General features: G+C 39.2%; 1 protein-coding gene across 1 annotated transcript; it reads right to left on the bottom strand.

Annotated features, from left to right (window-relative positions):
- Positions 1-39,859: 39,859 nt before the first annotated feature.
- TNFSF4 (TNF superfamily member 4) lies at positions 39,860-61,331 on the bottom strand. Its single transcript, XM_040451667.1, has 3 exons — positions 60,828-61,331; positions 44,656-44,704; positions 39,860-42,915 (listed from the first exon to the last, which is right to left on the bottom strand). Exons 1-3 carry the CDS (start codon positions 61,314-61,316, stop codon positions 42,566-42,568), a joined length of 888 nt encoding a protein of 295 aa, XP_040307601.1. The 5' UTR covers positions 61,317-61,331; the 3' UTR covers positions 39,860-42,565.
- Positions 61,332-72,089: the final 10,758 nt, after the last annotated feature.

The raw sequence follows: 72,089 nt of genomic DNA, 5'->3' as shown, positions 1-72,089 counted from the left end.
ATAGTTTTTCATATATAGGTCGTATACTTCTTTTATTACGTTTATTCCTAAGTATTTTCTTCTTTTTGATGCTAGTATAAATGGAATTATTTCTTTTATTTCAGTTTTGGATTATTAATTGCCAACATATGGAGTAGAATTGATTTCTGTATATTGACTTTGTATTCTGTAACCTTTTGAATTCATTCATTAGTTCTAATAGGTGTGTGTGTGTGTGTGTGTGTGCACACGCACGTGCATGCTGCTTGGGATTTTCTGTATTCAAGATCATTTGATATTTGACTAGAGATTATTTTACTTCTTTTCTAATCTCATCCCTTTAATTTTTTTCTTGCCTAATCATGCTGGCTAGAATCTTTAGCAGAAAGTCTAGAATTGAATAAAGTTGGTATAAGAGTCTTTTTCTTGATTTTTAGGGAGAAAACATTTAGTCTTTTACCATTAAATTTGAAATTAGAAGTGGGATTTTTGTAGCTTCCCTCTGTAAGGTTGAGGAAGTTTCCTTTTGTTCCTGTTGTGTTGAGTGTTTTCATCATAAAAGAGTTTTGGATTTTGTCTAATGCTTTTTGTATTAATTGAGATTATTGTATTTTTGTCCTTTATTAATATACTATATTACATTTACTGGTTTTCACATGTTAATATAACCTTGCATTCCTGGGTTAAATTTCTCTTAATCATTGTGCATAATCCTTCTCATGTGTTGCTAGATTCATTTTTCTAATGTTTTGTTGAAGATTTTTACATTTACATCCATTAGGGATATTCGTCTGCATTTTCTTTGTGATATCCTTGTCTGATTTTCAAATCAGGATTTTTTTTTTAATTTTTTTTTCTTTATTTTTTTTTATTTATATATGAAATTTATTGTCAAATTGGTTTCCATACAACACCCAGTGCTCATCCCAAAAGGTGCCCTCCTCAATACCCATCACCCACCCTCTCCTCCCTCCCACCCCCATCAACCCTTAGTTTGTTCTTAGTTCTCAACAGTCTCTTATGCTTTGGCTCTCTCCCACTCTAACCTCTTTTTTTTTTTTTTTTTTCCTTCCCCTCCCCCATGGGTTCCTGTTAAGTTTCTTGCTGGCCTTATAGAATGACTGGAAAGTGTTTCTTTCTCTCCTCCCCCTGATGTTGCTGCTTCTGCTTCTGCTGCCACTTCAAATAGTCTAGTTGGTGAAAGATTGGTATTAATTCTTCTTTAAATGTTTGGTAGAATTCACCAATGAAGCCATCTGGACTTGGATTTTTATTTAAGAAATGTTTTTAAATTGCTAATTCAATCTCTTAATACATACAGATCTATCTGGATTTCTTATTTCTGCTGGAGTCCATTTTGGCAGTTTGTGTCCTAGGAATTTGTCCATTTCACCAAGTTATAAAACCTGTAATACAGTTTTTCATATTCCCTTATAATCTTCTCTAAGTTTGCTAGTGATGTCCCTCTTTCATTCCTTATTATTAGTCTTGTAATTTGAGTCTTCTCTCTTTTTTTCTTGGTAGTATAGCTAAACATGGCAATTGTATTGAACTTTTCCAAAAAAAAAAAAAAAAAAAAAAACTTTCAGCTTTGTTTCATTACTATTGTCCTATTCTCTACTTCATTTATTTCCACTCTAATCTTTTTTACTTCTTTCATTCTGTTTGCTTTAGGTTTGGTTTTCACTTTTTTTCTGAATTTATTAAGGTAAAGGATTCAGTTATTGATTTCAGATCATTCTTTTTTTAATATAAGCATTTATTTATAGCTATCAATTTCCCTTTAGGAACTACTTTAGCTGCATTCTGTAAATTTTACTATACTTGCTTTTGTCATTTGAATACTTGTCAAAGTATTTTCTAAATTATTTCATGATTTCTTCTTTGATCCACTGATTATTTAAGAGCATGTCTAATTTCTACATATTTGTGAATTTCCCAAAATTTTTTTCTCATTGTTGATTTCTAATATAATTCCAATGATACCAAAGAAAATAATTGTTATGGTTTCAAGTCTTTGAAATTTACTGATGCCTTTTTTATGGTTTAACATATAATTTATCCTGGCAAAATTTTTGTGCACTTAAGAAAAATATATATTCTACTATTCTTTTTTTTTTTTAATTTTTTTTTTTTAACGTTTATTTATTTTTTTGGGACAGAGAGAGACAGAGCATGAACGGGGGAGGGGCAGAGAGAGAGGGAGACACAGAGTCAGAAACAGGCTCCAGGCTCTGAGCCATCAGCCCAGAGCCCGACGCGGGGCTCGAACTCACGGACCGTGAGATCGTGACCTGGCTGAAGTCGGACGCTTAACCGACTGCGCCACCCAGGCGCCCCTATTCTACTATTCTTAAGTGGAACATTTTATAGATGTCAGATCAAGCTGATTAGTTTTGTTAAGGTCTTCTATTTCTTTGTTGAACTTTTGGGTTTGAGCCCTCTTATACTATTTGGTTTTCTAGTTTTCCCTTTAATTCTGTTAGTTTTTGCTTTATGTATTTGGGGACTCTATTGTTGGGTGAATATATGTATACAATTCCATGTCTTCCTGATGGATTATCATTACAAAATGTTATTTTTTTTAGTATCAATTTTGTCTTATAATTGTACTTGTCTGATATTGTATAACCATCCCAGTGCTCTTTTGGGCACTCTTTGTTTTGTATATTGTATTCCATTCTTTTACTTTCACCCTCTTTATGTCTTTGAGTCTAAAGCATGTTTCTTGTAGACAAAATATAAATGGATCATATAATGTTTTCTTATATTCTGCCAACCTATGCCTGTTGAGTGGAGTGTTTAATTCACTTATCTTTATTGTAATTGCTGATAAGGTAGGATTTAGGTCTGTCATTTTGCTATTTGTTTTATATATATGGGTTATGTCTTTTTGTTCCTCTATTTTTCTGTTACTGCATTCTTGTGTGTTAAATACATATTTTTTACTGTACCAATTGGATTCCTTGTTGCCTTGTTGTTTCTGCTATTATTTTTTAAAGTTATTTTAAGGGCGCCTGGGTGGCTCAGTCAGTTGGGCATCGGACATCAGCTCAGGTCATGATCTCATGGTTTGTGAGTTTGAGCCCCGCATCGGGCTTTGTGCTGACAGCGTGGAGCCTGGAGTCTGCTTCGGATTCTGTGTCTCATTCTCTCTCTGCCCCTCCCCCACTTGTGCTCTGTCTCTCTCTTTGTCTTTCAAAAATAAATAAATGTAAAAAAATTTTTTTTAATAAACTTATTTTAATAGTGGCTGCCTTAGAGATTCAATTAGCATTTTAATTTAAAACAGTCTGGTTCAAGTTAATACTAACTTTGCTTCAATATACCTGTGCTCCCTCCCCCTTTTTTGTGTTATTACTTTCACACAGATTATGTATTTATACATTACAAGCACAAAGTCTTGCCTTATGTAGCTGTCTTTTAAATCAGATAAAAGAATACAAAAGAGTTAGAAACAAAAATATGTTTATACTGTCTTATATTTATCGACGTACTCCCCTTTTCCAGTGCTCTTTATTTATTCATGTGTGTTTGGGTCACCATCCAGTGTCTTTTCTTTTTAGTCTGTAGGGTTTCCTTTACTATTTCTTCTTGGATAACTCTGCTAGTGACAGATTGTCTCAGCATTCATTTATCTGAAAATATCTTAATTTCTCCTTTATTTGTGAAGGTTGGTTTTACTGGATATAATATTCTTGGTTGACAGTCTCTTTCATAATACTTCAATTATGTCATCCCACTTCCTTCTGTCCTCTGTGGTTCTGATGAGGATCCTTTGTATGTGATGAGTTACTTCTCTTGTTGCTTTCAAGATTCTGTCTTTGTCTTTCTAATGTCTGCTTATTAAGTAGATCTTGGTGTAGATCTCTTTGAATTTATCTTACAGTTTATTGAGCTTTTAGAATACATAGATTAATGCTTTTCATCAAATTTTGGAAGTTTGGGGTTATTATTTTTTCAAGTGTTCTTTCTGCCCCTTCTCTTTTCTTTCATTCTGAGACATTCATTTTGGATATGCTTATATATTTGATTGTGTCCACAGGTCTCTGAGGTGCTGTTCATTTTTTTTCATTCTTTTTTCTTTCTATTTCTAGGACTAGACAATCTTAATTGGCCTATCTTAAATTCACTGATTTTTCTGCAAGCTCAAATTCCTTTTAGCACCTCTAGGGAACTTTTTAATTTCAATTATTGTACTTTGCAACTCTAGAATGTCTTCTGAGTTTTTTTTAAATTCTTTCTTTTTGTTGATATTCTTGAACTGGTAAATCATTACTGTCATATTTCCTTTAATTCTTTTGTTATCTTAATATATTTATAATAGCTGATTTAAAGTCTTTGTCTATTAAGTCCATGATTGGTTCCCCCTCAGGGGCATTTTCCCTTGGTTCTCCTTTTGTCCTGTATATGTGTCATATTTTCATTTTTCTATACATGTTTCATAATTTCTGTTGAAACTGGATAATTTAGATAATATATTATATATTGTAACCACTCTGGTATCAGATCCTTATCCCCTCCAAAGTTTATTATTGTTGCTGCTATTCTGTAATATGTGGTCACTGAGTTCTCTGCTAGGTTTTGGGGGTTTTTGTGTGTTTTTTTTAAGTTCTTGTTTTTATTTTCAAGCTGGATTCCTTAGGGTCAGCCTTGAGCCAGTATTATTTAGTGGCAGCCAGGAGTCTTTCAGATTTCCGTAAATGCTTTGCCAGTATGTATTTCCCCCTTTGCCAATGAGATCCATGTGTGAAGACATGCCTTCAACCCTCAGGCAATTTATAAAACAGTCTTAGCTTTCATTTCCTGCTTATGCAGGACCTGTGTCAGCCAAACATGGACTGAAGTGATGAGAGCCTTCTTTTTTTCCAGATCAAGTCTTGTACCCACACTGTCTTCTAGATTCCCAGAAATGTATCAGGCCTTTTTGAAGTTCCCTAGTTTTAGTTGTCTAGCTCTCTGGGACTTCCTTTTAAATTTTTAATCATGCTATTTTTTTTTCTTCAGTTGAAATCAAAACCTTGGACCAACAGCTATGATGCCAGCAGATTACTGGCAGTGTTAGTTAATATCCTGGGGACAAAGCTTTTTTATTGTTGTTGAGCTAAGCTCTGTGTCAAATCAATAGCCCCAATATCCTGGGAATGGAAGCTTGTCAGGTCACTACTCATTCAGACAAAATATTTATTGCACTATATGGATGAGGCTTTTAGTCAAGTTTCAGAAATTGTCAGTCCTCTCCATTGACTAGAGAGAGAAGGGGGATGGGAATAGCCCATGTTAAAATGATATAGATACTGCTACTGACAGAGATTTAGTATTTTCTCTTGACTAGACAATTTTCAGTTTGTTCTGTGGCTTTTGCTAATTTCCAGAGTTCCAGAATGGTTGATTTTAGTTATTATTTAGTTATAATTTTCTATTTTTGTGAGAGAAAAATTTCACTGACTCTCTCTGCCATTCCAGAATACTTGTAATTAGAATAATATGTAGGGACATTAAACCAGTGTTCCCTTGTCTTTTATTGAGCCAGCCCCAACCAACTCAGATTTTGGAGTTTCTTTTCAGATTATAGTTTCTCCTATAATATGAAAAGGATTCTTCTTCTTCTGTTAAGAAGAAAGAAAGAGATGTTGTAAGGGAAACCTATGCCAGGAAGGGAGAAGTAGATCAGTTGCCCATTCTGCTGTGATGGCTGAGAAAGAAAGAGAGCTGATTATGGAGAGGTCTTTCTTCATTTCTTCTACTCAAATGAACGGCAAGAAGGGACTCAGTGGAAACATCCAGATGCCACATACCTGGGAATCCTGAGGAATAGTGCCCAGAAAGGAGATCCTGAGGTATATTTGCTTGTTTCTCAAGGCCTGTGCATAGCACTCAAACATGTGGCCAAATGTTGAGGTGCTGATAGGAGCAGCAGACTGGTTAAGACCCAGTATCTGAACGAAGTGGTTGTCACATTTAAAATATCATATAAATGCTATAGACTGTAGATTCTAGTCACAGATGCTTACATGTCCTCCAAAAGATCAAGTGAAGCCAGCTGCACCTGAAAGGTCACCAGTTCAGGGAACATATCTGAGTGGCTGTCCTATGACAGAAACCAGAGGAGACCAGTAAGGTTCTATCTAAAGAATGCCACATGCATTCCAATCACTTGTCTTCCCTGTTGCCATGAGGTTATGCTTAGAGAAAAGCAAGAAAGGCATGCGGGAGTAGAGATGGAGAAAGGAAATCTGAAGAGCATTTACCCAAAAGAGACGAAGTCATTCAAAATGCATTGATTCAAACTGGAAGAGCCTGGAATGCAAGAAATAGAACATTGAAAGTTCCTGCCCTCCCCTCCCAAGAGATGTGAGAGGATTGTAAGGAAGATCAAATGTGTACTAGAAAACAAAGAAGCTAATTTTCTTTGTACATCTAAGTATAGCTCAAGTCCATTTGTGATCAAGCTGCATTCTCCTTTTTCTAGTCAGGCAGAAATATGCTACTTTCTACCTTCTAATTGAATATGGGTTTACTCTCTTCAGTGATTCTCTTGTGCTCCCCTTGTCTTTCTCTTTTCCTCTCTGATACATACTTGGCAGAAGAAAATTTCTGTGCTTGTTCTCACCACTGGGAATCTCTGTGTAAGAAGAAACATGACTAGGTTCCCATTAAGATAGAGGACTTCATTGCTTCTGTTTCCTCTGTCTTGAATGCCCTCCACCTCTACCCCTTCTCCACCTGACTGGCTACCTGTCCTTAATTAATTAATTTTAACATCTGTCTCCTAGTCTCCAGTCTGAGTTGAAGACCAGTGCTCTGATTCCCACAGTACCTTACCCATCTCCATCTTCCTCCCACCAACAATATTGCACATATTCACTTCCCTGTTTCCTGCTGAACTGTGAGCTCCCAGATACCTGTTCTGTTTCATTTGCCTTTTGTCAGTGTCTAATCTAGTACCCAGAAAAAAAAAAAAAAGAAGTTATTCATTCCAGTATTGGCTATTTATTATTTTTTATTGTTTCTTAAATTTTACTACTTTGTACCTTTCATTCAGTCAGATTATTGAGCACCTACCATAGGTTTAGAACTAAGTAAAATCTAGTCCTGAGAATCTTATAATTCTTTGGGGCAGATAAATACACCTTCAAAATTCAATGTATTGAGTACTTTAAGAAAAAAAGTTGTGGGAGAAGAATAGACAAAGCCCTAACTTTCATGAGAGATCAAGATAGACTTCATATAGAAGGATATGTTTTATTTGAACCTCAAAGAAAGAGTTCAATTCTACAAGAAAAGTATGGGTGAGGTGGGAAGAATCATTGAACAGTATGTGAAAAACAAGGAAAGATAATTCAAGTTTACATGCTTAACATTTACTATTCCATCCAACAATTGAAAAGACGGATATAGGTTGACTAAAAGCTTCAACTGTATTTACTGGGTGGAACCTAGGAGATATTTGAATTACAACTTTATGTCATAAACCTGAGTTTTCAGCATAAACTTGATTTCTAAATTTTTTTAACATTTATTTATTTTTGAGACAGAGAGAGACAGAGCATGAATGGGGGAGGGTCAGAGAGAGAGGGAGACACAGAATTGGAACAGGCTCCATCCAGGCTCTGAGCTGTCAGCACAGAGGCTGACGCGGGGCTCAAACTCACGGACCATGAGATCATGACCTGAGCTGAGGTCAGATCTCAACCGACTGAGCCACCCAGGTGCCCCATAAACTTAATTTCTAAATAAAACTATAGACTTAATCATTATACTTAGATTGCCAATGGCTTTCATTTACCCATGCCATCATAAAATGGGAAAGGATTTTCAGTGTAATCTCTTCCAGCTTCCCTGACAATGTAGAATTCTTCCTGAAGTAGTCATGTCAGGAGTTCATCCCATAGTCTGGCCCATATTCTGGCCATGTTTTCTCTAAAGTGAAATGTTCAAGAGAGACATGTAGTGCTTGAGCTTAAATGCCTTCTTTACTCAAAATCAGAGACATTAAAATGTATGAAGATTAAATCAGAAGCATTTCTGGAATTCCTAACAGTTGATTTGGTGTGAAGAAGTAAATAAATAAAGGAGAAGGAATTGAGATTTTCAGTGTGTGATATTCTTGAATATTTATGTGTAGTACATCAGAACAACATCTTTCTCTCTCTCTCCCTCTCTCTCTCTCTGTCTCTTTCTCTCTCTCTTTCTCTATTTGTGTACACTATATTCTGCTATTCCTCTTTCTCTGGCTGAGTAAATTTCTGCCTATTACATGCTCTGATGTGTTAGCCTTTCATTCAGTCACTAGTTACCCATTCAGTAAATATTCATTGAGCATCTATAACGAGATCTTAACTGTAAAAGTAAAACATGCACGGTAACAATATAGAGAACTGACAACATACCATGGCAAGGTTGAATCACTGTGTTGTACACCTGACATAATACAACGTTGTGTGTCAACTATACTCAAAAAATGTTAAAAATAAAGTAAGAATAGACATCAAAATATCTACTTAAACATAAAAATACCTACAGTGAAGGCAAAATAATATAAAAATTACAAGCATATCATAAATACATTTTATAAAGCACATAATATTTTCTTTGAGATGCTGTGGCTGACTAGAGGCTAAATGAATGCTAAAGAGAATATGTGCTTTAAAGATCAGAGAAAGAGGGCTGTATGGGGTCAGAAGAAAGATCACAGAAGTGAGATAGAGTGTGAGGGGATCATGGCTTGATATGAGAACAGGTGAAAATGTGGGGTGAGTGAGTCGAGAGGGTATGATTAAGGGAATGCCGAGGACTTCTGGGGAGCCAGCAAAGTCCTAGTTTTTTAATTAGATGGTAAATACATGAATGCTCTTTTCATTTGTTTTATGAAATTTTTAATTAGATGGTAAATACATGAATGCTCTTTTCATTTGTTTTATGAAATTTTCTGTGTGTGTTAAATGTTGTAATAAAATAGTTCAGAAAAGAGATTGATGGGTGGGAAAAGTCTGCATCAGTTAAATATAAAGTGTTCCTAAAGCCTCTGCTCTAACACTGGGAAGTCAAAGCTGATTAAGACAAAGCTGCTAGCTTCATGGCTGTTCAGAGGCTCCCATTCCATACACAGGAAGGAGGGGAGATAACTGGAGATGAGTCTGGAATGGTAGACCTGGACAAGATCACAAACACTGTGACCTTTGCCTTCTTCCAGTAAGTAATAGAGAACCACTAAAGGGCTTTAAGCAGATTTATGTGATGAAACTTTCATTTTAGAAAGATAACTCTGGTTATAACAGAAAATATGGACTGGAGAAATGAGGTAAAGCTGAGGGTGCAATATCTGACAAAGTCTCACATTGTTTTAACTTTCTCAGATTCATGTTTTCCTTCCCCAGTAGTTTTGAGCTTCTGACCAGTTGTGTCACAATCTTATATTGTCCAGAATAGGGTACACAATCCTTGTGAGTGAACTCCATAACTTTAATTTAGCTGCTTTAATCATTTTTGTTAGAGTAGAAAAAAATGAAATAGAAATATTAGTTGAATTAATGGACTGATGAATTATCTTAATGTCTTGATACTTTTTAAAACCTGTTGAGTTGTGCCCAAACTTATTAACATTATTTGGTTAGCTTCTAAAGTTCGATATGCTCCTGATTGCATGTAGCCCATCTCTATCTCCTTCAATGCCCTTCACCATTCCAGGAAAATATGAAGAGCTATTTATAGAACATAAGCCCCAGTGCGTGTATATGTATATAAAAATACAAGCCCAAATTTGAAGGGAGCCGTAGCTCTAAGCTTTTCTTGTAGGCATCTGGGAGTGCTTGTTTACAAGGTTGCACTCAAGAGTCACTGACCACAACCCAGGTTTGAGAAAACATTGATGGGAAAGAGCAAAGGACCAGAAAAATGTTATTGGTGTCAGCAGTTCCTCAATTGGATAACGTTTGCAACATAAGTGTAGGGAAATTGGAGAATATGAGTTATTTTTAGGATTTTATTTTTCCATATTCTGACATGAACGCTTCCCTTTTTCTTTTATCTTAGTTTCTGTTTCTTTGTTTTCTTTTAAATCAGTGGCTTTGAGTGGAAAATGCCCTAGAGCATAAGAGGAGGAAGGAAGTTCCAGAAAACCTCAGTGAATTTTTCCAGTTTTTTTTTTCCAGTTTTTAAAGGAATCTTGTGTGGCTGTGTACATGTGTGTGGATGTTTTGAGGTTGGAGTGGGAAAAAATGGGTGAAATTAAGACAATTTTATCCTTCTCTGCTAATTCTCAACACACCCAGGACAGGGGAAAACTTCAGGAAGGACCTAAGAAAACACAGAACCAATCCAAGTTGAGGCCCAATTTGAAAAGCAATATAGGACCCCCTTACCTCAAACCAGGAAGATAGTAAAGATAGCCAGTGGTTGTGTTTGAAAGTCTCTACCACCTCAGATAGTAGAATGTAGGATGGAAACTTTACCAGGTCTTATCCAGGAGGAAGAGAAGTGTATCTTATGGTGGAAACATCCTTCTAAGCAGAACTACAATAATATTCTCAGGTCCAAGTGTGACAAAATAAAGGAAGAGCCACGTACCATATCCTAAATATTTGAAAGTTCAAAGTCAAACTAAGAGGCTGTTACATTAAATATGTTTTATCATCTTACATAGATTATAATAGTTTGGAAGACCAAGTTTAGATTCAGAATTTGTAGACTCTTCTCAGAGTTCTGTGCTTGAATGTGGTAGGATGAGAGAGCGGCTCCTCAGACCCCCAGCCCAAAGCCTATTCCCTGTTTCTACCTCTGGCTCTGTTCCATAGTATGATGAGCTATGAATACATGTATAGGCTCTCCAGCCTGCCCGTCCAAGCTTCATCTGTATCCCTACAAACATCAATCCTGTGGCTAGCCCGTCGGCCTACCCTTAGGTCATCTTTTGGATGAGTTTTAGAGAAAGAAGGAAGGTGAGCTCAAGGGCCACAGCATAAATTACTGGTTCCTGAGAAGAGAAGAGCCAGGGGAGAGTGAGTGCCCAAAACAAACTGTACTTTAACTTTACTGAGGGTGAGCATACTTTCTCTGATTCAGCCTTAGATTTCACACTTGACCAGCAGGGTAAAACCAAAGGAAATCCAGGAGAAGCAGTTGTTTATACTAAGGATGAGCCAAGCTTATTAAAAGAGTTGAAAAAATACTCAATTTTGGTCCCAGATCTATTACCCACCAACAGGTCCCTCCCTAAAATTTGTGGAACCATAGGCAGAATACAAAGGGAGGTCCTTATACCTTACATCTAGACATGTAAAAGTTAAAATCAAGTGTCAAGCTGTTTAAATAAAATATGTTCTGCCCTCTTACTTTGATAAGTATGCCTTCATAATGACCTGGAAAGCCAGTTACAGAATTCTCGGCCTCTTCAAACTTGATATGGAAAATGATGGTGCCAAAAGCCTGCTCCTGTGTCTTATCCTCCCATCCCTGCTCTTCCAACCCCTAGCTTCTTCTGCACATTGAAGGATCTCACATGAAGAGGTGTTTGTCAACACCTTAACTTACACATCCAAGCTATATTCACAGCCCTCCCCACTTCCAACCTTTCCTATCCTTGATGCAAACTGCTGCCCTGACCATTCTGAGGCTGAGGGATGTGCACACCACAAGCATGGTTCACTCTCCACAGGATGGACATAGGGAAAAAATCCAAACGGGTAAGCCTAGAAGCAGGTAAATAAGGTAGTCCACATACTCCAGGTAGGCATATCCAGTTGGCCCTATAAACTCCTCACCAGGGAAGACTGCAGCCAAGGAAAGGCTAGCATGTGGCCCATGTGCTGCAAGTACTACCTACCTATGCACCTGCCACCCAGGAACAACCTGCCCCTGCAAGCCATCGTCAAGCATCTGGACCCCATCTTTGACCCCAGAGAGAAGACTCTGAATGCTTTGTTGCTTTGAGAGCCACTATGATTCAGGCTTCATGGCCTCCTCACACCCTGAAGACTAGCCCAATGGGGACAGGAAACTGAGAGCTGAAAAGTCTGACCAGTTCAGACTACCTGCCAAGGCAGTAGCCATCAGCCACTGGGGAGACAATGTCCTTCTAGATCTCAGGGCCAGAGTTCTCTGAGGCTTGGTCCTTGGGCAAGAAGTTACAGCTGTGGCATTTAATAACAAATAGTGAAGTTTTTTTCCCCCAGCTTGTTGTTAATAAAAAACAAATCTTGTGTTGGTGAAAGACTAGCCAAATAGATTAATGGAACAAAATAGAGAACTCAGGGTTAGACCCACATAAATATACTCAAGGAATCTTTGACAAAGGGACCGAGGCAATACAATGGAGCAAAGATGGTCTTCTCAAAAATTGTGCTGGAACAACTGGATATCTACATGCAAAAAACAAAAATCTAAACATAAACATCATATGTTTCACAAATTAACTCAAAATGGACCACAGACCTAAATATAAAAGGCAAAACTATCAAATTCCTAGAAGGTAAATGGGAGAAAATCTGGATGACATTGGGTTTGGTGGTGATGACTTCTAGATACCACAGCAATGGCATGATCCTCAAAAGAGTTACTTCATTAAAATTAAAGTTTTCTGCTCCATAAAAGACACTGTCAAGAGCATGAAAAGACAGGTCACAGACAGGGAGAAAATATTTTGCAAAAGACATGTCTGATAAAGAACTATTACCCAAAATATACAAAGAACTCTTAAAACTTAACGATAAGAAAACAACCCAATGAAAAAATAGAGCAAACATCTTATCAGACACCTCACCAACAAAGATACGCAAATGGCAAATAAGAATATGGAAAGGTGTTCCATATCATATGTCATCAGGACAATGCAGATTAAAACAAACCCACTACACTCCTATTAGAATAGCCAAAATCCAGAACACTGACATCAAGTGCTGGTGAGGATGTGAAGCAATAGGAAGTCTCAGTCATTGCTGGTAGGAATGTATAATGATATAGCCACTTTGGAAGATGGTTTACAAAACTAAACATATTCTTACCATATAATCCAGCAATTGCACTCTTTGGTATTTACTAACTGAAGTTGAAAACTTACAACCTAAAAAAACCTTACACATGCATGTTTATAGCAGCTGTATCCATAATTATCCAAACCAGGAAGCAAACAAGATGTTCTTCAGTAGGGCAGTGGATACACAGGGGTATATCCAGATAATGGAATATTATTCAGCACCAAAAAGATGAGCTATCAAGCCATGAAAAGACATGCAGGAACCTTAAATGCATATTACTAAGTGAAAGAAGCCAATCTGAAAAGGCTACTTACTGTATGATTCCAACTATATAATACTTTGGAAAAGTCAAAACTATAGAGACAGAAAACAGATCAGTGGTTTCCAGGAGCTAGTAGGGAAGGAGGGATGAATAGGCAGAACACAGAGGATTTTAGTGCAGTGAAACCACCCTGAATATTATAACAATGGATACATGTCATTACACATTTATCCATAAAATTCACAACACCAAGAGTGAACCTTAATGAATATGAGGGTTTTTGAGTGGTAATACTGTGCCAATGTAGGTTCATTAGTTGTAACAAATGTACCACTCTGGTGGGGAATGTTAATGATGGAGGAGGCCATTCATATATGGGAGCAGAGGGCATATAGGAAATCTCTGTACCTTCCTCTCAATTTGTTTAAACCTAAAACTTCTTTAAAAAGTAAAGTCTATTTTAAAAAAATCTAGACAAAACATAAACCAAGAAACAAAAACAAAACAACAAAATTTGATCAGCCATGCTCGATGAAAAATTGGACGCTCTTTCTGTTCTCTCTGTAGATAGTATTACCAATAATACTTATCAGTAAGAGTCAATAAAGAATAGGCAGCCATAAATGTAGGGATAATTATGGTATGAATTTTATTTTTAAAAATATATTGCTTGTGTCCCCTCAAAATTCATATATTGAAATCCTAATCCCCAATGTAATGGTAATGGTATTAGGAAGTGGCATCTTTGGGAGATTATTAGGTCATGAGAGTAGAGCCCTCCTGAACGGAATTAATGTTCTTACACACACACGCACACACACACACACAAACAAAAAACCAGAGAGCTCCCTTACCCCTTCTGCCATGTGAGGACACAGTGAGCAGATGGCTGTCAGTGAACCAGGAAGACCTTACCAGACACCAAATCTGCCAGTGCCTTGATCTTGAATTTTCCAGACTCCAGAACTGTCAGAACTTAATTTCTGTTGTTTGTAAGTCATTCTGTCTATGGTATTCTGTTATAGCAGCCTCAGACAAATCTAGGAAGAAACAAAACAAAACACCCACCCACTCCAACCAGTTGGTGCCCCACCCACTCCTACCAGTTTCTGTATAATAATTGCTAATAGTTTTTGAACATTATGTTCTAGATACTTGTGTACTTACTTTATATAGAGAATATATATATTTTATAGATGTATATATTACATAACTTATTGCATATAATATACTTTATCCCCATTTCAGTGATTGGCCATAAAAAGAGGTTAAAGAAAATCCCAGAAGGCACACAGATAGATAGTACTTGGTGGGGCCAGTATTTGAACCCTTGTCGGATTCTCTAGAACACACTCTTAAGCACTGGGCCTCACTATCTTCTGGATCCTGACTGGGCATGGAAAGAAAAAGCTGCATCCTAGTCCCAGCTACTAGTCTTGCCATCCTGGGCTAATGTATTTAATCTCTCCGTATTTTGTAAAACAGAAAATAACATCGCTCTCTGAGGACTGTTCTGGGGCTGGGGGAATTCAGCTATGGGAAGTGCCTATGAAAGCATAATGCTAGGCATTCAATAAGTGCTGGTTCCTCCCTTCCTTCCTTCCTTCCTTCCTTCCTTCCTTCCTTCCTTCCTTCCTTCCTTCTTTCCTTCTTTCTTCAGCTGGCTATTTTCTTTGACTTATTTCTTTTGACTTCCCGAGTGTGCAATTCACAGTAATGATACTGATTTTCCTTTTGGCATCTTTATTAACTAAACACTTCCCTTTACCTGTTTTAGGTGTTTTGTTTCTACTGTTGATCACATTGTTGCTCCTTTTGTTTTAGTAATAGGCCACCCCAAGTCTTTTTTTCTCTGGAGAGGTGATGACCGGGTGTAATTTACAAATTAAGTCTATGAAAGTGGGAGGCCTTGTGGGCCCTCATGACTCTGTCATCACTCCTGGAAATGATCTTGTAAAGCACATATCCTTTCCCTAAAGTCGGCAGTTCTGTTTTAACGCAGAAGGACAGAGAAGCCTCCTGAGAAAGTCTGTTCTTCAGTTCCTGCACATACAGTTTAGGGGCAGGCATTAATTTAGTTTGGGCTTCCTTCTACTTCTTGTAACTATGAGCCTCTCGAGAACTGCAGCTTCCTGATTTTCAGGGTGGTTCACAAATACCGTATGTGAAATTAAGGTTCTGGAACAGACCTGGAGGGTCAATTTCCCTTCCTGAGGAGAACAAACTATTCTATTCTTTGCTTAAGGTGGTCAAAAGCCAGACCCTCCTATAAAAAAACAAAAACAAAAACAAAACAACAACAACAACAAAAACTCCTTAAAGTCAGAGGAGCTGAGTGATCAGGAACATGGATTTTATCCCCACAACTGAGTCTCCATTCATGGGGTGGATTGGAGAAAACAAAAGTCTGAATTGCTTGCTCCTCCCACTGGGCAGGGATGCCAATTTTTAGCCTAACCAAAAGAAAATCCCCCCTGTCTGTTCCACCCACCAGAGATTCCTCCTGGGCTGGCCCAAGCCATTTGCATCACCACTGCTTGCACCAGAAGTGTTGCATCACTGAGAAGCGGAAGCCCTGGAGGGATCCCATCCCTGCCAGTTTCTCTAAATTGTTATTACTTTTAAAAGTGAAACCAACCATCTGTTTCCTCCACTTAGCACATTCCTGAGGAGCTGCAGCCACATGCTGGATTAGCCAGGCAAGGGAGGGAGCCTTGGGCTCAGGAGTGAAAGCCAGCTTCCTCCTTTCATGATTCAGAGGCCAGTTACAGCTCAAACCTCTGTTAACCTGCCTTTAATCCTTTAATTCTCCCAACCGCCAGATTCTTTAGAGATCCAACAGGTCCTGCCTTCCTAATACCCAAATAAGGAGATAGAGGCTGGGACCTGCTCTTAGAAAGAAGGAGGAGGGGCTTGGAGTGGACTGGGCGCCAGATTCAGTGCCAAGATGACCCTGGCACCCAAGGATTTGGAATAAGGATTCTTCTAGAAATTGTGCCAAGTATGCACGTGAGACACTGAGAAGGGCCTAATTAAGTCAGCTTTATAGGTACCAATAGTTTACTCCCCTCCCTTTTTCTGAGCTTGTTATCTAAAGCCTAAGAAGGTTCTTTTGGTTTTGGATTTTTTGAATAAAGAAAGGCTAATGAGGGAACCCCAACATGTTCTCCTTCATCTTTGGTGTACCTGTAGGTTGAGGGGGACTCCAGTTTGAAGACCTGGCTATAAACATCCTATTACATGGATCAGGTGCCCCAGCTCCTCACCTCTCTACCTTTACCCACTTCTCTGTCTGGCTTTGAATTTGCTGAACCACTGGTGCCCTTCTTAGCTACAGTCTGTGGAGCTACGTCATGGGCTTTCTCTGGTGGCTGGCATTGTGCAGGCTGCTCAGTCACAGCCTGCCCAGACGTGGAGAGAGCTGAGCCAGCTTCTTATGGATGAAAGGGAAGGAATCATCCCAGGCACACCCCACTGCATCTTTTCCAAACCGGCTTCCCAGGTATTGTACTAACAAAGAAAGGGAAATTTCTTAGGTATAAATTTCCACACTTCAGGCTCAGTCAGCACCAACTTCCTCGGTCCTGAAGCCTCAAAGGAATGTTTTGCAGATAATCTGTGTGTTCTAACTTAATTCTTTAGATTCCTTCTTGAATTCCAAATATTGCTGGCCTTGATTTGTACTTAAGAGACAATTTGCAGAAGGAAAAATATTTAACAAGGCATATTTTTTCCATTCAATCCTCCAAATGTATTACCTTTATCAAATTCAGATTAGCAGATATTTTCACAAAGCTCAGGATCCTGTCTTAATTGCTGAGAATTGGCCTCAAAAAAAAAAAAGGTTTTATAAATTAAAAGATAAAATAAAAGCCTCAAAAAAAAAAAAAAAAACCTTATTGGGCACTTTCTTTGAGTTAAGGACAAAGCTAGAAATAACTGGATGTCTCCCTTCCTTCACAGTACATGCTGTTCCAAGTAGACAAAGTGAAGAGAATGCTCTTGATAGCATGCTCTGTATGGCACCCTCATTGGAGACCAGAAACTCATTCCCTTATTTTTGTGTAATGTCTCACAAGCAACTGTTAAGGATAGGAGGCATTAGCCAGGTCAGCAATGTAATAAAACCCAGTTGGAACCAGGGACTCAATGCAACGAAGACTCTTTCAGTCTTTTTCTCATTTATCTGCATCTGGGCCTCATCCTCTGTAACTGCCGAGTGGTTTTCTACACATTTGGGTAAAACATGATCACCAACAACTCTTGAGTTTGACCTCTTGCAATTCTACCAGCTGAGATGGTATGTCTCCACCCACCCTCAATTTCTGTCTCTCTTCTCAAATCCAAAAGTCCTTTGGCAAGAGAGTTCATTGATTCAATTTGGGAGACACAGAGAATGGCTGACTCTGACCAGAGATTTGGAACAGTGAGATATGATCATGGAAAACCAAAATGTTTTGAATGGCTCTCAAGTCGAGTAGCAGCTAATGGCTAAGATCATGAATGGCCTTCTATAACATATTTGGGTTTTACTTGAAGGTAATGAAAGAGTCATTGAAGGATTTTTAAACAGGGTAGTGGCAGGATAAGAGTGTATTTTAATACGCACAGTGTAACGTGGAAGAGAAGACTTGGAGGGTATTAGTCAGTGCAGCCATACATCAGCACTTGCGAACTAGTGTCTCCTTTCTGCACATCTGTGCCTCATGCAAGATTCAATCCCAGAGTGGCAATGACCTGGGCCCTGCCTTTAGCCTTTAGCCAGACCAACAGCCAGGATGCCTTGCCCCTTTTAATTGGATTGGCAGAATCTAATGGGACATACTCAGTCCTGACCCAGGATAAAGAGAGAATATTTGTGGGGTCTACTCTCAAGGAACCTCTCTTACCACACTCTCTCTTCCCCCGCTTGCTATGAGAGAATTCATCTGAGGGAGTGTGGTAATAGGAAATAGCTTTCATTTCTCTTCCCGGAGTCATTACAGCCCTCAAGTAAGGGAAAAAAGTTATTTTTAAGTGCATGTTTGGGAACTACAGTAGGAGCATACCTACTTAAGTGTAGGGGAAGAAAAAAAATTTTTCAACCCTCTTGAGGTTCCTGGGTGGGCCTGAAAATTAAACTGACAAAGACAGCACAAAAATAGATACATAGGTACACAAAACAGAAAAAGAGCCCAGATATAAATTCATAATTGTATGGTCAATTTATGACAAAGGAGACAAAAATGTACAATGGGAAAAATGACAGTCTCTCCAACAAATGGTGTTGGTAAAACTGGACAGCTACATGCAAAAGAATGAAACTGGGTGATTTTTTTATACCATACATAAAAATAAACTCAAAATGGATGAAAGATCTAAATGCATGACATGAAACTATAAAAATCCTAGAAAAGAGTACAGGTAGGAGTTAATGGAAAGAAAGAAAGTAATGGTGAATCTTCAGAGGCCAAAAACCAAGAGAAAGTGGGAACCTGAAAAAGACAGGCAACATTTGAGTACATAGTGGCTGAGAATTTTCCAGAATTACTAATAAAAATTTACTCTCAGGTTCAGGAATCCCCAAACAAGGTAAATGAAAGGAAACCTACATCTAGACACATTATGCTGACTCAGCACATGACATCAGTTTCCAACCCCTTTCTATGGCTTGGTCGGGTCGGGATGGGTTGGGTTGGGTTGGGTTCCATTGTGTTCTGTCCAGTTTGGTTGTTTATTGGGAATGCTTCAGACTACATTTCCCAGACTGCACAGCTGAGGTCCTAGATGTGACCTACTTATCTTCTGCTTCTGTTCTCCTGTGCAAGTTGGAAGACAAAAGGGACACAAGACCATCTCCCTGCCACAGCTCTGTCTGATGAGTATGGTCCTGAGATATGAGTGTTTCAAGGCAGTAGCAACAACCGGACTCGGTGATCCAGAGCCTGACAGACACAAGTGTGGCGAATCCACCAGCATTTGAGGCATTTGGGCCTCTGGACACAGCATTCCTCTGTTGGGTCACCCACTTTGTGGAGCTTAGTGACTTCTAACCTGCAGCTACATCCATGATTTCTGGACCCAGGAGTGAGGACAGAAACTGCCTCCCATATCCCATATTAAATTTTACCTGTTTCCTGTGTTAAGTCTCAGTCTCCTTACTCCTAACCTGAGAAGGACTGTGTGGGTCTCCCATGATCCAGACCATCAAAACTAGCAGAGAAGATAGGAAAAAGATATAGAAAATCATCACTCCCAAATGCTCTGGGTTCGCTCTGAGGAGCAGCCACCACTCCTCTGTCCCTGTCTCTGTCTCTGTATCAGGTCTCCCTATTCCTGGTGACTGTCTCTGTATCAGGTCTCCCTATTCCTGGTGACTAACTGAGAAGGGTCCTTGACTGGAAAGAAGGCAAGAAACTTTGATTCTGCTGCTGCCATCTGATTACCTGGGTCATCTGCTGCAATGCTGAAACTCTGCCATCATACCCTCTGATCAATTTCCTCTCTTGTTTTAGAGAACCCTTGCTAATACTATCTTCTATGGTGTTTTTCCTCCTTTTCATCTTCATTTATTTCTTCCTTTATAAAACTTCCTTTATAAAACTTTATAAGAGTAAAGATAGCTCTTGAGTTTTTTAGTTCTATTGTAACATTTTTTGCTTACCAATTTATTTTTTTCCGAATTTTGTTTTATTTCATTTCTAATTTTCTTAGGACTTTCAATGTGTTTTTTCCTCCTACATAATCAAATTAAGTGCTTTATTTGTTTATTTTCTCATTATTTTTAACAGTAAAAGCGTTGAAGACTAAGAATTGACCTCTGAGTATTTCTGTGACTGTCCCAAAGGTTTTCTGAAAAATGAGGAGCTCTAATTTTTGTTATTTCATCCAAAGTCTGTTATTAACTCATTGCCTTATGCCTTATGCCTTATTTGTTTGGATCCAAGGAAAATAATTCTACTCATTATAAATTCTTGATGCTTGTTTTATTGATATTTGCTGATGTTCTCAAACAACTTATGTAGATACCTAAAGTCAAACAAAGTATGCAGATGTCTGAAGCCATGAGCTTCCCAAAGGTCACTTGAAGTGCATCCACAAGATAAAACATCACAATCTAAAGGAAACTCCCCCATCAATGATCTGAATTGCTAGCCTAATCTTCCCTCTCAATTTCAAATTTTCCCATATTTTCCTGTTAACCTCATACATCCATACATTTTCTGTTGAGTTAATGTGGTTTTTTTTCTCTGAAAAATATCATTACTCATTCTTTAAATCTACTCCCTGACCACACCATTTCAGCAGACTACATCATTTCCATCTGACACACGCCTTTCTGTGATTACTTGTTTGCAATTATAAATCTGCTACACAGGGAGGAAGTACCATTTTTTGTTTATTTTTGCATCTCCAGAGCCTAACTCACTACTCACTGCATGCATGTTTGCTGAATTCGGTTTATCAAATATTAAAAGCATTTTGTTTTAATAAAACACATATCTGTCCTTTATCTCTATAACAAGATTTTAGGAAGAGATGCTTGCCCCCTTCATCTCACTCATAGGAGGAGTGTGGCTTTCCACGGGACTACTGAAAAAAGCTTAATTTGTGAGTACTATATGTCATAAAGGTTTGAGGTCTAATATTCATTCACCCAAAGAATCTCAACTCAAATATGACCCAACTGCTCCAGTGGCAAGGAAACAGAACATGCTATTATATTGAGATTGGCCAACACTGCTAGAGTTTGTCAAGGCAAAGGATGCTGATGGGAACCAAGTATGCGGGCTTCCCATGGGTGTTTGTCCTATATTATAGCCACCTAGAGAGGCAGTGGAACCCCAGCAGCAAAAACCTGGAAATAAATGCCTACAGATAGCACAGACGCTACAGAAGGCACAAATAACCATCTAGATTAGAGAAGTATCTGCTCGGGACAAGGAAACTGAAGTCTGAGAGACTTGATCCTACCAAAGTGCTTCATGCAAGACTCTAAACACCTATTGTGTTAAGCTGACTTTATTTGGTCAGTTCAATTGATGCTTTTTCTATTCTTTATATTCCCACATGAGCAAGGTGAAAAAAGATAAAAATACAGGGAAGAAGTTAACCATACCCCCCTTTCCCACTAGAAACTTCCAGGCTGGTCCAGAGATAAGGAGGACATAAGCCATTAAATCACATTTTGAGGTCTCTTTAATATCTTATCCTGGATATTGTAATTACTGACTTCAGACTGTGTTCTTTACTTAAAGTGACCATACCTCCTGAATAGAAAAGTCCTGGGATCTACCAGGGTTTACAGAGTAGGGAAAGATTATTTCTTCTTAGTAGACATTAAAGGGTTGGAGGGAGACAATGAAATTATACTCTGTTTATATCATGAATTACTTGTGGTCACTCTACTGCTTAGACTTCATGTGATCCATTCAGTATCCAGGGAGGGATATAAGGAGGTTCTAAAGCCAAGAGCTACAAATGCTATATAGAGCCAATACAATGTCAGCTAGGCCTCTTAGTTCCAAAAAAGAGAACTTACTCTGGCAACTTTAAGCAGAAAAGGAATTTATTAAGGCATTAGGTAGCTCAAGGGGCTGGAGAAATAAACTTATGGCTGAGTTTCCAGAAACTCCTCACAGAACCTCACCATAGAACAGTGTATCTACCATTGACCCCAGAACCAAGCCGCAGCCACCTGCACATAACCTTTTTTCTGACATGACTCACTCTGAATTGCATGTATTGGTAGAATCTAGATGACCTGCCATCACCATTCTACCCAACAAAGGTGGAAATCATAATAGGAGAACAATCAAAATATAGAGTCTTTTCAAAAGACGTTGAACAGCCACATGTAACAGATGACTTCAACTCATGGCATAAATACTTAGTATGCCCTTCATTCTAGTTTCTCATCCTGTTCATTGCACTGTGGAATATTCTTGCCTTTTTTCCAAATCCTGGAGGAATGACTAGGTTTCATAGCGCTTTTTGGTCATAGGAGATTTATGCCTGTTTAGGATCCACAAAGATTACAAGTCACAGGGCCAACAGCCTAACATTTTACCTTTTCTGCTACTTAATCTTAACATTCAGCCATGGACCACCACATCCATGCAAACCTCTCAAGGAGTTCCAATGCATAAGGACTTCTTTTTCTAATACAATAGCAGCCTATGTCTGTCCCACTCATGTGCACTTGTAATATCTTTCAATATCTTTTTATTTAACAATTATCTTATTTGTAAGGCAGCTGGAATGAGAACTCCATCAGGGGTTATTTCTTACAGGCATTCATACCTGGTACATGACAAATGTTCAGCAAATATTTGTATAATTGTCACATTTAGAAGTCAGGATACCACTGGATAGTAAGCTCCTGAAAAATAACCCAAAGTCATGTGATCAAAGTTTTGCCACATTCTCAGCATGCATCCACCTTTACCTGTGGCTTATCAGGAGCCCGCCCACACAGTGTACCCAATTCAGTGCTTGCTTACCATTCCCACATCCCAGTGTTTCTGCCTGCTTGGATCCCAGAAGCATGGCTGGCTTCCAAGTTATTCTTCACAATTCTCTGAAGAAAGTTTCTGTAATACCAGTGTGAATAATGAGGACATGTCATAAGTAAGCTATGTGACTCATGATGTACACTACACGGTAGGTGAGTAGCTTCCTGAAGATCTTCTGCAGTGTAGGTAAGCCCTCACAAACCACTTGGTTTGGACTACCATCAAATGACCCCCTCCTCTGAAAACCAGCCCCTTATTCCTCATATGAACTTCTTCTAACACTGTTTTTTAACCAGAGGGAAGAGTTCTGGTTTTTAATTTTGCTGCCTCTTTTTTCATGGTGCAGCCTTTCTTTAAGTGTTTGAAACTCTTTAAACTGGGGAACTTTGTATGGGGCCTGCTTATTCTGGTCATTGTGGGAGGGGAGCAGGGCATGAAGTTGGACCTTAGGCTTACCCTCTACTTTTAGCACACACATGTACCACTGTCTGCTGCACAGCACAACAGCCAAATTACTCCAGATATAGTGACTCAATTCATTTCCCTGATGAAGGCTCCAAGGTCTCCTCCCACATCTTGTATCTGTGGACTCTAGGCTTTAAAGCCCTTCAGTCACTTCTACCTCCACCATTATTTTGTCCTGCTTGTGATTAGTGTATAATTTTGGAGGACTGATTTCTCTGTAGATTGGCTCTAGTTTGATTTTTATCCACTTAGTATTCTCAAAATTTCACATTCACTGATGTAGTAATGATCTAGGGTCTATCTGGCAGCTATTTATTACAAATCAATAGCCCCCTAATAGTAGGTTTTCATAACATTTTATAATTGACAAAACTTCTGATCATCTCATTTAATTCTTCTGACTTTGTCATGACATTTTACAAATGAAGACAGAGCAATTCAGAGTTTAGTGACTTGTGCAGTTATACAACCATAAATGAAGGAAATTGGATCTATGTACTCTATACTGTACAAGTAGTCAAAGGATACTCGGTTATCCCACACCATGTTTCCCCCACATCCCCTCTCCCCATTGGAACAGCTCTTCAGCCTGTAGGACTCACATCCCAACTCAGTCCCTTAATTATGTTAACTGGAACTCCTAATTTAGGCCCATCTCCATGGTTAGTTTTTCACTACGTTTTAAGTACCTCCAATACTTACATTTTTAATATTTTAGTTACAAAGAACTCTTCTTTATCTTACTAATGCCAATCAATTTTAGTATCTACCTGAAAACCCAGGTTAACAAAAATAATGATGCTAAACCAGGCCTAACAGAAGACAATGTCTAGGTCAATTAGCAATGTCTGTCATGCAGGGGAGGAGATGTTGACAGCCTCTGAGACACACCTAAAATTTCTTCACTTATTCTGCCTCCCACTTGATCATGATGAATGATTTTTTTAATGTATTGTTGAATTTGGTTTGCTTGTATTTTGTTAAGGATTTTTACATCCATGTTCATCAGAGATATTGGTCTGTAGTTCTCTGTTTTCATAGTGTCTTTCTGTTTTTGGTATGAGGGGGTAATGCTGGCTTCATAGAATGAATTATGAACTTTTACTTCCTCTTCTATTTTTGGGAATAGTTTGAGAATAGGTATTAATTCTTCTTTAAATGTTTGGTAGAATTCACCTGTGAAGCCTTCTAGCCCTGGACTTTTGTTTGTTGGCAGTTTTTTTTTTTTTTTTATTGCTTTAATTTAATTTTATTTATTTATTTTTTTATTTTTTTTATTTATATATGAAATTTATTGTCAAATTGGTTTCCATACAACACCCAGTGCTCATCCCAAAAGGTGCCCTCCTCAATACCCATCACCCACCCTCTCCTCCCTCCCACCCCCCATCAACCCTTAGTTTGTTCTCAGTTCTCAACAGTCTCTTATGCTTTGGCTCTCTCCCACTCTAACCTCTTTTTTTTTTTTTTTTCCCCTTCCCCTCCCCCATGGGTTCCTGTTAAGTTTCTCAGGATCCACATAAGAGTGAAACCATATGGTATCTGTCTTTCTCTGTATGGCTTATTTCACTTAGCATCACACTCTCCAGTTCCATCCACGTTGCTACAAAAGGCCATATTTCATTTTTTCTCATTGCCACGTAGTATTCCATTGTGTATATAAACCACAATTTCTTTATCCATCCATCCGTTGATGGACATTTAGGCTCTTTCCATAATTTGGCTATTGTTGAGAGTGCTGCTATGAACATTGGGGTACAAGTGCCCCTATGCATCAGTACTCCTGTGTCCCTTGGATAAATTCCTAGCAGTGCTATTGCTGGGTCATAGGGTAGGTCTATTTTTAATTTTCTGAGGAACCTCCACACTGCTTTCCAGAGCGGCTGCACCAATTTGCATTCCCACCAACAGTGCAAGAGGGTTCCCGTTTCTCCACATCCTCTCCAGCATCTATAGTCTCCTGATTTGTTCATTTTGGCCACTCTGACTGGCGTGAGGTGATACCTGAGTGTGGTTTTGATTTGTATTTCCCTGATAAGGAGCGACGCTGAACATCTTTTCATGTGCCTGTTGGCCATCCGGATGTCTTCTTTAGAGAAGTGTCTATTCATGTTTTCTGCCCATTTCTTCACTGGGTTATTTGCTTTTCGGGTGTGGAGTTTGGTGAGCTCTTTATAGATTTTGGAGACTAGCCCTTTGTCCGATATGTCATTTGCAAAGATCTTTTCCCATTCCGTTGGTTGCCTTTTAGTTTTGTTGGTTGTTTCCTTTGCTGTGCAGAAGCTTTTTATCTTCATAAGGTCCCAGTAATTCACTTTTGCTTTTAATTCCCTTGCCTTTGGGGATGTGTCGAGTAAGAGATTGCTACGGCTGAGGTCAGAGAGGTCTTTTCCTGCTTTCTCCTCTAGGGTTTTGATGGTTTCCTGTCTCACATTCAGGTCCTTTATCCATTTTGAGTTTATTTTTGTGAATGGTGTGAGAAAGTGGTCTAGTTTCAACCTTCTGCATGTTGCTGTCCAGTTCTCCCAGCACCATTTGTTAAAGAGACTGTCTTTTTTCCATTGGATGTTCTTTCCTGCTTTGTCAAAGATTAGTTGGCCATACGTTTGTGGGTCTAGTTCTGGGGTTTCTATTCTATTCCATTGGTCTATGTGTCTGTTTTTGTGCCAATACCATGCTGTCTTGATGATGACAGCTTTGTAGTAGAGGCTAAAGTCTGGGATTGTGATGCCTCCTGCTTTGGTCTTCTTCTTCAAAATTACTTTGGCTATTCGGGGCCTTTTGTGGTTCCATATGAAGTTTAGTATTGCTTGTTCTAGTTTCGAGAAGAATGCTGGTGCAATTTTGATTGGGATTGCATTGAATGTGTAGATAGCTTTGGGTAGTATTGACATTTTGACAATATTTATTCTTCCAATCCATGAGCAGGGAATGTCTTTCCATTTCTTTAAATCTTCTTCAATTACCTTCATAAGCTTTCTATAGTTTTCAGCATACAGATCCTTTACATCTTTGGTTAGATTTATTCCTAGGTATTTTATGCTTCTTGGTGCAATTGTGAATGGGATCAGTTTCTTTATTTGTCTTTCTGTTGCTTCATTGTTAGTGTATAAGAATGCAACTGATTTCTGTACATTGATTTTGTATCCTGCAACTTTGCTGAATTCATGTATCAGTTCTAGCAGACTTTTGGTGGAGTCTATCGGATTTTCCATGTATAATATCATGTCATCTGCAAAAAGCAAAAGCTTGACTTCATCTTTGCCAATTTCGATGCCTTTGATTTCCTTTTGTTGTCTGATTGCTGATGCTAGAACTTCCAGCACTATGTTAAACAACAGCGGTGAGAGTGGGCATCCCTGTCGTGTTCCTGATCTCAGGGAAAAAGCTCTCAGTTTTTCCCCGTTGAGGATGATGTTAGCTGTGGGCTTTTCATAAATGGCTTTTATTATGTTTAAGTATGTTCCTTCTATCCCAACTTTCTCAAGGGTTTTTATTAAGAAAGGGTGCTGGATTTTGTCGAAGGCCTTTTCTGCATCGATTGACAGGATCATATGGTTTTTCTCTTTTTTTTTCTTAATGTGATGTATCACGTTGATTGATTTGCGAATGTTGAACCAGCCCTACATCCCAGGAATGAATCCCACTTGATCATGGTGAATAATTCTTTTTATATGCTGTTGAATTCGATTTGCTAGTATCTTATTGAGAATTTTTGCATCCATATTCATCAGGGATATTGGCCTGTAGTTCTCTTTTTTTACTGGGTCTCTGTCTGGCTTAGGAATCAAAGTAATACTGGCTTCATAGAATGAGTCTGGAAGTTTTCCTTCCCTTTCTATTTCTTGGAATAGCTTGAGAAGGATAGGTATTATCTCTGCTTTAAACGTCTGGTAGAACTCCCCTGGGAAGCCATCTGGTCCTGGACTCTTATTTGCTGGGAGATTTTTGATAACCGATTCAATTTCTTCGCTGGTTATGGGTCTGTTCAAGCTTTCTATTTCCTCCTGATTGAGTTTTGGAAGAGTGTGGGTGTTCAGGAATTTGTCCATTTCTTCCAGGTTGTCCAATTTGTTGGCATATAATTTTTCATAGTATTCCCTGATAATTGTTTGTATCTCTGAGGGATTGGTTGTAATCATTCCATTTTCATTCATGATTTTATCTATTTGGGTCATCTCCCTTTTCTTTTTGAGAAGCCTGGCTAGAGGTTTGTCAATTTTGTTTATTTTTTCAAAAAACCAACTCTTGGTTTCGTTGATCTGCTCTACAGTTTTTTTAGATTCTATATTGTTTATTTCTGCTCTGATCTTTATTATTTCTCTTCTTCTGCTGGGTTTAGGCTGCCTTTGCTGTTCTGCTTCTATTTCCTTTAGGTGTGCTGTTAGATTTTGTATTTGGGATTTTTCTTGTCTCTTGAGATAGGCCTGGATTGCAATGTATTTTCCTCTCAGAACTGTCTTCGCTGCGTCCCAAAGCGTTTGGATTGTTGTTTTTCCTTTTCGTTTGTTTCCATATATTTTTTAATTTCTTCTCTAATTGCCTGGTTGACCCACTCATTCTTTAGTAGGGTGTTCTTTAACCTCCATGCTTTTGGAGGTTTTCCAGACTTTTTTCTGTGGTTGATTTCAAGCTTCATAGCATTGTGGTCTGAAAGTATGCATGGTATGATTTCAATTCTTGTAAACTTATGAAGGGCTGTTTTGTGACCCAGTATATGATCTATCTTGGAGAATGTTCCATGTGCACTCGAGAAGAAAGTATATTCTGTTGCTTTGGGATGCAGAGTTCTAAATATATGTGTCAAGTCCATCTGATCCAATGTCTCATTCAGGGCCCTTGTTTCTTTATTGACCGTGTGTCTAGATGATCTATCCATTTCTGTAAGTGGGGTATTAAAGTCCCCTGCAATTACCACATTCTTATCAGTAAGGTTGCTTATGTTTATGAGTAATTGTTTTATATATTTGGGCGCTCTGGTATTCGGCGCATAGACATTTATAATTGTTAGCTCTTCCTGATGAACAGACCCTGTCACTATTATATAATGTCCTTCTTCATCTCTTGTTACAGCCTTTAATTTAAAGTCTAGTTTGTCTGATATAAGTATGGCTACTCCAGCTTTCTTTTGGCTTCCAGTAGCATGATAAATAGTTCTCCATCCCCTCACTCTCAATCTAAAGGTGTCCTCAGGTGTAAAATGAGTCTCTTGTAGACAGCAAATAGATGGGTCTTGTTTTTTTATCCATTCTGATACCCTATGTCTTTTGGTTGGCACATTTAATCCATTTACATTCAGTGTTATTATAGAAAGATATGGGTTTAGAGTCATTGTGATGTCTGTATGTTTTATGCTTGTAGTGATGTCTCTGGTACTTTGTCTCACAGGGTCCCCCTTAGGATCTCTTGTAGGGCTGGTTTAGTGGTGACAAATTCCTTCAGTTTTTGTTTGTTTGGGAAGACCTTTATCTCTCCTTCTATTCTAAATGACAGACTTGCTGGATAAAGGATTCTCGGCTGCATATTTTTTCTGTCTAGCACACTGAAAATCTCGTGCCAACTCTTTCTGGCCTGCCAAGTTTCAAAAGAGAGATCAGTCACAAGTCTTATAGGTCTCCCTTTATATGTGAGGGCACGTTTACCCCTTGCTGCTTTCAGAATTTTCTCTTTATCCTTGTATTTTGCCAGTTTCACTATGATATGTCGTGCAGAAGATCGATTCAAGTTATGTCTGAAGGGAGTTCTCTGTGCCTCTTGGATTTCAATGCCTTTTTCCTTCCCCAGTTCAGGGAAGTTCTCAGCTATTATTTCTTCAAGTACCCCTTCAGCACCTTTCCCTCTCTCTTCCTCCTCTGGGATACCAATTATGCGTATATTATTTCTTTTTAGTTGTATCACTTAGTTCTCTAATTTTCCCCTCATACTCCTGGATTTTTTATCTCTCTTTTTCTCAGCTTCCTCTTTTTCCATAACTTTATCTTCTAGTTCACCTATTCTCTCCTCTGCCTCTTCAATCCGAGCCGTGGTGGTTTCCATTTTGTTATGCATTTCATTTAAAGCGTTTTTCAGCTCCTCGTGACTGTTCCTTAGTCCCTTGATCTCTGTAGCAAGAGATTCTCTGCTGTCAGCTATACTGTTTTCAAGCCCAGTGATTAATTTTATGACTATTATTCTAAATTCACTTTCTGTTATATTATTTAAATCCTTTTTGATCAGCTCATTAGCTGTTGTTATTTCCTGGAGATTCTTCTGAGGGGAATTCTTCCGCTTGGTCATTTTGGATAGTCCCTGGCGTGGTGAGGACCTGCAGGGCACTTCCCCTGTGCTGTGGTGTATAACTGGAGTTGGTGGGCGGAGCCGCAGTCAGACCTGATGTCTGCCCCCAGCCCACCGCTGTGTCCACAGTCAGACTGGTGTGTGCCTTCTCTTCCCCTCTCCTAGGGGCGGGATTCACTGTGGGGTGGGGTGGCCCGTCTGGGCTACTTGCACACTGCCAGGCTTGTGATGCTGGGGATCTGGCGTCTTAGCTGGGGTGGGTAGGCAAGGTGCACAGGGGCAGGAGGGGCAGGCTTAGCTTGCTTCTCCTTAGGTGATCCACTTCAGGAGGGGCCCTGTGGCAGCAGGAGGGAGTCAGATCCGCTGCTGGAGGTTTGGCTCCGCAGAAGCGCAGAGTTGGGTGTTTGCGCGGAGCGAGCAAGTTCCCTGGCAGGAACTGGTTCTCTTTGGGATTTTGGCTGGGGGATGGGCGGGGGAGATGGCGCTGGCGAGCGCCTTTGTTCCCCACTAAACTGAGCTCTGTCGTCAGGGGGCTCAGCAGCTCTCCTTCCCTTTGTCCTCCAGCCTTCCCGCTTTCTGAGCAGAGCTGTTAACTTATGACCTCCCCGCCGCTAAGTCGCGCTTGCTGTCGGAACACAGTCCGTCAGGCCCCTCTGCTTTTTGCAAGGCAGACTCGGGGGCTCTGCTTGGCCGGCGAGCCACCTCTCCGCCCTGGCTCCCTCCCGCCAGTCCGTGGAGCGCGCACCGCCTCGCTGCCCTTCCTACCCTCTTCCGTGGGCCTCTCGTCTGCGCTTGGCTCCGGCGACTCCGTTCTGCAAATCCTCTGGCGGTTTTCTGGGTTATTTAGGCAGGTGTAGGTGGAATCTAAGTGATCAGCAGGACGCGCCGTGAGCCCAGCGTCCTCCTACGCCGCCATCTTCCCTCTCCCCACCTTAAGTTCCCTTTTTGATGAAACTTTTCTAAATGCTACATTTGAAACTTTGGCTTTTATTCCATTGGCCAGAACTTAGTCATAATAACCATTCCTATAGGCAAGGGATGCTAAGAAATATGGTTTCTTAGCTGAGCACGGTTGCTCTCCCTAACAAAGTCAGGAAAAAGGGGAAAAAATATTAAAGGCAACTAGTAATCTTTGCTATGCCACACCATCTTAATTCTACCCTGTAGGCAATGGAGTCATCCAAGAGTTTCAAGCCAAGAAGTAACATGGTCAAACTTGACCTTAATTTTTTAAAGAGTTTTAAAAATTATTGAAAAATCTATTCTTATTACATATGCAGTCTATTTATATAATTTTCCATAAATTCATAAATAGGACTTCATAAAGCATGTTTTTGGTGAAATATTTGATGCATGCAAAATGATATATATGTATGTGAACATTATGGAAGACAATAATAAAACAAATACTCATTACCCACTATAAAACTTAATAATCAGAATATTAGGGGTGCCTGGGTGCCTCAGTCAGTTAAGCACCTGACTCTTGATTTTGGCTTAGGTCATGATCTCACAGTTCATGGAATCAAGCCCCCCATCGGGCTTTGCACTGAGTGCAGAGCCTGCTTGGGATTTTCTCTCTCCTGTCTCTTTCTCTGCCCCACTCTGCTCTGCTTTAATGTTTTTTAATAAACATTTAAAAAAAAGAATCAGAATATTAGAAATACTTCCTCATGTTTAAAAGCCATCACCCACATAGAGTCAAAATACCCACACTTTTCACCTGCGTATGACCATGCTTTTTGTAGACACATAGATAAGGAAAGGTGATAACAATATGAGGCCTCAGTGGCCTCATATTTTCCCCATTGTCATGACTCATTCTAAAACTATACCAATAATAGCTACTACATAATTAGTGCTTATTATGTTCCAGGCATTCTTCTAAATGCTTTACACATATGAAATAACAATGCCATCAGCGATTCTGTGAAGTAAATATTATCCTCATTTCTATTTTACAAACTGAGGCATGGAGTAGTTTAGTATCTTTCCCAAAGTTACACAGCTAGTGAATGGTAAACCAGGATTCACACAAGTCATCTGGCTGATGATGATGATGATGATAGTGGTTGGTGGTAGTTGCAGTCCTGGTGTTACCTTTTTCCCTTAAATATGGCTGCTTCTCTACTAGAATGTTAGTATAATCTCTAAAATTTCACCTGTCTCTAACATTCTAGTCTGATTCCTTGATGTTCTGAGGTTTTAAACTTGGCTTTGTGAGTGATTCTATCTATAGTCAATTTCTTATTTTCTCCAAGTGTTTTAGTTGAGCAATCCTACTTACTGTAAAAGAAAAATCCCTAAATCTCAATGACATAAAATATTGGAAATTTCTTGCTATGTAGATCAAATAGGTGTTTCTGATTAGTGACAAGAGTGGGGAAAGAGGCTCTATTCCAAGCAGTTGGTTACAAGCCCAGGCTGAAGAAGGCTTCAGAATTTCCCTGGGGTTTAATATTCACCAGTAGATAAGAGAACATGGATGGCTGCAAGTGGGAGGGGCTCTAACTCACATTTCCTTGGATAGAACTCAGTCACATGACCACCACTAACTGCAAGGGAGGCTGGGAGTCCCAGAAAGAAGAGTAAATAGCTTTGTTGATTAACTAGTAGTCTCTGCTACTGTAAACCTTACTTTTCTTACTTTTCTCACCTCAATGCTAAGGCTGACTTTTTTTTTTTAAGTTTTTTAAGCCTGTAGAATTTTCAGTAATGAAAACCTACAGCCTTACCACTTCACACAAATCAAAAAGTCTTCACCATTTGCTGATCATCCAAAATACTCCACTTATATTACTCATCTTTCTTGCAAGCCCATATAAATTTGTCTTTACTTCTTTTAGAGGCTCTTATGTCTTTGGTTTCTGTGAATTAAGATCCTGCAGGACAGGAGATGTGGTTTCTACAGGTGGCAACTAAAAATTATTAAACATCTTTAAAATGTCATGAACTACATCACTTAATCCTCTCAACAATCTAACACAATAAGTTTAATTATCGCTGTCTGTATGATGGTGGAGCAATAAGTAGGGGACCTACAAGTAAGTGATCAGCCAAAATATACAGCTGCTAGATGATGGTAAAGTCTCAACTTCAACTCAAGCCTCCATTGATTCCAAGTATTAGATTTATACCAGTTGTATTATTCTGCTACCTTTCCACTTCTTTCAGATTCCCCAGAACACCTAGCACAATGTTAGTCACCTTGTGAAAACAAAAATTTAACAAATACTTGTTCAAGTAAATTGAATTGAATTTTATATGTCCTCAAATTTAATATACCTTTAGTGGAAACATATGCTCTTGAAGGAAACTTATATCATCCCTTCCTTTATTTCTTGTCCTTTTCATTCCTGCTTTATTTTTCCTTTTCCTTCACTTACATTCAGTCAGTCCTTTTGTTGATGCTTGTAAGGTCTATCTCAGCCTCTGCAACCCCCCACCCCACCGTGAGAAGGAAGCTTTTATTTAGGAAGTTATGGAACACATTGTGCTGTCACTTAGCCACTTGAAAATTTCTGGCAAAAATCTTATGAAGAGCATAACTTACTATACTTTGAAAAATGTTCCTGTTTTATTTAACTTTATGGGGGAAAAAACAATTCAGACCTTCCTATGAAATGTGATTCTAGACACAATTGTCTACATGTATGCACTTAGGTCAGGACACTATTCTTTCTCCACGCTCCTCAGCTAGATTTTATTCCTCTTCCAGACAGACTCCTATCGGGTGGTATATGAGTTATATTTTCAATTGACACTAAATTAATGGACAATCTGCCAAGCTAGAAGAAGAAAGGCATACTTTTTCTTTCATCTAACACCAGCTGGCTAAAGCCTCCTCTTACAAATGTCTTTTGCTCGTAAGCATATTGCTGGGCTAGAGACTCAGAATGAATGCTACAGCATCCTTATATCTTGTACAAAGTACCTTGTTTAAGGAAATTGTAAGCAGGTAATTAGTAATGGTGTAATTGATTTTTTTGTGTATATGTAATTATGGTTTATGATGTTTGTTTAATAAATTATATCTATAGGAAGTAAATACTTTTAGAAAACAGTAAAACTGTGGCTCCTTGGGGAGCTATTTCCATACTACCAATCTAGACCAAGCAAAACAAAACAAAAACATTTGCTGGGGGGCAGGACCTGGATTTGTAGAAGGAACTTTTCACTATTTAATGAAGAGACATTATTAATGAAGATACTTTATCCTTCAGATATTACATCACTTTGGGGAAAAAAGAAATGTGGACCCAGTATGAGAATTTTATTAGCAATATCAGTGTTTTATCTCTGTACCTGCTAAATTTCTTCAGGGTAAATCATTTATTTATTCACACAAAAAATATTTACTGGCCAACTTTATATGCTTAGCACTATGCTAAGTACAGAAATTCATAATTTTGAAAATAATAAGGTCATAAAAGAATTATATAATATATAATGGGAATTCAGAGAAAGGAAAAGCTTTCTTCTGCCTACTGGAATTTAAAAAAATCCTTATAGAGGAATTTTTTTCAAGCTGAGCCTTGAATGATTATTATACATTTACTTTATTCCACATTATACACAACAGTTTGAGAATAGCAATTCTAATATATAACTGCCATCAATAATGCAATTAGTAAGAACAGCTTAAAACATATTTTTAATAATCCTCCTCATTCTTCCCTACCCATTTTAAAGTTATAATATACCTACATGTCAGAGGATATAGCCATTATATACCATAGTCTCTTCCTTTTAAGCCTTATTTTTGTAAAAACCAGGTGTTTCATGATCACAAGTTCTTAGGTCAATGTCTGTCTAGTTATTTTAGTTGTCTGGAGCTCATTTTCTAATAGATTCTTCATGAAGGGCTCACAGGAACAATATTTTCTGAGTTCTTTTTTTTTAATTTTTTTTAACGTTTATTTATTTTTGAGACAGAGAGAGACAGAGCATGCATGGGGGAGGGTCAGAGAGAGGGAGACACAGAATCTGAAACAGGCTCCAGGCTCTGAGCCATCAGCCCAGAGCCCGATGCGGGGTTCGAACTCACGGACCGCGAGATCGTGACCTGAGCCGAAGTCGGATGCTCAACTGACTGAGCCACCCAGGCGCCCCTTTTCTGAGTTCTTAAAAGTTGAAAACAACTTATCCATGCCAAACTATACTTGAATGTCAGTTTTGCTGGATATAAAATCCTTTGGCTCATATTTTTTCCGTTGGGTCTTTTAAATATATTTTCTCCTTTCTTCTGGTTAAAGTGTTTGTGGCAGGCTGCATAATGCCCCCACCTCAAAGATATCCATGTTCTAATACCTGGAACCTGTGAATATTACCTTACATGGCAAAAAGCACAGTGCAGATGTGATTAAATTAAGGATCTTCAGATAGGGACATTATCCTAGATTATCCAAATGGGCCCTAAATGTAATCACAAGTATCCTGATGAGAGGGAGGCAGAGGAAGGTAGGGAGGTAAAGGCAGAAAACAATGTAATGGTTGAAGCAAGGAGAGAAAATGTGAGGTGATATGGGGCTATTAACCAAGGAATGAGAATAGCCTCTAGAAGCTGACAAAGAATTGGATTCTTCCTGAGAGCTTCCAGGAGGATGTAGCCTCTTTTACATTTTTATTTTAGCCCTGTAAGACTCTTTACAGACTTGCGGCCTCTAAAACTGTAAAAAAATAAATTTCTGTTATTTTAAGCCAGTTAGTTTGTGGCAATTTGTTAGAGCAGACAGAAAAATAATAGTGTTCGTGAGTCTGGTGATAATATTTTTGCGAAGACACTTAGGGAATTTTTCATATTTTCTTAAGTTCAGTAATTTTTAAAATTCAGTCATTCAGGGTCAGTATTCCTAAGGTATGTACACTGCATTTCAATTTGTGTTTTCAAATCTTTTTCTATTTCAGAAGTTTTTTAAATTATAGTTTTAGTATTTCTCCTGTTTTCTGTATTAGTTTTCTTCTTCAAGGACTACTGTTACCTTACATATTGGATCTTCTTTGCCTAGTCTCAATACTGTCACTTTCTCTTGAACACCGTACCCATACAAACAAGCTGGAACCCACATCTGTCTGTAGGTACCACCAACTTTGAGGACACGGGTGACGGCAGGGAAAATTAGATCCCACAGAGCTGCATAAATGCCTGGCTTGGGACTTGGAGAAGCTATAGAAGATCTGGAAGCAGCTAGATGAGCTGTGGGTCCAGGTGTTGCCCCACAGAAGCATAGTGAGCTGGCAGATCCACAACAATGACTGTGAGCTGCCACAGTACCTGGCACTGTACTCTAGCCTTTCAAGTATAAAGATGGCTGCTCCTTCATTTCCACCTTCCAGATCTCATGCAGACTTCTCCCTGTAACTCTATAGGGAAAATAATTCTAGGAATTATTCTTCCATGTTCACTAACTTGTGCTAGTACAAACCCACCACAGTTCACCCCTTGTCAACAGGGCATCTTTAATCATAATTTATTTCCAAATAAATATTATATCAAAATGATGGTTCCACCCAGTGATGCAGCTGTCCCTTGTACAATATTCTAGCTCTTCCCCAAATAAGATCCAAAGTTCATTCATCCATCTGTGGATGATGTTCCTTATTTTTGCAGCTGAGTCATACTCCCTCTTTGATATTATGTTACTTAAAATACAAGATGTAAAGTTAACTACTATTAACAGATGACAAAGGAATGGAGAGTTGGAAGGAAAACATTGGTTAGTACATACATCAATGTAGTCATATCAGAATTAGGAAGGAATACAACTAGTAGATTCCTCATTTCTAAAACTGGTCACATGGTCATAGATAGTATTTTTAACTTCCTTTTCCCACTACTCACCCCCAACTCATTGGCCCCTGTCAGCATTTTGGTTTCAAGCAGCTGGTTTCTCCCAACTTTCACATCTTGAGTTAAATGTCATCTTTTCAATGAAGTCTCTTCCCAACTTAAAGTGGATAAGCCCTTTTTGTTTCTTCTAGCACTCTGACTTGTTCTTTCCTTGTTTTTATTTGTTGTTTCTTATTTCTTCCAGACTCTCAAAACAATAATGGTTTTAATGAGTGAACACATTAATCTCTCCCTTTATTTACCACCTAAACCCTATCAATCATTAGGTCCAATTTTTTGCTTTACAGATCCATTTTTTGCTTTACAGACATCAACACTTGGTTTCTTATTTGGTAGCCTGGCTTCTAGCTTCTTCCCACTCAGTTAAGACCACATACTATGGTAAATACCTAGTGAAAAGAAACTATTTCATATTTGTATTTAGATTTCTAGTATCCAGCACAGTAGGCACATGGTAACATACAGTAGAAATTCAATAATTATCTGTGGATGAATGGTTAAAATATTATTAATTATATAAGGGATGTCATATAAGAAATCTACTGATTCTCATGATGGTCTCCTTATCTTAGGAATTCAGTACTCTAAGAATGAAAATTCATAGGCAAAATTCTTTTGGACTTGCACATGTCTGCTTTTTAAAAAAATGTGTATTTGATGAGTAATAAAAATGAGATTTAACTGTAAATGGAATGAGAAGTGTTTTGCATCAATTTTTAAGAGTTTAAAATAGTAGGAACATGATTAATGGGACATAAATAGTATTCGTGAAAAAATATAAAAATCACGTGGCACATTTTATCCATGTATGTTAGGGGCAGAATGGATGATAGACATGATAACAGCAAGTATTGGGGGCTTAAGAATAAAAGAAGATTAAGAATAACAGCTCATTTTAATTTCTAATGAGGAAAAAAAATATCACAAAATGCCTAGCACAATGCCTGATGTAAAATAGGAGTAGAACAAATTTAGGTTGCCTGCTTGACTATTGCTTGATTCATAATAATGAAGATAGTTTACAAATTAAAAGATTCAAGTTGCCTTAAAGAATGGTCATAGGATTATAGAATGTTACCTCTTAAAATTCATTATAAGGGGAAGATATAGATTGTCATATACTAAAAATCTCTAAGGTAACATATGTTCTTATTAATAAATAGTGTACCCTAAATAAAAGTAGACAGCTGGACTGAAATGACCTTTAGAGATTACTTCCTGCTTATATTTCTACAATATCAAGTCTTGTTGATTACTTTTTTATTTTGTTATTGTTCTTCTTTTAACCTCAAACCTCAAAAACCAAAGGTCAAGACAGCATAATCAGTAGGAAAATGAAAGGTCTTTTATATACATCAGCAATAAAGAGAGTGTATATGAAAGTAAAAGTATTTTCTCAGCTTTGACATGACTCCAAGGAAACCCAAATGCTGAAATTCTGTGCTTCAGCTCTTAAAATCCCTGTTTTCTACCACAGATGGGCCATGAAAAGATAAACAAAGTCAACCAGTTCCATTAACCAAAATGCTGGTCAGGACCATGTTTAACTGTGCTCATGCACAATGGCTTCAGATATCTCAGGGACTGTGGCAGAAAGCTGGAATACCCTGGATGCTTAGCATCCTCTTCCTATGTCAACTCCCTGCCAGCTTCCAGATAGAATGCTACCTTAATTGTCCCCCCAGGCACCAGTCAGAACTAAAGGTCCTTATATGCCATGCCTTCAAGATTAAAAAGAACCATCCAACCAGCTTTTGTTGGAGGGGGGAGGGGAGTGGTGGTGGTAAAGCATTATAGGCTTCATGTGTCAGTTCTCCTCAGTAATAATTACATTTAAATTTTACCCATATCCTTTCATGTCTTGATCCCATGGATCACAGATTGAATGAGTGGCTATGACAGCCACCATGGCTAGTTACTAGGAACTCTAGGGAGAGGTTCCAAGCCACCCACATACTCTGTGAGTGAGGCTACTGCCAGTGAAAGAAAATTTTAGATAGATAGATGGATAGATAGATAGATAGACAGACAGAACTAGGCAATTTCAAAGCACTGCCAAAAATTTAATTTTAGAAACAGGGTATATTTAAGACAAAAACAAATAAATGTACAGAGAGATTGAAATCCCCAGGGATTATTTTTTAGTGCTCATAACATCTCAGGTTGATATTTTTTTAAATACTACTTTTTAGAAAATATGTAATATTTTAAAAATGACCCAGTGTAATCTTTATTAAACATTTACTTTGAATTTAATAAGAAAACTTCTATATGTCTTTTTCTGAAAGTATTAAAAATGTGGCTATTATGAAATTTCTTTTTCTTATTTTTTTCTAGTTAATTTGAAGCTTTTGTTCAACTGACAGAAAGTAAGATTCTCCTATGAATTGGGTCAAAATGAAAAAGTGACACTGACAAGAACTTAGACTTTTTCCAAAACCGTGATAAATTCTTCTCAAAAACCTGTGTTTCCTTTTGTAAGACATGATCCAAAATTCTCAGTTTTGTCTTTACACCTCCAATATTTTATCCTCAAACTACCCATTAATCCTATCTCCCACAATGACCAAACACAAATTCCTGTCTTGGAAAAATAGAATATGCTCAAACAAAGAAATGGGTGAATGAGTGCCATAACCATAGTGGTAGCTCCTTGTCCCCAGAAAACACCATGAGAAGTCCTACCCCTTTGCCTTTGTACACACTGTTCTTCCCCAGCTATGTTCTTCCGTCTTCTCCAGTCTAAATCCTACAAGGCTCTTCCATTATGCTTCAGTGATCTCTCATACTAAACCCCATAATTCTTTTATTCCTTTGGCACTTAAAGTGACTTTTGTAAATTAATAGTTATTAGGTATTGAGACCAACCGTGTTTCAGACAATATGTCGGGTACTCTCAGGGTCACAAAACTCCAGAAGGTATGTATTAATATCCCCATTTTACAGATAAGGAGAGTAATAAGGTTTAGGATGTAATTACTACTAAGGAGAAGGGACATAATACTCAAAGAAATCATCCCAGGTTTAGAAATGAGGCAAGAATTCCTGAGAGAAAGAAGAACAGTACATAGTAGAATTGTATTTGAATCAGTCTCATGAACAAGAAGAGGAGCCCTAAGGACTTCTAGTGAATATCTTTTCAAAAGCAAAGATGGAATTTGGATAGTTGTATCCCCGACATAGTTCCGATGGTTGAAATTGGAAGCAGTTGGGGCGCCTTAACTCAGTCGGTTAAGCATCCGACTTCAGCTCAGGTTACGATCTCGCGGTCCCCTGCGTCGGGCTCTGGGCTGATGGCTCAGGGCCTGGAGCCTGCTTCCGATTCTGTGTCTCCCTCTCTCTCTGCCCCCCACCCCCCATTCATGCTCTGTCTCTCTCTGTCTCAAAAATAAATAAAGGTTAAAAAAAATTTTTTTTTAAATAAAAAAAAAAAAGAAATTGGAAGCAGTTAGGAAACTGGAACACGTGCCCCATCCTTCCCTCATCAAGGAATTAGCTGATCATAACAAAGAAAGGAAGAGAAGGATAAATAAAAACTGCAGCAGCACTTTAGCCAGTAGTGAATTCTGAAATCTTTTATTTGTTTCCATGTAAATATCAATATTATTATTAGCTATATTATTAATATCAATATTAATACTTCCTGAGAGCCAGAAAAGCACTAACTACAAAATTATGTCTTAAAATAGGGGACCTGCCCAGTATGCTTAAGAACAAATTATGATTTTGGATCAAGATTGGAATCCCTTAAGCCATCCCCTAAACAGAAAGTTACTAAGTAACGATTGCAGCTGCTTTTTGAAAGAATCCTCAAGAAGGCTGAGTGAAGATGTTAGTTTGTCTAAGAAAAAAAAAAATCCAAGGCTATACATCTTGACTCACAGCAACCAGTATGTAGACATTTAGTATGTACATTCACAGTTAGCACTATAAGATTCTAAAATGATCATTTAACAGGAGAGGAAAACAGGATCCAAAAATGGGAAGTTACTTGCTTAAGGTCACATAGCTAGTTACTGACTGAATCAAATTAGGTTTTCAGTCTCCTGACTTTTCATTCAGCTCTCTTTCCACAAAACTTTGTTGTCTCCAAAGAAGGGTTAATTATCTTTCTGAAGGAATGACTTAAAGAGGACAAACATATTTTGATGGGTAGAAGTGGGAGAGGGGGTGAAGCTGGTGCATGGCAAAATAAAATCCCTGCATGGCCAAAGGAGGCCAGCATGGGAAGAGCAAGCCACATGTACCCAAAGGGAGTGGGCATCTGTGAGGAAGGACCATGACACCAAAGACAGATAACCCACAGAACAATTATGCTTAGGCCTGGAATGTGCATGTCCAGGAGAAATATAGTTAGACATTTCAAACTTTAAAAAGTAAATATATATATTCTTAAATATTATCTAAGTCATAAACATTTACTTATTAGATATCACCCATTGAGTAACTTCAACTTTGCAGACCATAGTCAATAACAAAGAAATACACACACACACACACACACACACACACACACACACACACCCTACACACACCGACACACAGAGATTTAAATTCTCTGAGTAGTTAAGACAAATGTCATAGAGTATCTTGCTCAGAACAATTCATGTAAAGCATTTAGCCCAATGCCTGGTCCACAGCAGACCCTCCACTAATGTTTACCTATGATTATGCTCATGGTCATGATCATGATCATGAGTATGTGACTGCCTTGGCAGCCACTCAGAGCTTGTGACTCTTATGCACAATTTCTCTTATTTAGCTTCTTTTTATGATGCATCTTTGTTTAGCTTCTCTCCATAACAGATTAAAATAGAGGGTGCAGGAACATAGGTGGACATAGATAAAACACATGGAAAACTGTGTTAAATAGATAGGAAAAAGTCAAAATGTAATTGAGGCCATTTAGTGTAGGGGCACACTGCCTTCCACCTTTCTGGAGATCCTGAAGCTATCACTGTACAATCACTGTGATGACACAGAACCATCCAGAAAGATTCTATGTTATGTTATACACTCTATTTAAAATGGGAGGAGGACATTTGCTGCCATTTAAAAATTTTATCAAAAATTTGAGTTCTTACAAATCATCTGGAAGTTTGTCCACAGTGCCATAAGCCTGATGCATCCATAGGGATGTTTAAATTAAAAATAAGTGGATCTTTTCCCCTATTGGTATTGGCTGATTATTGGTCATTCTAGTCTCAATTATCAATGTGAGATCATATATGATATGACGGTGTTTGTAGACAGATGTCAGTATTTTTCATGTAATAGCTTCTCAGTGTCTCAACATAAATTTGTGTTTAAGAAAAGAATTGCTTCATTTTTTAAACTAGCAATGTGGTATACATGTGCAAGAAATGGAGCTGATTGTATATTCAGCATAAGCAGGAGAATGCACATGGGTTGCTTTGCCTCCTGCTTATGTCTTTTCCTTCCCAGACTATTTAAATTCTTACTGACTTTTACCCTGAGATGTCCAGTTTCACTGCTCTCCCATGCGATAAAGATAACCTTCACAATAAATTATCTTGCTCTCCCGAGTTTGGAAAAATCTCTTACAGTTTTCCTGAAGTTTCTGATTACATTTTTCATAGCATCTTTGAAGGGAAATCTCTATTAATTACATTGGAGGCTGGAAAAGCAAAGTGGCAAAGAAAAAAAAAAAAAAAAGCCCAGAGCACAGAGTATTCTTTAGCTGGCTGTCTTCAAGTCCTGGCAGCTGTTCTCAAGACGATTTTCCTTTTGAACTCCACCAAATGAGAGAAGTATTTAGGTACTATGCAAATAGCAACTAATTTCATCTTGGAGAGATACCACCTTTGACAGATTCATGTCCCCTTCCTTTGTCCTCTTCATTTTGATAAAGCCAGATGTCAAATTTCCAGCAAAGGGTAGTCAAGTGTCTTTTTCAATAAAGAAAGTTTATTATGACAATTTCCTGATCAATAGAAATAATGTGCCTTAAGGCAGGGGCACCTATTTTCTCATTTTTGTAGAGGTAACTAGTAAGCTTGACGCAACCATCAGGGATGAGGGATAGGTGATTTAGAAGATGTGAAGATAAATAAAGTTAATTCGTATGTAAAATAAGTTTTAAATATCCCTGAGTTAGGGGATCTGCTTCTGGTCACATCCCGTGTGGCCATATATGAGGGCTAAGCTAGGACGACTTCTCCACTCCCACAGAAGAATCAGAGTCCTGTCCAACCCCAGTTCAGTGTTCTTGCTGGTGCCAGGCTTAGGTGCAGCCCTCAGGTCCTCAGTAGGCACAGAATCCACCAGGAGTTTGAAGAATGACAATCAATTCCCCACCATTCACCTGGATGTCTTTGTAGGAGGTATTGTGAGTGGTCACGTTAAAGTAGACTTTGTCCTTAAAAGCTAGATGGGCCACTCCAATGGAGTCGACAGATTTGACCTTGCTCAGAGAGAAGAGAGGTTTCCGACCCTTCCGGTAATAAAGGCTGAGGCTGAGCTCCTCAGAGAAGTAGCCCTTCAGAGAGATGAGATAGAACCCATCACAGTTGATGATGATTGAGTTGTCTTGCACCTTCATGGTTTCATCCTTGTTTGGGGATGTGATGATGCAACCTGTCCCATTCCCACACTCTAAGGAGGGGAGGGCAAGAAGGAAAAAAAAAAGAATGATTTCTTAGCACAGCATTCGGCAACAATCTTCCAGTACATCTAAAAACATATGAAGAGAACATGATCGGGAAAGATTTTTGAAAAGAATAAAAGAAGGAGAGCATTGTGTTTCCACATGAGGGTTGGAGTCTGCTTTACCTGGGGAATGGAAGAAGAGGCAAAGCTAATACTAGTGGCCAAGAGGATTTCAGAACGGAGCTGGATGCAAAAACTAAGAGGTTAGAGCAACTGGCAGTGGTCGCAACAGACCAGTGGCAGGAAATGGCACTTCGAAGTTTCTCTGATTTTTCAAAACCAGGAGGTGTTGCCACTTCAGTGCTTCCTTCCTTTTTCAATGAATAGACAAGGGCAAAGGGTAGCAGGAGTGCCCCTGCCCAGGGCCTGCACACCCCATTCACACAAAGCAATTGCTCTTAATGCTGCCGTATCCTCTCTCCACCTGACTGTGAAGTGCAAGTTTGCTACATGCCCTGGGCACTGGACTTATCAACAGCATTTACTACTGATCTTTGCTAGCAGTCACTTAAGTTCGATAATGCCGCCATGCCCAGAATGTCTGTGGGCTCAGTTCTGCTCGATACGATGTAGGTGGAAGAGTTCAAGAACACAGACCTGCTTCTCCATTTTACCTTTTTATTGCTAGTTTTTCCCGGAAAGTGCTTTGGGGAAAGTTACTACCACAGGAGAGAGAAGATAAAGGATGGGGGAGGACACAGATTGATAGCTTTGGTAGCTTTGTGTAGGGCCATTCCAAGTGTAAGGCAAAAAGACTAAATTTCTTTTATTTCTACCTCAGCCACAATATCATTGTGAATGGCCAAGCAACCACATCTCAGATTACCCACTCTGGTCCATGTCCCTTAGTCATAGGAAAGAATAGTCCCCACTCTTGGGCACAATTCAGTTAATTCTTGATTTGCATCAGGCCCAGGTGGCATAGTTTAAATTGAAAATGAAGACCACTTTTGGAGGGCAAGATATACTTCCCTTCAGGCAAATGAAGGGAATGAATGAAACAAATGAATATCCATATAGAAACTACTGGTGATTGTCCTAATACTAATCATGGATCCAAATAATGCTCTCCTAATAGTGGATCACCTTGCCTTCATATTTGGGACCTCCCAACTCTCATTAAGACAGAATATTGTCCTATAATCAACTTAGTGGGAAATGATGTGTCGGAAAGTCATCCTTTAGTTTTCTTACCTACGAAAAATGAGAATAATTCCTATTCAGAGGTTTCCTGAGAGGCATATAAAGTGATTAATAGTGACAAGCATATATTTGGTAACTAATTACTCCCTTTTATTCTTTATACATTTTCTTTGTCCCTAATGAAAACAGCATGCAGGCTCTAACAATTGCAGGATTTCATACTTCCCAAAGAATAGGAAGAGATCCTGTTTGGGGGAAGAAATTAAGAGACTAGAAAGAAGATTCATTTAAAAGCATGAATCAGGGGCGCCTGGGTGGCTCAGTCGGTTAAGCATCCAACTCTTGATTTCAGCTCAGGTCATGATCTCAAAGTTTGTAAGATTGAGCCCCACATAGGGCTCCATGCTGGCAGTGTGGAGCCTGTTTGAGATTCTCTGTCTCCTTCTCTCTGTGTCCCTCCCCTGCTCACTCTCTCTCTCAGAATGAATGGATAAACATTTTTTTTTTTTTAATAAAAACATGAATCAATTGAACAATACTTACTGGTAAATTGTACTTTGATACTTTGAATTGGAGGATACTGAGGTGGCACCTGATGGAGGAAAAAGGATATATTTTTAGGAAAAAAGGTGAACAAATGAAATTGACAAGTCATATCCTATGAAGCAGAAATGCAGGAGCTATAGAAGGAATGACTTGACGAGAGACCATTTTTTCTATGAAGATTAGACCCAGACTTGTACCTGCTCCCTTGCTTTTCTATAACATTTCCCAAGATGAGCCAGGAGTATTCTGTCATGCAAGCATCTAAGATCTGTCCTCACCTCTGCCAAACCCATCTCTAGTATATTGTTTTGTCTCTCTGAGCCCCCCTTTCCCATTTTGGATAACAGAGCATTTAATAGTCATCTTGAGAAATCCATTCAGTCAGAGATCCCCTCATGCAGAAGGCTGTGGCCAGTCATTCCACCATGGCCACAAACTCCCAGGATGCACTGGGAATGATTCTGGAAGCTTCCTGGCTACTTCTTCTTTCACTGCAACACAGGAGTAAGACTATCCTGTGTTCAGATCATACGGGCCATAGAAACTGGTCTAATCCTTCAGAATTCAGTAGATTTGAGTGCATATATTTCTAACATTGGCTCTTCCTCTTTTGTTTAATGGCTTGAAAAACCTAACTTGAACCAAGCGAGTACTCAACAGCAAGAGAGGTAAAATAATGCAGAAAGGAAGCCTGAATAAATGAAATGTCTATAGTAATATGATGGTTAAAAGAACAAAGCAGTTCAATACAGAGCAATCTCCAAAATATATGAAGTGAAAAAAAGGGGGCAGAATCATGTATAAAATAAATATATTACCATTCACGTTAAAAAATATTAATAATGCTTGTATGGGCATTAAATATATCTGAAGGAATTCTCAGAAAACGGATCATAAATATTGCCTCTGGAAAATGGAATTGGAAGCCTGAGGTCAGGAATGGGGGGACACTTACTTTTCATGGTCTACTTTTTTTATATTTTTAAAATTTTGCACCATATGCTTGTATTACCTACTAAAAAAGGAAATTAAAAAGAAAAACAAAAAGCACCACCTATTGCTCCTGCCTGGAACAACATCTCTTCTCACAGATTATTTTTGGCAAGACATTTTGCTCAAAGGCATGGGGAGGGATTTGTTTTCATACCCTGGGGTGTGGAATCCCTGCTTCCCATTCTCCTGGCACACCAGTGGCTGCAGTCAAGCAGATTCCACTGGGGACTGCCCACACACATGAGGAATCCCCTACTTCCCTTCTAAGCCTTCTCATCACAAGCCTTACCAAGCTGAAACCAACAGGCAGCGTAGGAAGAAGGGAGAGCCTTTCTGAGAGCTGCCGGTGGTAACCACATGGAGAGAGCTGTTGATTTAGGATGATTTGAGAGTCTGTCCCCTCCATGAACTATTTGTGACAGCTAAATTAGTATCCTTCATGCTTAAGGCAATGTTCTGGAAGAGGGCCTCTCAAAGGTCATATTACATTATCACCATAATCCCCTGGGTAAATAAATGCTCCCAATGCTCTCTAGCTGGTTGGTCCCAGCATGAATGGTCACATTTCAGCATGCAGCAACCTTGGTTTTAATGTCAGGGGGGCAGGTACAATGTCATCCCAGGCAAGTTTCATAACTTTCCTAGAAGTCAGTTTTTTCATCTTTAAAAATTACCAGAAGATCACAGGCATTTCTTCCAGCATTAACTGTCCATGATTTGGATTTTAAAAGTTGCAGTGCTAAGTCAATTTTAATAAAAGAGAAAAACATGAAGGCTCTTCATCCAAGTTTACATCAAGCTCTGAGATCTAAAAGCCCTCATGACTTAATTATTTGACTGATTCTCCAAACACTCCCTGCAAATCAAAGGAAGTTCTGAATGTTTTGAAGTACCCTTACGAAGTAGGGGTGGTTATAACCAAGAGGACATTCTCTGAGACCAAGGAAAGCCAACGTGACTTCCTCTCTAGGGTAGATCTAACAGAACTCCAGGCTCAGGTTTCCTGTTTCTTCTCCTGAAGATGACCAGTATTAGACATTTACATATTCTCAGAAGTTTTCTTACTGGCATCAATACCATTAAGTCTAGGAAATGTTGTAAAATAAAATAAGATTCTCCTTTCCTCTTCTTCTGTGCCCTTCCACTTTTCCCTTCGTCCTCCATATTTGATTCTTCACACTCACTACCCCACTGCTCTGAACCACCCTCCCAACAGACCCTCCATTGCCTGGCTCCAACCTCCTTGTCAAGCTTTATTACCACACATATCCTTTCCATGTCATACGCTCTAGCCAACCATTTTCTCCAATCTTTTTGCCCTTAACTAGAGCCTGGTAGGATGAGACAGAGAGCACAGACTTGGGAGTCAGATTCAGTTCAAATTGTGACTTATCTAGCTCTGTGTATTTGGAGATATTATATACTATTTCTGAGCATTAGTCTTCATCTGTGTGAAACTATGGCATAATAATTGCTATTGGAATGTTCCAGATGACTGTGAAGTTTAAGAAACATGTGAAAGCACCCAGCAATCAGGCTGGCGAGCATTTGAAATATATTTGCCTCCTTTGTTCTCTCTGCCAAAAATGTCCCTCCATCTGTGTCCATCCATCAAAATATCACCACCTTCAAGGCCTAAATCAGGAACTGATTTTTGGCTTCTGCACTCGCACAGTGAGTGTTTAAAGTCACTCTGTTCACATGAATGTTTATAGCAGCTTTGTTCATTATTGTCAAAACTTGGAAGCAGCTAAGATGTTCTTCAGTAAGTTAATGTATAAATACACTGTGATATATCCAGACATTGGACTTTTAGTGCTGAAAAGAAATGAGCTATGAAGCCATGAAAAGACATGGAGGAAACTTAAATGCATATTACTAAGTGAAAGAAGCCAATCTGAGAAGGCCACATACTGTATGATTCTGAATACAGAACATTCTGAAAAAGACAAAACCATAGAGACAGTTAAAGATCAGTGGTTGCCAGGTGTTAGGGAGCAGGGGGAGATGAGTAGGTAAGTACAGAAGTTTCAGAGTAGTAAGACTATTCTGTATGACACTGTAATGGTGGGCACGTGCCATTATTCATTTGTTAAAACCTATAAAATGTATAGCACCAAGAGTGGATCCTAAGGTAAAAAACAGAATAAAACAAAAACTCTCTATTGACTTCCACTCTACCACCATACGTCTCATCTGCTCTACAAGACTATTTAGCTGTACGACCTTGGGAAATTGGTACTAACTTGCTAAATTTCAGTTTTTTCACCTATAAAATGGAAATAATAAAATATATATCTTAGAGTGAAAGAAGATTAAATAATATAATGTTTGTGAATTTTCACCACATGGCCTGGAATATTGTAGGAGTCGACAAATGTCAGCTGTTATTTTCAGATGCACATGGAAGACAAGATCCATGTTCTTAATTTATTCAGCACAACACTACTCAAGCCTTATATATGAGTATGAAATGAAGGAATTATTAAAATAGTGAATAAAGACTATCAAAGTCCCTGAAATATTAGCTCTTTGGCTCTCATAGCCCAAAGAAACAGTACAAAAGCATCCGGGCCTAATGAGAAAGAATTACCAGAAAACAATCAGAAGATATTTATTTTACCCACATACAAACAAACATGGTATTTTTTACCATGATGAAAAGCAAAATCCTCAGATCCTTTCCAGATACTAAAAGAAAAGGGAAAATATCAAAGGTCTCAGAGAGCTTCCATGTAAGAACAAGCTGGAAAGTCTGAAGAACCCACATCATTCTCAAAGGTGAAATCCAAATTAATGTAGGTCAAGCACATCAGAAAAAGTATAGTCCTGATGTTGGAATGAAGTGGTCTCAGAAGCATAAGTATAAAGGAAATCGTTTCCTTGATGCAAACAAGAAATGTTTGTTCTACTGAATTATTTGGTAGTTGATTGAATAATATGATTGTCATATTATTTGGTGGTTTGAAACAGCATCAACAATTACTGAGTATCTGCTGTGTGGCAGGCATTCATTCAACTCTGGGAACAGAAAGGAATAGAACACACAATTCTTATTTTTGACAAACATATGCCAGCTGAGGAAATAAAATCCTCCCTCTACATAAAACCTTTGGGAAACATCAATAGACAGTGTATGGGAAAAAGTTCCAGAGAACAAAAAAGTCACTGCAGGCTTTGGCAGCTCAAGGAGAAAAAACTTGGACAGAGGCCTTGAAAGAGAGAAAGGGACCAGATAAGTAAAAGACATTCTATGGAAGAAAGGTCTAGAAATGATACCATTCTTGGTATTCAAGAAAAAAAATAAAAATTCACTAAGAACTTATAACATGCCATGCATTAGGTTGTTCTTTCTCAGAATCATTACCTCATTTGTTGCTCAAAATAATCCTATTAAGTATGAATAATAACAACCCATGTTTTGCATATAGGAAAATGAGAATCAATGCTCTTAAGAACTTGCTCACAAATAAACAGGTATTAACTTGAATTTGGTTGAACTCCAGTCCCTGATAATAACTTTTCACTTTATCCTGTATTATCTTAAGAGTAAAAAAAAAAAAAAACACAAAACAAAACACAAAACCTATGAAAACATTTGTCAGAGGGTCCAAGATTAATTTGAAGTATTTTCATCATAATACTAATGAGGAATAAATATTAGGTTTTACACAGTTGTCAAAATATTCATATATATCTCAAAATATCCAGAAGTTCTCCAGAAACAAAGCTCTTCAGACAACTCTACAAGGTCGTCTGTATTGTACAGGTTGGCAAAACTTCTAGTGAGGCTCTGCTCCTGGCATGGAGCAGCAGGCCCATGAACTAGTACAAAGTAGGAAGCAAGCAGGTGCTGCAAACAAGAGCCAGAATTAGGTCCATTCCTGGCCTCTCTTAGCATCTTGAGCACTGAACTGTTCAAGAACATGGTTGGGACATATCTGATGGCTAGGGTTTGCCTAGCAGTCTGTACCGAGTTCCCAAAAATGTGATGCTTCATTCAAGGGCTCATCTTGGGAGAGTGTGAGTTTCTAATTCTGACTCACTGGGATGTGGCAGGAGGCTGCCACCTTTATACTCATTTGGCATTTGTCCTGGAGAGGGGCATCTGTGGCAGGAGGGAATGATAGTCATCAAATATGAAAGCAGGAAGTGGGCTCCACACTTACTATGTGGGCCTTGCCCTTCCTCACTTGATGTCAGGCTACAGTGTCAGGATCCTACGTGGGAGTGCGCTGGGGTGTGAATCAGTGTTGGATGGTGGGGAAAGAGATCTGTAAGGGGGACTCCCCAGTTGACCATGCCATCTCGCACTGAATGTGAGCCTCATCCACCTTGGGCTGCATGTCAGTAGAGAAGACCTGAGAGCTCATGAAAGCACAACCTCACAAGCTGTTGGTGTATGTCTCAAGGAGCCTCTGAAAAGAAAGATGGAATTTTCCATACTTAACTCATTACAGTAGGCTGGGGAGGTAGACTCTCATCCTGCCGCATGTGTGTGTGCACTCAGTGGAAACAGCCTCCTTGCAAAGGGAAGGGCCCCCCTCTGATCAGGGAAGTTCACGAGCCCACTCAGAAAGGAATGAGAAGAATGGGCAAAAACTGGTACTTTGGCCAGGGAGGCTTCTGTATTCATAAAACCATATCCCCAAAGGTACATTTCTTAGAGATGAAGAGGTGTGGCCTTGAAAACCTCTTCTAATAAAGAGTCTTTTGTGGGGGATTTAATGAACACAAAGAAGAGCTGTTTTAATTGTCATCCAAACACTTTCTCTTGCTCCTCCCCACCTTTCACCGTGACTGCTGGCACCTTTTTGCTGTAATTTTTCTCCTACTATTTATTCTCTTCCCAACTACACAACCCATGTGAAATACTAATGTAGCCTGCTTTCTCACCACTTCCACTCTTCCTGCCAAACTTACTTAGTAATGGAGATCTCTCAAAGAGCCATTTACTGACCCTCTCCTATCTCAGAGAACAAGAACTGTGGTTCCATTGTCCTCAGTGCTTAGCAATTAACAGTCCTAAGAGGAATCCAGGTATTCAGGTAAACAACCAAATGAAGCATAAGCATCCAGGTGACATGAACATACCTTCAAAATTATATGACTGACCCAAGACAACCAATTATATCCCCAAGGGAAGGGTATTCTTGTATCTGGGTTTCCCTTTCCAGATTAACTGGGGAAGTCCTTAAAGTACATTGGCAGAGGAGTCTACCAAAACATTTCTAAGAACACCCTTCTTCACCCCAATGATTAAGTCTCCACCATAATATCCTTGTAGAAGGCTAGTCTCTAAGCAACTGGAAGGCTCTGTTAACAATGTACCCACTGTATGATTATGAGTCTTACAATGCATCAAACATAATGGCATTCAGTAAATAATGTTTGCTGAGCTAAGGTGGAACTTAGCCCCTTAGACTATGCCCAGACCTTAGCTAGTGGCTACATAATCACATAATCACATAGAGCTGACACTGGCTGTAGCCAACATTATACACTGCTCAAGGTTTTTTGAAATTGCCTCATTCTTCCTTGAGTACAAAGGGAATAGCAAAATTATCACAAGCAATATATTTCTATTTGAAGTCACTCATTCCCCATTTCACTTGCTATACAAAAAGGAGGGATTGTTGCCTTGGTAGGGCAACTTAGTAGAACCAGACAAGGCATTCGTCTGGGAATAGGAACACCTGGGTCTGGTTTGAAGCCATCTATAAGTCCCTTCTCTTTCTCAGTTTCTAATTTCCTCATCTTGATGTCCAACCTCAGTTAAACTGATGGAAAAAGCAGTAAGAAGTGCTTATTCACACTGTGGAATAAACAATGCCCATGAACTCTTCCATGTCAGAGATTCAGCAAATCACAACCTTCAAGAGAAACCCTGGGAGATTGGGTGATAAGAAGACCTTTGAACAGATTTTTTTCAACACAATAAATCCCTCTTCCTTAATAAAAGCAGTAGGTCTCCTTCTCAAGTGACTCCTTCTGATGGTTAGTGAACAATCAAAGATATCTCTAGTGTTCTTTGTGCAGTGAAGCTCTTAGCCTCATTTGCATGAGCCTAAATAATCCTCAACCTGTATTCTGCTGAAAGCTGGGATTGGTAACTTATAAAAATCATCATGGGATGATCATGGTGGTGACAATGACATCTTAAACTAAAGCCTTTCCTAATAGGTATAAAGATAGGTAGGTAGGTAGAGATATAGATATAGATACAGATATAGATAGTGGAATATTATACAGTCATAAAAAGGGTGAGATCTTGCCATTTACAACAATATGGATGGACCTAGAGGGTACAATGCTAAGTGAAATAAATCACACAGAGAAAGGCAAATATTGTATGTTTTCACTCATATATGGAATCTAAAAAGCAAAATGAACAAATAAATAAAAGCAGAATCAGATCTATAAATACAGAGAACAAATTGATGGATGTAGGGGGTTCAGAAAAATGGGTTAAGGGGAATAGGAGACAGGGGCTTCCAGTTATGGAATGAATAAGTCATGGGAGTAAAAAGTACAGGAATGTATGGAGATAGGTGGTGAACACAGCAAACGTATAGATAGGTTGAATCACTCTGTTGTACACCTGAAACTAATGTAACATTTTATGTCAACAAAACTTGAAAAGTTTTTTTAAAAAAAACTAAAGCCTTTCTTTTAAGGAATGGAAGAGAAGTAAAGCATCTAATGCAAAAGAGGAGTGTGCTCACTTTATACTCCCAGTCAAGAAACCAGGTACTGACATAGGTAGATAGCTTTCTGTGAAGCTTCTTACTGAAGTTTCTCACTGTACCCTATGTGGTTATCCAGTACGTCTCACACACTGTTATTGCTTCTTTAACCATCTTGTTTCCCCACTGTGTTGGAAACTCTGGGAGGGCAAAGAAGACCATATCTCACTCACCACTGTTTCCTCAGTGTCTGACAGGAAAATAATAACCATAGATATTGTTAAACAAGTAAATGAATAAGAGGTTTGTAGCGGTTTGAATAGTGTCACCCCCCCCCGACACACACACACACACCTTTCATGTCCATCTGGAAGCTCAGTTTGTGACTTCCTTTGGAAATAGGGCCTTTGCAGATGTAATTAGTTAAGTTAGCATGGGACCAACTAGATTAGGGTGGGCCCTAAATCCAATATGACTGGTGTCCTTAAAGCAAAAGGAGAGGACACAGTGGTATACACATGGAGATGGTGAGGCGAAGACGGTGACAGAGCTTGGGGTAATGCAACTACAAGCCAAGGAAGATCAAGGACTCCCGGGAGTCACCAGAAGCCAGAAAGAGGCAGGGAAGGACTCTTCTCTAGGGTCTTCAGAGGAAAGACTTCTCTGTGCCCCTGGAAAGACTTTGACTTTGAACTTCTACCATCCAGCACTGTGAGAAAATACATGTTTGCTGGTTTAAGACACCTAGTTTATGGTAATTTATCATGGCAGCTCTAAAAAACTAACACATGATTGAATAGGTATTTACAAGCAGTGGCAAATCACACTTTCACATTAAAGTAAATCTTTGAATCAGAGTCTGACAGAATTACAAAGGCCTAGGGAGATTATGTAGTCTAATCTCCTTATAATTTAAAATAATAATAATAATAAAAGAGAGAAAATCGGGCTCAGAAAAGAAAAGATGAGCTAGTACCCAAATTGAGGTCCCCTTTCTCATCTATGAATATACCAGACATGCAATATTCCGTCTTATAAAAACAACCATAAGGTATTATGCAACTGTTAAAGCTTCATTGATCATGTTACCTACATTGGCATAAATAGATTTAACTCTCTTTCAGAAAAGAATCTTCCTCCTCCATACTAGGTCACAAATCTTTCCCTCAATTTCTCCTCAAAAACTACGAATGCCAGAAAAGGAAACAAATTTTAAAACAGCCAGACAAAATTTGTAAAGCCAAGAGTCATGGAGTCTTAGCCAAGTGTAATGGAAAGAGACAGGACTAGAATTTAGACCTTGTCTTAATTTCTAACCTTGACTTTTCTGTGTAAACCTAAGCAAGTCTCTCAAGCCTCACATTTTCTCATTGAAAAACTGGACACAAATATGTGTGTAACTGCCTTCAAGGTGGTAGTGAATTAGTGAGGACAAAAGTACAGAAAAGATCTGCAAAAACAAGGGGCTGTTATTGGAAATGACAGTAGGAGTGACAGCCCTCAGTTATCCCTCCAAAAAGATCTTGGCGTTCCCAGTCTTCATTGTACCGTATACAGGGCCAGGTTAGGAACTTTTGGGGAGTTTGAAGCTAAAAACACTAAGCACCCAACACATGAGTATTTCAAAATTTATTTTATATACAAAACATATATTTATAAATTTATAAAATATATAAATATAAAATATATAAATATATTTTATATATACTTAACTGTACAGTATGTGTTTTACAACTTATTTTATAACCCAGCAGGTTTTTATATTTGCCCTTAATGACTGTTTTTGCTGCTTGCTTTCAATTTTTTATGACACTCTCATCTTCATCCAGATCTTTGATGGTTTCTCTGGCTCTGCCGTAGCTATACCTACAGGAAAGCCCAGCCCTGAGGGTACACCATTTAAACTCACTGGACTCTCACTTCCCCACATATACAGTTTGCATTTAGGGAATGAAGGAAGCATTACCATCATATATAATGCTCACTACATTAGTGTTGGGAGAATTAAAGTTGAGTCTACTGTCCATTTTTCTATCGGTCAGAGTATGTTCTTAAATAGCATTTACATGTTACCAAAGCTAGACAAATTTATACAATTAACAAGCCACCTAAGCTACATCTTAGAATGAAAGGTCTGCGGAAAGCAAATTTGATTATGCTAGCCCTATCCCCAATGTTTCCAGTATCATGAAAAAGATAGCATGCTTTTTCTAGACGTAATTTTCGACTCTATTTGGCAACAAAGTCATTGGAGAATTGGATAAAATATACCAAACTGGGGGGGGGGGCCCCCCCCAGATGGAATAGGCATGTTCTAAGTGTGTCATTTTAGATCTCTGAACCACTTTCGGATGCTAACCCGATAACACTGTTATGCCTTCATAAATTTCTCCCCTTTGCTCTTCTTTTCTCCCACCCAGTCGTGGGCTCTCACTTAGAAATCTATGTTCAGAAATGCTAGCACTATTACAAGGGTTTTGGGACTTGTTTTTAATCCTAAAAATTACAGTAGCAAAGTCAGTGTTCATGAAGCTAAGGTTAACCTTAACTATGATACGCTTTCTGAGGTCACGGGGTGTGCATACATGTGTATACATGCCACAAAGTAAACATTTTAGTGGCCCTAGCCTTGTGGAAGCATGTTCATGAATAATAATAATAATCTTAGGATTTACAAAGCTCTGCAACACAACATTTGCTCCTCACAACAACCAAATTCTGATTTTGGAAATGATGAAACTGATGCTCTGGGAATTTTACAGAATTTACCCAGGGTCATGAAGTTAAAAGGCTGGACTGAACCAGTCATTTAGTTTCTGGTCCAGCACACTCTCTCCTGTATACCAACAGCTCCTCCAAAAGTTTGCGATGTTTTGTAATTTCATGTAAGGAAGTGTTTTGATTCCTTCATCTGGAAAGATACGGACATCAAAAGTATGGATGGTTACAAACAAAACACACAAGCTATAGGGTGTCGGGACCATCTATTTCACCTGGGACTGGGAAATAACCTTTCTACTTTGCAGTTCAGTTGTTTATTTTCACTCACCAAACATAACATAAAAACAATATTGCAGGGGCGCCTGGGTGGCTCAGTCGGTTGAGCATCCGACTTTGGCTCAGGTCATGATCTCGCGGTTCGTGGGTTCGAGCCCCGCGTCAGGCTCAATGCTGACAGCTCAGAGCCTGGAGCCTGCTTCAGATTCTGTGTCTCCCTCTCCCTCTCCCTCTCCCTCTCCCTCTCCCTCTCCCTCTCCCTCTCCCTCTGCCCCTCCCCTGCTCACGCTCTGTCTCTCAATAATAAATAAACATTAAAAAATTAAAAAAAAAAGAAAACAATATTGCACATGGCTTCTCTAGCCTAGATGTCTCCAGAAGATTAATGTTCATTTTCTATGAATGAAAAATCCCTGAAGAGTGGAAAGCTGCAGTTTCTGTAAGAGTGAAGGGCACAGAAGTAATTGCTACTAAAAGAAATAGAATTGGAAGGGCAGGATGGTCAGCCCTGGGCAAGGCTGGGTTTACTTGGTGCTGGTAGTTAGGGGCTGACATCAGAGAAAAGGAATCGGGAGATTATACTCTTGGGTCTATACCAAGCTTTCCAGATCTCCCGTGCATGTGTGGATGTTTGCTTCTGTATCTGTATATGTATATGACATTTTCCAACATGATCTCTCCAAATTACTCTGTCCTATTTTGAATATGTGGGTGAGAATATGTAGCTAAAACTTTCATTTAGGAAATATCACTGTGTAGAACATGTATCTAAGTTTTTCACTGAGAAAATATCATCACTGTGTAAATAGTCAACAATATTAGGCCCCCGGGTACTGTTCATCCTCTTACACATGGATCAGCACTTAGCTTCCTGAGAAATAGGCTCTTTAAAAATAAATAAATAAATCTGAGAATGGTTAGTTTTATTGTGGTGCCCCCTAGTGCCATATGAGATTTGATTCACTTTCTGTATTTGCCAATAAGTAGGCCACACAGTAGAGAAGCGAAATTTGGAGAAGCAACAATTTTAGTAATGTTTCCTGTATTTTCTTTTGCATATTAATAAATAAATGTGCCCCTTGGCAAGAGTGACAAGACCCTTTGTGATCTGCCCCTGCCTAAGTTTTCAGCCTCATCTGCCACTTTTCCCTATGAACACTTCAACCATTCTGAACAAGGAAGCCTTCTGCCCCTACCCAACACCATCTCTCTTGTCTGTTTAAAGAATTTCCCCTCTTTGTTCTAATATCAGCTGAAGCATTACCTGATCCCCGAGCTTCTACCGTCTCTGAGTTTATGGGGTTTTATCTCTAGATAGGCTATATCTAATGCCTGCTCAAAAATCCAAAGATTCTGTATGTTTTTATCAGTACCTCCCCTAAAAACCTGAAAAATATTTAATGACAAATCAGTTCAATCCTTCAGATGTTTCTTTTCAATTCTCACAGAATTGTTTATGAAATGCAAACTCAGTTGTATCAGAAATCACTTATTTGCATGTTATTAAAAAAAAGTATTTCTAAAAACTTGTTAGGTTGCATGGGGACGCATTTAAATTGAGCTAATCTGAGACAAGATTTTTCAAGCAAAAACACCTCTTTTTCTTCCTAAATGATACAAACAAAAGTCCAAGTTATAGCCTGACATTTTATCAATAAACTGTGAATTCTAATCCTGGGCATTGTTGGTACAGAAGAGGTCAATTCACTTTCCAAGCATCTCCACTTTTGTTCTTCCCACCAGTGAAAGTGGAAGGAATGTAAAACTTTCACTGGGGGGTTGCTGAAGAATCATCACTAAAAAAAGGACACCTGGGTGGCTCAGTCAGTTAAGTGTCGGACTCTTGATTTCAGCTCAGGTCAAGATTGAGCTTGGTGTCAGTCTCCGCTAAGTGTGGAGCCTCCTTAAGATGATCTGTCTCCCTCTTTCTCTGCCCCTTCCCTGCTCACACATGCAATTTTGCAGGTTCTCTCTCTCTCTCTCTCTCTCTCTCTCTCTCTCTCTCTCTCTTTCTTTCTCTCTCTCTCTCTCTTCTTCTATCTCAAAACAAAATTATTACTAAAAGCCCTCACCTATATAGAGTGCTATAGTGAAGGTGGTATAAATCTCGTAAGAGCCCTGGCTTCAAAAGCCCTGAGACACATGGATATAATTTACACAAACTCCATGCTTCATAGGTCAACTTTTTTCTGCCATTGCTCCCAGATGAAACTACAGATACAATTGGGAGCCTGATATTTTAAATGGTAATCCCAATAAATATCTAAAAATGTCTATTGGCTTTAGTGGCAGAAGCACTCAATTTTATAACTTGTGTCATGAATATTCTTCTAAGGCATCCACTTCTTTCCCCTTTCTAAATAAGGCATTTAGCTAACCCATATTAAGTTATCTGATATGTGTAGGATATGTGAATAAGTACAAGTTACAAATATATGTGCAAATTTGATTTCCCCCAGTCCCTTCTTAAGAAGCATAAATCCATAAGCTTAGACACAAAAACCTGTTTACTTATATTTTGTATTTCTCAAATCCTCATACCCATTCTACAAATATATATATGAACTATATACTCACAGGATATCGAGCTGTAAGAGATCTTTCTGTTCATGTGATCCAACTGCCTTGTGTTAAAATGAGTAAATCAAGGCCCAAAGAGGGAAGTTACAGAAGGAGTGGGTAAGATCTATCTTTCTTTCTCGCATCTCAAAAACTCAAACTTCTGCTTTTCACGTAAGTAAATAAAACTCAACAGAGTGGTGAGAAAACAAAAGGTTATTAAATAAACTTGATTGAAGAGAAAGGCCACTGTCAAATGAAATTTAATAGCTATATCTGTATTTTTTACAGACCTCTACATGTAGGCAGTTATTTTATAAAGCTAAAAGTTAAATCTAGGAAATGAAGAAAAATCATGATTATTTTCCAAATGTGTTTTCCTGCAATAAAATAGATCCAGTTTAACTGGAAAAATGATCAGCATTTCAGCTCAATTTCACCCTTTAAACACATCACTGGCATATCATGTGGTTTTTTTGTTTTTTTTATTTTATTTTAGTGAGAGAGTGTGTGTGAGTGGGGGAGAGGAGCAGAGAGAGAAAGAGAGAGAGAGAGAGAGAGAGAGAGAGAGAATCCTAAGCAGGCTTCACGCTCAGCATGGAGCCCAATACAGGGCTTGACCCCATGACCCTGGGATCACGACCTGAGCCTAAATCAAGAGTCGGACACTCAACTGACTGAGCCACCCAGACACCCCTGAAATACTATGTTTTATAAAAGTAGGGGTTTGATTTACATCACCACCAACCCCATCCTTCAACCCCATTTCAACCAAAATTCCAAACAGTCTTATCAATGAGTTTAGGAAGGCTACCAGTCTATGTCCCTTTTTCAACAGCTACTCTACACCCTTCTCTCCTCTCCCTTTCTCTCTCTTTCTTACATGCACACTCACACACACACTGCCGCCACAACCATTTGATCAAATTCCGGGGAGAATACACATGACCCATCTATGCTATCCTTCCCCCTTTTAGACTAAATGAGATTAAATGTAAGGACCCATTATGCTGCCCTTGGTCCTACAACAGTACAAGAAATTATGTCTAGCTAAGAAATAAGAAAAAAAAAATTAAAGGTAATGTCAAGTGAAGAATTTCAAATATCTGTGCCAGAAAAAAATTTTGTATCCTGAGTATATGAGAGCACATTTCTTGAGAAAACAGCTCTAACATACCTCCTGGGTCTTTGCTTCCATTTCTGTTCCAGGACCACAGAAAGCTAATTCTCTCCTAGCGATGGGCTCACTGTGAATTCGAGCATCCTAGAAACTCGTGCTTATGTTTCCTTCCAAGCTCTGTTCACCTAGTCACTGGGTGATTTGCCAGAAAGGACCCCTCTCCTTCTCAGCATCTCCTAGGTATTGACAGTCCAGGGCGGCCCTGCCACCAGCTGGCTATAGAGCTGTTTCACCTTTTTCTCTTTCCTGCTCAGAGCCCTGGTGCAATTGTTGAGCCTTGACTGGGGCCATCTGTCTTGTCTTTTTATCATCCCACGGTGTAAGGAAATATGTAACACTGTGGTTGTTTGAAAAGCACTCTCAGGGCTCCTAGACCTGGTGAATGCACTCAGCTGTTCTATTTTTGGTCATTCTCTTTGTTTTCTTCTCAGAAAAGCCTAATTCCGGTCTATGTCTTAGGCATCCTGCCATGGACACGTTGCTCCTCCCCCAGCCCTCCCCTCTAATCGCCTACTCTAATTTCACGCAAGGGGCTCTGCACAGAGAAGGAAATGTGTGGCAGGATGAAGAGAGGACTGGCACCTTGTGCTCGCTGGTCTGCAGACCTGACATGACACCAGCTACGCTTCTGGAATTTAGGAACATGAGCCCTCTCTGCGGTACAGTGATCACAACCGCACTCCCGCCGGCCTCTATACACCAAAAACCCCTACTTCCGGTAGACAAAGACAAGCCCAGGCATTGGCTAGGACTCTGCTTATCTTCTCCTGGTCTAATTTAAAGTACCCAGTCTCTGACATGGCCATCAGAAATGAAAGTTCCTACTGTCTCACCTTTCCCAGGGAGAGGCTTTTCCAACCCAAAGCAGCCTGCCAAGGAAACAAGAATGATCAGACTGGCCCCAACAAGGGACCATGGGAAGATTATACATTTATTTCCTTTTCAGTGGAATCTCTTGTAGTCAAGAGCATCCTTAAAGACCTAATAATGTTTGTAGTTACAAACAAGTAAATTTAAAAAATAATGTAAAATGGATCAGAACAAAGAGAAGGAAAAAGGGAAAGAATATCTGCATTAAGTGGGGGAAATACTTAGAAAGATGATCACGCACTACACAATGCATTGGACAAAGTGGGAAGAAGACAAAGTGATGTCTGTAGGTTGTGACTGGCAGAGAATAGCTGAAATACAATCTCTGATTAAGTTGGTGGGGTCATCATTTGGCCATGTATGCATATGCACGTGAACATGCACATCTCCGCCCTTAAAAAACACAGGTTAGCTATTTAAAGGAACTTAATGTTGGTACCTTCGGCATTCTTCAAAAAGCAAATCACCTATGGGGTTTATGAATGCAGTGGAAAGGTGGAACTGGTCCCTTTCTTGTTTCCTTTTTATATTAATCCCCTGATCAGATGCTTACTAGCAGAATGGGTAAAGCAAGTATAGCAGTGGCTCCATGCTTCAAAGCGACAGCTCATAAAGGAATGTCAGGATTCTTGCACTGCGAGGAAAAGAAGAATCCAGAAGCAGTGCCCATGCCCTACCTCCACTGTGCCCCACCACTGCCACTACTGAAAAGAAGGAAGGAAAAGAAAGACAGGAGGGTGTTTGACCACACTTTACAATCCCTGAGGGGCAGGTCGGGGGGCAATCAGGAATTTTGACATCAGACTATTTCCAAATGACTGTAGCTGCTGGAGCTACCATCATCACAAGCTGGAGGAAACAAAGGGCCCAGTGGAGCATCTTACCTGGGAAGCATAGAAGTGCAGGCAGATGTAGGTGAAACACAGGAGCAGCCCCAGCCCCTGAATTACAGCCGCCACCAGCAATAGCTTGTTGCTCTGGAATCTTCGCCCTGGTGCGTTTCCCACATTCTCATCCAGGGGTTGGACCCCTTCCATCTTCACAATCTGGATGCAGGGAAGATGAAAACTGTAACAAAGGGGAGCCTGATGGAGGACTGACCTCTTCCTCACAAAGAAGGAGGGGAAGGGAAAACAAAGCTTATCAATCAGAAAATACACAGAGGTCCTGGGACCAGAGATAAGAGGCAATTGAAAGAACAGAGCACACTCTCTCAGTTTTAACACTGCAGCTTCTGCAGGCAGGCGGGGGAACTTCTTTGTGACTAATCTGAATTTCCCCTTTACTTTCTTTCTTTTTTTTCTCTGGGCTAACAGGGAGTTGTTTTTGTGGCATTCCAGTTCTGATTTGAGTGACTGCGAAATGACAGTCATAAAAGTGTGCTAATTTCTTAATTTCTCATTGCACCAGTAACCAAATTGTGGGTCACTTGACAGAGATAAAAATCATGATCCGTTGATGGAGGAGTTCCTCTATCCCTTCCCTGAGATGTCTTAAATTGTAGAAGAGATTTAAGGAAAATGTTGGACGTAATCTCTCATCTGCACTTTATTAGGTAACTAAGCATTGAACCATCGTACGAATATATATATATACATAATATTTTTAAATAATTATATATATTATATATATTATGGATACATATATTTTTTAAAAATCACACACAGACCATTCTTTAAGTGAAAGAGAGAAAAGAAGAAAATAGGATGGTGGATCATGTAGCAATAAAGGAGGGAGATCCTCTGATTTTAGTACATTATATTATAATAAACAAACTGGTATATATCAAGCATCCACTATTGTCAGACACTGCGCTAGACAGCCTTACAGTCTTTTTCTCACTGGATCCCTTGAGGCAAAGTTAGAAAAAGCTTATATGATTAATTTTAAGTATAACAGAAAAGAGGCAGAAGAGTATCCTGACGTTTTCCTCTTCCTTCCACTTTTCATTTTCCCCCTACATAATTTTTGCATGAATGAAGAAATTAATTGATTCAAATAGGCTTTAAGGATCGTTCCTTCCTTTGAGGTTAGGGGTGGGACTCGGAATTTGGAAAGTAAGAGTATCCTACCAATAGATGGGCACTACTTACCCTTTAGTGCTGAGATAAATGATAAAAGGAAATAAGTCATGTAATGATTTAGAATGTCAAGTCCAAACTGACAGATATTTCCTGAGTACTTAGTAAACCCAGTGCTGCACTGGAGGACAGGGGTATGCTGGGGAGGGGATGTTTAAGGCACAATTCTGTCTCTTCTCTGAGCAAGCAGGTCTCTCTAAGCTCACGATGAGCCATTCAACAGATACTTAAAGAAAGAAGGGAGGAGGACTATTTTGATATTAACAATGTAAGATGCCATATCAATTTAATTTCAGAGAAAGTGGATATGAGGGAAATGGAAAATAAATTCATGGGTGCAGCATTATTTGAGGAAAGTATGGATTAATATCCTCAATATAATAATTATGCCTTGCACTTGGAGAACATCTTGGTCTTCAAGTTTTTGTCTGAAAGATAAGGTAACAGACACTTTGTCATAGACTCCAAGCCAAAATTAGAAAGCAAGTTCCATTGAAACTTATCTCTAGCTAGTTATTCCTATGCGCAAAGTATATATATAACATACAGGGTATGAAGGAAGGAAAAACAAAAGAAATAATTGTGTGTAGAGCCCAATTCTTGTGTAATAGTTGATAGTCATAAGTAGACATTAGACTCTACGTATTTACTCATTTATTGTCAAAGCCTAACTAACAGAATCAAAGGGGAAAAGCCTAAAATACTGTCTGAAACTATAAAGACTAACTGACCAAGATTGTACAAAAACTATTAATGCTGAAATCACAGAAAATGTTTTTAAATGACTGTCAAAAATCATGGAAAAAATGAACATTTAGAATATGTACTTGCGCCCTAAGCCACATCTCTTCTCCCTGTTATCGTGGTTTCTATGAAGAAAAACTACCATTGCTGGTTTTCATGAATGAGGACTGTGTGACAGAATCAGTTTCCTTTTTTTATTTTTAATGTTTATTTATTTTTGAGAGAGAGCGAGAGCAGGGCAGGGTCAGAGAGAGAGGGAGACACAGAATCCGAAGCAGGCTCCAGGTTCTGAGCTGTCAGTGCAGAGCCCAACGTGGGGCTCAAACCCATGAACTGCGAGATCATTACCTGAGCTGAAGTTGGATGCTTAACTGACTGAGCCACCCAGGCACCCCATAATTTTCCATGTTTTTTTGCTGTCCCAAGAGAGTGCAGGGTTGGCCATTGCAGTGTTGGGGCCAGCACAACTGTGGCACCCCTCTTACCTCCCTGTGGCAGTCTCCCACTGCCATATTTTGCCTCCTTGTGACTTTTTTGTTGAAGTCTAAGTGATGGCATACATTGAATCATTTCTTCTTTCATTGACCACATTCTGACAGCTTCTTCACATTCTCTGTGGGAAGCAGAGGAATACAACTGGAAAAATAAGTCTAACTTGGCCTGGAAGTTCCATGCAAGGAGACCCTTTGACAGACCACATAAGAACTCCAAAGCTGGGCTGGTCTGGCATTTGGAACAAGGTCTCACTGATGGCATTCTGTCTCAGGCAGCTGAGCAGAGTTCTCCATCTTCTCAGTTGACGTGGTCAGTGATGTCAATTATGTTACCTGAATCTAGGGGCCATTTCGTAAAGCTCCTCACAGAGACTCACACACAGACACACCAGAGCAAGCCAGCCTTGGACTTCATTCCAAGCAATTATCTTCCCATAAATCTTTGACCTCTGAATGAATAACCATTTCAAGACTATGGAAAAGAATGGAAAAGAAAAGGCTTTGATAGCTGACAGAATACCTCATGTTTAGAAAGCAGCAAAACCTTTTTTTTTTTTTTTTTAATTTTTTTTGTTGGGGGGGATCTGTTTTGTGTTGTTCTGTTTTGGTTTGCTTGTTTGTGGGGAGGGGGTGGGGGCAAAACCTGGTCTTTCATTGGTTTCTAAGTCATGTGGCCATTCAGCAAGTATGAGCCAGGAGCCTGCACACTCGTGCAGGGGAAATAACATGAGCAAAATAGGTTCTCAGTCCTCAAGGAGGTCCTAGACAGGAAGGCAGGATGATCACAGCTAAGAAAAGAGCAGCACTAGCCAGGCAGAGGGTGAGGGAAATGCAGCCAGTGAAGCCACTTGTGCCTCGCCGGTTTGGGAAATGCAACTGGAGAGGGGGACTGGGAAGGATGCTGAAAGGCTCTCACAAATGGCCTTTTGTTCTAAGTTAAGAACTTTGAACTTTATCCTGAAGACCCTGGGGTAACAAGGAAAGGTTTGAAGCAGACTGTGATATGATTACATTTTAGAAAAATATCTCTTTGGGTGAAATAGAAATGGCCGGGTGGGATCAAGGGGACCAACTGGGCGACTTTTCCAGGGCTCCTTGTGCCTGCTGAGGAGAAGAGTGCAGTCTAAACCCACCTCTGCCCTGAGCTGTCCATATCCGTCCTTGAGTGAGAGGCTTCTCCCTACAGGAAGGGCAGCCTTTATCTTCCCACAAAGGTGTGTGCGGCTTCCCAAGCCCTGAACAAAGGGCTGCATCTACCCAGATAAAAGCCCCCCTTTTTAATTCATAAAGTCAGAGAGGGCACTTTGTTCTAATTCACACTAACTATGAGCTGGGGTGGGACCCTGGGCTTGCATTATTTAAGTGAGAAATAATAAGGTCCTATACTGAAGCTGAGAGGAGAAAGAGAGAAGATATTTACAGTGACTATTAATTCACCAAACATTTTGAGGCCCTATTCTGTGCCAACCTCTGAGAATATAAAGGAAATCATAACTAAGCTCTGTCCTGGGACAGGTGACAGAGTAAGATAGATGGTGATGGAAACAAATGCATTTCAAGTGTCAAAAGCCTGATTTGGCATCTGCCTTCTCAACCTGCCCTTGATCCTAATGTCCTCATCCTGGTTAATGTTTCAGCCCTTCAGAATCTCAAAACCCCAGAATCAGCTTTGACTCTTCCTCGACCTTAATCGGTCAAGCTTTGTAGGGCTGTCCCTGTAACACAGCTCATACTTTCTTCCACTTTGCCTTTCTTACCTCTGAACTCCTGAATGAAACTTCAAGCTGTTCTCCCTACTTCCATTCTCTTCAATCTCCAATCCATTCTGCTTTGGCAGACTGTTTAAACCTAGTGATGACCAAAATCCTATCAATGGCCTCCATCTCAAAGAGGATGTGGCTGAAATTCATCAGCTTGACATTCAAATCACCCCATAATGGAACCCCAGGTTTCCTCTCCAAACTTACCTTCCCCTGTTTCCTGATTTCTGATAGTCGCTGTGCCTCAAATATCCTTACTCTCCGTCTCTGACAATCGAAACCTTCACTCTACATACATACTTTCCATGAAGGGCTGGCTGTCTTCATGGCAGTAAGTTTGCTGTGCTCCAAAAAGGCTAAACAAAAACCCTGAGGGAATCCTGTTCAGGGAACACTAGCATCGAGTGATGCCTAGTTGATCATCAGAATCACTAGGATAGCTTTTAAAAGATTCAGATTCCTGATCCCCTTACTCTAGAAATTCTGATTTGAGACATTTGGAGTAATGCCTTATGAATCTGTATTTCTAAACTTTTGGTAAGAGCCATATTTGTGATTTTCCCCAAATGACCACTTACGATCTCTTTCGCTGTTACATTTCTATGATGAGACTTCCCTGAGCCTCCCAGAAGAATGCAGTTGTTTCCACCCCCTGTTTTGAGAGCATTTATCATGGTCTGTCTTGTCTTACAATGATTTAAATCTGTGTCAGTCTCTTCCATGAAAGATGTTGTGTGATGATAAGGCTAAGAGTCTTATGCTGCGCTCACTCTCAAGGGCCAAAATAAATAGTCTTTCTTCAAAGAATGTACCAAATTAAATTGAATTTGTTTGCAGTAGATCTGAAGCGTGCTATTTTCAAGACCAGAAAAGAATGAGAGTCTAAACAAAACTGAAAATGGCACTATTAAATACAGAAGTTTCCTGATAGCTGGACTTGAGTCTTACATGTGAAAGATTAGCAAACCTGAAATGTGTACTTTTCATTGAAACCGGATGTACACCATTATTTCAAATGCAAATGTAAACTCTTCTAGTGATATTTCGTTTGGGTTTCAGACTCATTAGCCCCCTCCGCTTGCCAACCCCTTTTCTTCCGATGCTGATTTTCCCTTTCATTCTTTATATTTGCTACTTTTCTTTATCTTGAGTTGAACATTGGCAGTTATTTTAGAGCGTGATGATAGATTCTAAAACTTAGTGGCACTAAATAGCCACAGAAATGTTTCTCTCTGTGGCTGAAGTATTACACTGTTAGGAAAAGAAAATATCTAGACATGACATTACTTTTGAAATTGTGTTTGCCAAATATGTGTGCAGCACCAAGAATATATAAAAATTTGTAAGTAGATCTTTCAATACATAACCAAAATAGGCAATTTTCTTTTTTAAAAATAAACTATATTGAAATGTGACTACAGACCAAAAAAAAAAAAAAAAAAAACTTAAAGTAAAAAATTAGATGAGTTTTAACACTATGTACTCTGAAACCACCATCATATATAGAACCTTTATTCACACCCAGAAGATAATTCTCTTTAAGTAATAATCGTGCCAAAAGCAAATCTAAACAGAATACATGAGAAATTCCCTCCTGTTTCCAAAATACATTTAATTGAGCTAAATTGGAATTCATGTAAATCAGTGATTCTCAACAGGAGGTGGTTTGACTCCCCAGCGGTAGTCATTTGGCAATGTCTGGAGACAATTTTGGCTGTTGGGATTTGGGGTGTTACTGGTATCTAGAGAGGAGAACACAAGGATACTGACACGAGGCACAGACCGGCCCCCACTACAACAAAGGGTTAACGGTTTAAAATGTCAGTTAGTGAGGTTGACAAACCTGGTACAGATCCATTTCCATAATTGATCATGAATGAAGCAATACATTACTCATTCTCTGAATATTGCCTTTGCCTTTTGTTCTGTCTGAAACGCCTCTCCACTGCCCAGCAACAGTGAGAAGGGTACTATTTTTCTACTCATTTTACAGTTGAGAGAAACTGAGGCTTGGTGACCTGAATTAACTTTGCCAAGGTCACATGGTGTTCTTAAACTCTATGTGATGCTGTTAATATTTTAAATGAAAATAAACAAGCTCTGTGGCTGGCCCGCACACTTAGTAAGCAATCAGTACATCTAAGCAGATGTTAACATTGCCACATGCTCACAGTCACTAAAATCAGTAACAAAATAACTTCTTCTTATAACTGGATCTGATTGTTCCCCCAAATTACTGGTGAATGGGATACATTCTCATGTTTCTTGTATGCCTCCTGTGTGCCAGGAAAAAAGCCTCCCTTCATTCAATTCTTCTGGGAACACTGTGCGTGGTTACTACAAACCACATCTTTAAGATGAGGAACCAGAGTCTCAGAGTAACGTAACCACAACAGTGTTGGGATTTAAACCATTATCTGGGTTTGTCTGTTTGTTTAACTGTACCAAACCTTTAATAGCTGGTGGTGTAGACCGAAAACTTGTGTCCCTCCAAAATTCACCGTTGAAGCCCTAATCCCCAAGTGACAATATTTGAAGATGAAGGGTAATTAGATCATAAAGGCAGACCCTTGTCTGATAGGGCAAATGCCCTTATAAGAGGCACTAGATATCGTGCTCTCTCTTTCTACCTGCCAGGTAAGGGATACAGTGAGAAGTCAGCCACAAGACAGGAAGAGACCTCTCACAGAATCCAACCATGTTGATCCCTTGATCATGGCCTTTCAGCCTCCAAAATGTGAAAAATAAATTTCTGTTGTTTAAACACCCAGTCCATGGTATTTTATTATGGCAGCCCAAACAGACTGGACAGCTGGAAATTATAAAAACTGTACCAAAAGAGCATTGTTTCTTCAACCCTCTCTTGTTTCGACCTTCAGATGCCTCCACTGAAGAGTTTTATCCTGTCATATTCCATGTACTTATAGGGAACTCATTTCTGAATGTACTTGTAGTTCAGAACTAGACTAAAAGAATCTGTAGAATACATGGATGACAAGGGCCCCTGGGTGGCTCAGTTGGTTGAGCATCTGACCCTTGATTTCGGCTCAGGTCATGATCTTGTGATTTATGGGATCGAGCCCCACATCAGGCTCGGCACTGACAGCAGGGGGCCTGCTTGGGATTCTCTCCCTCCCTCTCTGTCTTCCCCTCTGCCACTCTCTCTTGCTCTCTCTCCCTCTCTCTCTCAAATAAATAAATAAACTTAAAAAAAAAAGAATACACCACATAATGTACCTAGGCATAGTAGGCCTTCAACAGATGTTGTTGTATATTTTTTTGTTTAACCTGTAAGGGCATTGAAGCACTTCTTCCACTCAGACATATGTTCATTAACCACCTCTTAAAGCTTTTCTGTAGGTCCAATAAGCAGTCTGTCTCTTTTTGAAGGTAGTTTCCCCTTATCTCCCTACCCTCACTGTATATGGTTTGTTCACTCATTTCCACCTCCCTCAGCTGTACTAGTAAGTCCTAGGGGTATGTCTTTTCTGCAAGAATCACACACACACACACACACACACACACACACACACACAAAACCCTGCAATGTTATGCAAATTGCTTTAGGGAAGTCCTCTAGGCCTCTCCTGCCTACTTTCGGCTGTGTTCCTGGGTGCTTTCTGCAGTTCCTATCCCTTTCCTTCCTGTCTTAGCTCAAACTTCTCAACTTGTCTTGGTTAAACTCAGATCCCGGATGTCAACTTCCTGTTTCATCACTTACCCAGAAGTCCCAATGGATGCCCTGCTAGGAATTCTTCAGGCTCCACTTTCCAAAATTGCTCTGCCCCAATGTGGTATTCCCCCACAGCACCTTCCCTCTGTGCTAGGCTCAGTTTGGGGAAGCTGGATTAGTCTCCTCTTTTAGCACTAATTACAGTCTACCCTGTGTCAGAGTTCTGCCTGGATGTACCTATCACCCCCCAGGGAAGAGAGTAGAAGTCCTAGCCATTGTCATATGCCCCTGCTCCCCCCAACACCGGTCCATGGTTGTGCTCAATATAGGGACTGCATTCAATTGGATGGAGGGCTATAGTTTTACTCTAGTTCTTTGGAGCTTCCATTGTTCTATCTTTCTACCCTTTTAGCTCCATGATTCCCTGCCCTTCTTTGAATCCCACTTTGCTTTTATTCTTGACATTCTGTGAAGAAATCAAAAGACCTGTATGCAAATAAAAGCTTTACTACTTCCTATTGGACAAGTAATTTAACATCCCAGCCTTCACTTAGTTATCTATAATCAGTAAGTAGTAGGTAGGTAGGTAGGTAGGTAGGTAGATAGATAGATAATAGCCTTATAATTAGAATCCTGTATCAGTCATTAAAAAAGGAGAAAACACTGCAGTATGAATAGATTTACAAATGATTGAAATATACAAGCTATATCAGATTTAAGAGACAACTTGAAATGGCATTGCTTTTTTTCCTTATAGAAATGCTATTTGCTTAACAAAAAAGAACAAAGTACATTGCTAAAAGAGAAAGTGACACATGGTAGCATTCCATAATTGTTAGTTGTCATTATCAGTAACATTATTGTAGCTTGAAATTGACCATAGTTGGAGTATTTACATCATGGAAATTGGTAAACACTACAAATTGGGACTTTTTTTGAGAGAGCTGCTTTACCAGCATACTACTAGACTAGTGCTGTATATTGAAATGATATTTTGCATCTAAATGCAGCATTATTACAATTAACTTCACTATTTGCTTTTTTTGTGTGGCTGCTAAAAATTTTTAGATTACACTGTGATATTTCCATTGGATAGTGTTGGGCTAGATAGATCCTAACCCACGTGGAAGCCTGACCTTATCACACCCCTCAATGTGGTCCCAAGTATTTCTGAGCATCCCAGGGAGAGCTCATATGCTCCACAAATCAGTCTAGATCGGTGCTTATCATTTTTGTGGGAAGTTCTTTCTTTTGAACCACTGTTCCCCCTGGATCGTTAGGCCCTTTACATGGTCTAATCACCTTGACACTCCACACTGATCTCTCTAGATCCCTGTACCCACTAGATGTAGGTGAGGTCCCCTCCATAGCTACTAGTAATGTCTACTACTAGCACCCAAGAATCCAATATATTTTTCTACCTGAGATGAAGGACCCTTACCCTCTTTATTTCAGTTTCCAGGTGGCAAGGGAAGGGCCAATTCCATGCCCATCGATGGATAAATTCTAAGGCTCCTTATGTACAATAGCCCCTCTTCATTGACACTCTTAGTCTCTCTTTCTAGTTACTAAGATCTCATCTTCTATTCCTGGCCCAGACAAGGGGAACAAAATTCCCCTAACATACAAAAAACTACCTTTGATGATTCCTAGCCGCCCCCACCTCTAACCTTCACATTACATTAAAGCTCCTTCATAATGTGTAAAATGTGGGATTCTGTTATTACAAGGTTATTAAAAAATATTTTTCATTGGTATTTTAGTTAATGCTTAGGAAAAAAAAAGAGTGAAAGTTTTATTGATTTTCTTTTTCTACTTGTATAGGAGATGAATTAATACTAACAACTTATATAAGCAGTAGGACACAGTAATCCTGGCAAGATGAGTACTAGGGTTGCTGCAGTAGAGATTTTGCTAAATGATCAGAATCTGGGATGTATTTTGGAGATTGGGCAATAAGACTTACTGGATTAGATATATATGGTAAGTGAAGGAATCAAAAGTGACTTCTGGGCAACTTGACTGAGTCACTATGTAGTGGTGCCATTGACTGAGTTAAGAGGAAGACTGCAGAGGAACAGATCAGGGAAATAGTTTGCAAATCAAGAGAACTGTTTTGGACAGCTCCTTGTTTAAGCATCATAGAGGTGCTTAAGATGACTCCCAGAGTCATTTTATTCTTCCTATTTTACAGAGGGGAAACTAAAGCATAGGGAGGTTATGTAACGAGGCTAAGGTCATTTGGCTGACTCACTCCATGGGATATTTTCCCTAACACAGCATAGGGGTTAAGATGTCTGGATCCTAACCCCAGAACCACATTTTGTTAGCTATGTGACTCTTTGACAAGGCCCTTAAGTTTTCTAAGCCTTGATTTTGTCCTCTGGAATGGAAAGTTTCCTGCACAGGGTTTGTTTGAGGGCTAAATGCAGCAAGATAGGCAATTTGCATGACATTATATATATTCAATGTGTGGTGTTGGCTAATGTTATAGTTGGCCATCTCCAAACCTTGGAATATTATAGCATTATGATCCTGGATTACTCCAACTAAAAGAACTCATCTTAGGAGGTATATTTTCTCCCTCCAATTGGCCTTCTCCTCCCTAGTTTTGTTTCTCATTGTTAAGACTACATTAAAGAATGAGAACCCAATTGCCTATGGTAGATGCTTTCTGACATCTAAAGATTAGGGTGAGGGAAAAGTAAGTGAGACCTGAAATAAAGCCTGATTAAATAAAGGAAACATCAGAGGCAAAAGACAAGATACAAAAACTCCACTGAAAGGGTCTGAAATGACCAAAGAGAAAAAGTCCCAGTCTTAATCAGGGAAAGTTAGTTGTCTCAGTGAAAAAAAAAAAAAAAAATAACCACACACGATATCATCAGGCAGTAGAGATCTTGATCCCGGAAAGCTAGAGGTGAAGAGTATTCAAGAGCATTTCCCCCACGCTGACCTCACAGGAAGAACTGGTCCGAAATTAGCAAAATTGAGAGGTTTAGCTTAAATGCCTGGAAAAGTCCTTCCCTGAGCCCACCCAGCTGCTGTGGGCCTCTTCCACGGTCCCACGGTACTCCCTAACATCAGAATGGCCTGTGTGACACTGTCACTTCTCTCTCAGGGCACTCTGTCTGCTAAGAATAAATAGCAGTGGAAAATCAGTGCCAACTGAGGTGGCAGAGGGGAAGGGGGACAAGGGTGATCCTTCTGAACAATCACCACATGATGCCTTTTCAATAACCTGTATTTTTTTGTTTGATTGATTTTATTTAAATCCAAGTTAGTTACCATATAGTGTAGTATTGGTTTCAGGAGTAGAATTTAGTGATTCATCACTTACATATAACACCCAGTGCTCATCCCAACAAGTGCCCTCCTTCATGCCCATCACCCA

Source organism: Herpailurus yagouaroundi, unplaced genomic scaffold (assembly GCF_014898765.1).
Source record: "Herpailurus yagouaroundi ecotype Mexico unplaced genomic scaffold, PumYag 205, whole genome shotgun sequence".
Taxonomy (NCBI): domain Eukaryota; kingdom Metazoa; phylum Chordata; class Mammalia; order Carnivora; family Felidae; genus Herpailurus; species Herpailurus yagouaroundi.
The sequence above is the reverse complement of the archived record's forward strand: the minus strand, read 5'-3'. Positions and strand labels throughout refer to the sequence as shown.

Bases quoted from the DNA above. Each gene is read 5' to 3' on its own strand.
- TNFSF4 (XM_040451667.1), bottom strand. From the start codon at position 61,316: ATGACTGTCATTTCGCAGTCACTCAAATCAGAACTGGAATGCCACAAA. The intron at 44,705-60,827 runs GTAAGATGCTCC...TTCCTCCATCAG, and splicing joins TGCACTTCTATGCTTCCCAG to GTGCCACCTCAGTATCCTCC. The intron at 42,916-44,655 runs GTAAGTATTGTT...TCCCCTCCTTAG, and splicing joins TATCAAAGTACAATTTACCA to AGTGTGGGAATGGGACAGGT.